The 72089-nt window shown below is 41.7% G+C and overlaps 1 protein-coding gene across 2 annotated transcripts; it reads left to right on the plus strand.

The window, feature by feature from the left end:
* The first annotated feature begins 4247 nt into the window (after positions 1 to 4247).
* On the plus strand, positions 4248 to 60671 carry prkd1 (protein kinase D1). Of its 2 annotated transcripts, none has more exons than XM_076299919.1 (18): positions 4248 to 4412; positions 36569 to 36707; positions 42600 to 42731; positions 43021 to 43181; positions 46778 to 47015; positions 48180 to 48257; positions 49117 to 49312; positions 49544 to 49667; positions 49997 to 50074; positions 50361 to 50649; positions 54622 to 54674; positions 55373 to 55445; positions 55578 to 55684; positions 56034 to 56195; positions 56831 to 56929; positions 58128 to 58395; positions 60026 to 60111; positions 60450 to 60671. In XM_076299919.1, exons 1-18 carry the CDS (start codon positions 4248 to 4250, stop codon positions 60669 to 60671), a joined length of 2670 nt encoding a protein of 889 aa, XP_076156034.1. The 2 variants fall into 2 exon arrangements, with proteins under 2 accessions (XP_076156034.1, XP_076156035.1); XM_076299920.1 differs by having other exon boundaries at positions 4302 to 4412; positions 43021 to 43187; positions 46814 to 47015.
* Positions 60672 to 72089: the final 11418 nt, after the last annotated feature.

Here is a 72089-nt window from a genome sequence, read left to right on the forward strand (position 1 = left end):
AAGGCATGTATTCATAAGGAGTAAGGAAAGGACGCTGCATGGAACCCATTTTGAACAAGCACATCCAGGGATTGTGGATCAGGCTTGCTATCAGCAGGAGCATCTTTTGCATCATTTGATCTGTGGTGCTTTGATGATGGTCCTCTTTACAAAGCCCGGAACACAGCATGGCAAACAAAAGGTCAATGAATTAATGAACAGCGGCTTCATTGTTGGACGTGCTGTTTTAGAGAGTGCGCCGGACTTCTGAGGACCCTTGAATAACAATGTCGCCAAGTAGCAACTGCCATTCGTTTGCCTTTCATGGTGGGCCACCCAGCGCTCGATACTATTTTCATTAGCAATCCGAAGGAGGTTGCTTAATTTGTGGGTCTGCTCTAAAAGCACAAGCGAATTAGCATGGCTGTAGCAGCATCACGCTGAAAACACCCTGATTAGAGGCTGCTAAATGCATGCGGGGCTTCCTGCCTCTGATGTTTGTGATCCGCAGATCTTGTCACCATGAGGACATTGCTCTGATGCAGCTTGAAAGGGAGAGAGCGGAAGATACATCAGTGGGTGCCTGGTTTATAGGAAATTTACAAGCAACCCTTGTCAGTGGATTTACTATGGCTCATGTTGTTTCATATATACCGCTATGCCACTATTATGTTCCATGCCTATGACTTCTTGACTTAGAGCAGGTTTCCATAGTGAATTGTTAAGAGTTAATAACGTATTAGTGAGGCCTAAGCTTGCCTAATGTATTTACTCTAGACTAACACTAAAGCCTTCACCAGAAATGTTCGTTGCTACAGTTGTAGACCAACGTGGATATCTGGAATATATTTTAGGATGTCATGATTCGTATTCCAAAGTTTTTGATTTTAAATTTGCAACTGTTGTCAGGAGTCTAATTGCAATTTTTGAAGACCTTTTTATCAACAGTAAAAACACTTTCTGAACAAGTCTGTCTCCAGTCCACACTCAGCATCATCTGTTACATCATAGATACGCTGTTTGGTGCCATGTTGAGTGAGGTGGCGTCAAATGCCCACCATCCTCACACACAGACACACACACACACGCACAAACACGCACACACACACACAGACACACACACACACACACACACACACACACACAGATACACACACATGCACACACACACACAGTGGCACCACAGATTGAGCCAACAACCACCCTGCGTCTGTGCTCTCCCTCCCATCAGTAAAAACTATGACAAGCCTCCATCAGCCGGCGCAGTGGTAAGGAGCTAATATGAGCTGAGTTAATTGTGGAGTGAGAGGCTGGCTAAATGAGAGACAGAGCAAGAGTGAGAGAGGGTGAAAAAATAGAGAGAGACATAAGGGGAAAAGAGAGAGAGAGGGAGAGAGAAATATGTGCTTAACTGAGAACTGTCGTTTTTTTTTTGACAAGCCATAATCATTTCTCCTCCTTTCTACCAGTTTCCAAAACTCTTCCCTGCTTATTACGTAAATGGCAATTAGGAGTCATCATGACATGCAACAGGGGGTCTTGACCTGTAATATCTGGTTCAGAGAGAGGTTTTATTACCCCTCTTGCAGCAGCTTTCACTAATGTCAGTGATTGACTGCTTTTCTCTTCTGTGTGACATGCACAGATAATCTTTTGACTTGAGCTTACTGTAATTTAGACATTTTTTTTTAAAAGACCCTTTTTTACGGACTTATGAGCGGAATAATTTTAGTTCCCTTTGTTGTGGGGAGAAATTGCATGTCATTACAGGAGACTTTATGAAGTGAAATATGAAGTGATGCAGTGTCATTTGAAAGGTTACATATCTGGAATGGTCACTGAATCTCTGTTTTGCATTGGTGCAAGAGTGATGCTATATCATTTTTGTATTGTAAATGATTGTGTCATTTATATGTAGGCAGAAGACGAGCTCTGAGAATAAGGTCGATATTTATATTTACAGAACAAAACACATCTGAGCTCTTTTCATATTTGCAGTGTTACACAACAAGGCTGAGGACAGGAACTGCTATTGTTGGTTGCTTGTTCTAAACCGAATGACCTATGAATTCAAAAGCAGCTGCCGACTCAACACATGTACTTTTTAGGCATATGGATACATATTACCATTGAGAGCAGCACATTACTATTTATACTGGCAAGTATAAGGCAGCGAGCACTTGCTGGACCTCTGTGACTCAATGGGTGTATTAGTCACCTTTATTTTCATAATCGCTGTGACGGCAAGGGTTTCCGTTTTCGATGGGGAATGTTTTGGGCTGAAACTGCCTGGCCACCGTTGCTCAAAATTCCAAGTTATATAATGGCATCATGATTATTGGTAAGCACAGGGTCTTGTCCCTGTTGCCTCACATACAGGCTGAAGATTAACTGTATGAGAGCATAAGATGGAGAGAGGTAGCAAGGGAGAGAATGATATAAATAGAAGAAACTGGGTGTGGGGTTCAAGCATAGCAGCCAAACATGAGAGCAAGCAAGAAAAAGTTTGACAGAAGATAAAAGGATATGGGAAAAGAGAAGGAGAGAAATCAATGTGGCGGGACGGGGGTGGGGGGTACTCTTCCGCTCTCCGCCTTCATCTTTGGCTAGTAATTGTGCTGTCTACTACCTGCTATACCAAAAAAGCTTTCAGTGGCCTGTTTCACTGGCCTTCCTTTGACCCTTGGCCTTGAATGGATCGGTTCACCACTCACAGGGGATGCCGGTTAGCTTTGGCATAGTCCAAGAACACTGTGCCAAGCGTCCATACCATGAAGGCTATTTCATTTTCTCAAGATGTATAGCTCAGTCACACAACTGATTCACTTGGCTGAAGAAATCACCTCAGTGGTGCCTGCCACACTGTTAGCCTTCTCAGGTACATGAACATGAACCACAATTATTAACTGAGTAAAGGGAGTTTGGGCCATAGTAAGTTACGATGGGGTGGAAAGAAACAAGCATGACATCAGTCAAGATCTGAATAAACTAGGGCAGTGTCATATACACTATGTTGTCAAGATGCCAACCCACCATTACTTTGAAATCAAATGTAACACAAATCCATTAAAGCTATATAGCCTGATGCTTATTCATGCATGACCACATACAATATTACCAAAACCAACAAAGAGTGGCATTTGTACTGTATGTCCGGTTGACTGAAGTTGCCAGGTTCTGGTTCTTGGTGCTGCAATTGAGTGGCAAGCAATCATTTACACAAGAGTGAAGCAGGCTTACATTGGCTGTTTTTGTGAGCATTTATCTGTCACTCGTAAAACATCATGTGCTGCAATTCTCTGAATGTCTCAGAACTAGCGCTTTCATGGATACAAGGTTGGCGCGTGGGAGTAGATGCAGCGACTGGCCTCTCTCCTAGCAACCACAGTCTCTCCAACCCAGTCAGTTGGTCTCTCAGCCCCCTGCTTGCGAAATGCCACTCACATCGCTATAAGAGCTGCTGATGACTCACTCGAAAATGAGAGAACTGAGATATCTACATTATAGCTTACAAAATGTAATTTCAGATTAGCTCCTTGGCAAAGAAAGTTTTAGATAATTAAACTCGAAACACTTCATTGCAAACTATAGAAATTGAATAGCTAGGGTCTCTCTGTATCTTTCGTCTGGCAATAAAAAATGAAGGCATTTAGGCTATAATTTGATATATGATACGTTGAAGAGTGGAATATCATCAAAGACACTGTATAGTGCACACAATAGGCCACAACAGTTTGTCATAAGCTACTCATGACTGCCCCCCTCTTCAGTAACAGTAGCCTAGTCTAACATTCAGCAGAGCGCTTGATATGATTCACTCAGATTTCACAGGTTTGCTAACTGTTGTTTAGAAACTAAAATGAGAAAATTCACAGTTTTAAAATATGCGTAGCCAGCCATTTTAATTGGAAAAGTTTTTAAACCTTTGGTCAGCCAATTATATGACGAATCAGACATGAATAGAGCGCGCTCAGCTCAGCCTCCCGGCTCGCGCATCATCCGCTTCTCCGTGGTCGAGGCAGCGGCCAAGAGGCGGTCTCTCAGATCTGAACATTAAACATATCTGACGTCTATGGCTCCATCATCGTATTTCAGTGTCCAAATAACTATTTTGCTTGGCGGTGAAATTCAGTGCAAACTCTATTCTGCGGTTCTTTTTCTCTGATGTTGTCCGTAACGTGTCCGGGGCGGTCTTAGCGCGTTTGACCAGTTAACTTTAAAAAGACAAGAGTGTCCGGTCACAATTGCTTTGACTATCGGGGATTTTCATGAGTGCTCCTCCGGTGATTCGGCCGCCAAGTCCCCTTGCGGGGTCTAATGGCATCTCCTTCCAAATTCAGATCGGGTTGAGCCGCGAGCCCGTCATGCTGGACTCCTGTGACTTCAGCCTCGCGCACGTCCGAGAGATGGCATGCTCCATCGTTGACCAGAAGGTAAAAATTCTCATCTTTTCTCCCTTAAGGTCTGTCTGTGTGTGACATTTGGCTGTGAAATCTCAGGGGATGTTGCGATAGCGACGACACAAAGTTTTTTTGACCAACTTCAAAGTTAGTCAGGTGGCAGCTTGCTCACTGCCATTACATTTTAGATTGTGAACGAATTCATGCAGTCATTTAAATAAAATTAAAATGGAACGTTTTCTATACAATAGTCGTTTTATGTTTAAATTGGTGATCAGGTGTTCAGTTTATAGTCAGGGGGCCAATTCTGAAAAGGGCTTCCGTTAAGACTTTTGCGGACATGTTTTGGTACAAGCTGTCACCCTATTTTTTTAGGTAGAAGACACCCATAGGTAAGATATTAGGGTGGTTGTCAAGCTGACATTTTTTTTGTGTGACTTGTACAAGCAATTTCAGGCCAATTTTTTGGTTTCCTGCTCAACACGACATGCCAGCAATAAATGTTGAATATCTCCACAACCACAAGGACCATATACATAAAAAAGGTATCAAATGAAAGCTAACACTCATGGGCTGTCTGCAGAAGTGTCAGAATTGACATTTATTGTAAGAGATAACAGAACTAGAACATGACAAAAAACAATCTCTGCCTAAACAGAACCAGTTTTCAAAGTGAATATCAGCTTGGAAACATAACATAGTATCCCAAAACCTCTATCAATCAGTACCCCTATGGGAATGAGTCAAGCCAAGTTTAAAGCTTGTAGGGAGAGACAGTGCAATACTGCACAAGTTATAATTCTTTAATGTCAAGGCGGAAATGTAGAACTGTACATGGTGGTCTATGGTGCTATTTTACTTCATTAATGTACCAGGTTGTAACACAAATTATATTTAATTAACATATCACTATAGTTATTAATTCCATCCTAACATTACTGCTCTCTCACTTCTTTAGGGTTAGGGGTAAGTAACTATTTAGTAGTAATAACTATATAATAGTCGTATGACAAAGGTATGTTTTTCCCCATCCAAGCAGTGTCTCTTAGGTAGGCAGCCAACAGAAGGCCCCCAGGGACCATGTCCATGTGCTCAGTCTGAGTCCTGGTCAGAGACACAAAAGAAGAGTTTACTGTTTTGATAATGAATACCTTCCCAATACAAAACATGCATGCATGCATCCAAGGGCATAATATAAATCTAATCTACAAAACAGGAAAAACAATATCATGCCAAATAATCTGAAACAATATAGTTGCTAGCCTAGAAATCTAGACACACCCTAGCTAGAAGATGGATCTTGCTGTTGACGAACAGCTTGACACGAGTTAAGCTTTTTTTAAGTTGGCAAAAGTTTGAACTAGCCAACTAGCTCCGCTGGTGGGAAAACGGATGGGACGCGTTCTAGCGCTGTCCTGTTGCGTGCAGAGGGAATTTGAAAGACAACCAATTATCCCGCCCCTCGGACTGAACACTGCGAATGGTGAGTACCCAGACCCTGCATTTTAATGTGGGTCTGGCTCGTCAGGCTATATAGTTGCATATAATGTGGCAAAACTCAATAATAATGATGCGAGTACCTGAGTATTCTTGCACCGAGCTGCACAGGCACATGCACATGCCCCACTACAAAATATTCCACTTTTTTAACATTGCCTGGTACTGCACTGACTTCCACTTTCCTTGCATCCACATATCGTCAGCTCCAAGCACCTGGTCTGTACAGGTTCTTTGGTTAAAAGCTGGGGAACAAGCATTCCATCCTTAATGTGCCAACCACAACTGGTTGGTAAGGGCAACTGTGGATGGGTCACTTGTGACTGTTTCCAAACCTTTGTTTGATAGTGGGCCCTCATTAGGTGCAGAGACAAGGCATCCTGAGTTGGTGGTAAAGTATCTTGGCTTTCACTTTCCAAAACAGGGCACAGTGAACATCATGGATTGAAGTGCTGGTCGTTTTTGGATCATACAGTTTGTAGACAAACTGTTCTGTTGAGGTTTGGGGCAGCCGTGGCCTACTGGTTAGCACTTCGGACTTGTGACCTAAGGGTTGCCTGGATGTGACACTACCAGTCAGGTCACTGGAATAGGAAAAAGGATGGCGTGGAAAGTGTTCCAGCAGTGCCCTCATCTTCTCCACAACTTTGGTGAGGATGAAGTACCAAGTCCAGCTATTCTATCCTCAGCAGAACAGTTTGTCTGCAAACTGTATGATCCAAAAACAACCAGCACTTCAATCCATGATGTTCGCTGTGCCCTGTTTTTGAAAGAGAAAGCCAATGTGGATACTTTACCACCAACTCAGTGGAAACAGTCACCAGTGACCCATCCACAGTTGCCCTTACCAACCAGTTGTGATTGGCACATGAAGGATGGAATGCTTGTCCCCCAGCTTTTAACCAAAGAACCTGTACAGGCCAGGTGCTTGGAGCTGACGATATGTGGATGCAAGGAAAGTGGAAGTCAGTGCAGTACCAGGCAATGTTAAAAAAGTGGAATATTTTGTAGTGGGGCATGTGGATGTGCCTGTGCAGCTCGGTGCAAGAATACTCAGGTACTCGCATCATTATTATTGAGTTTTGCCACATTACATGCAACTACATTGTTTCAGATTATTTGGCATGATATTGTTTTTCTTGTTTTGTAGATTAGATTTATATTATGCCCTGGATGCATGCATGTTTTGTATCGGGAATGTATTCATTCTCTAAACGGTAAACTCTTCTTTTGTGTCCCTGACTAGGACTCAGATTGAGCACATGAACATGGTCCCTGGGTGCCTTCTGTTGGCTGCCTTCCTGAGTGTCACTGCTTGGAAGGGGAAAAACATACCTTTGCCATACAACTATTAGTTATTACATTACATTACATTTGGCTGATGCATTTTTAACCAAAGCAACTAACAACATGGTTAACAGTTTAAGCTTTATAAAGCAATTCTCTCAACACTTATAGGACCATTTTAAAAAGCTCTAGTACAATAAGAATAAGTGCATCAGTGAGTGCTGTTTTTTAAACAATCGAGAGTCAGTTCTAGTCAGGTGGTAAGTGCTAGGATCAGCAAGACTAGTTATTACTACTAACTAGTTACTAACCCCTTACCCTAAAGAAGTGAGAGAGCAGTTATGTTAGGATGGAATTAATAACTATAGTGATATGTCAATTAAATATAATTTGTGTTACAACCTAGTACATTAATGAAGTCAAATAGCACCATAGACTACCATCTACAGTTCTACATTGCTGCCTTGACATTAAAGAATTACAACTTGTGCAGCATTGTACTGTCTCTCCCTACAAGCTTTAAACTTGGCTTGACTCATTCCCATAGATAGGGGTACTGATTGATAGAGGTTTTGGGATACTATGTCATGTTTCCAAGCTGATATTCACTTTGAAAACTGGTTCGCTTTATGTGAAGATTGTTTTTTTCATGTTCTAGTTCTGTTCTCTTACACTGTACAATGCATGTTCATTCTGACACTTCTGCAGACAGCCCATGAGTGTTGGCTTTCACGTGATACCATTTCTATGTGTATGGTCCTTGTGGTTGTGGAGATATTCAACATTTAGTGTTGGTATGTCATGTTGAGCAGGAAACCAACAAATTGGCCTGAAATTGCTTAAAGTCATACACACACAAAAAAAAATCAGCTTGACAACCACCCTAATGATCATGCTTGCACATAAATTGGATTATATTGCACATTTGCCCAAAATTACAGTAGGTAACATGGAAGAAAATGAAAGCACTTTGGGGGGGGGGGAAATCCGCTTTTACCACTTATAAGAATATGGTGTTAAAATGGACAAAAAACATTTTCTAAGCTGACAACCTGGCTAGAACACATGTTAAGGGGTTAAATATTAATACTGGATAGGTTGTATGCTTGTACCAAAAAGTGTCCGACAGAGTTTTAATATCAGTTTTGGCCCCCTGACTATTAGTGATGAAATGCCCATTTAACAGTAGGCCTGTAGCCTATCTTTTGTATGAAAATAGTGGCATAACAGTCGACCCATACGTTACTAAATGTAGTTCATTGTGAAGCAAAAGTCTGCCTAAACACTGGTGTGTCATGAGGGAGCTGTCAGTCTGGTTGACATGTTGACGCTTGAGATCGATGAGCCTCCCTGTTCAACCACCCCGGGCTCTGGAACCTCCGTGCCCCACAAAGTGTTCAATGACTTCTGTCTCATCACCACTCGTTCTCTGGCCCTACCCCAGTACGGGATGGTGTGCATAGCTACTCGTCCCTGGTGTGTCCCTATTAGTAATCAATTCCAGTGGGACGCCAGCATACTGTATTACAGTCATGTCCGCATACCATCCAAAGAAGACTGGTTCAACCTGGCTTGGTACTCATGATGCTAAAGGATATCCAGTCAGGAAATAGGTACAACTTTATGTATTCATTAATCCACTCCACCCGAATCCACTCATGCAACACAGAGGACTACCTGGTGTTAGATATACAGTATTTCCATCTGGTAGTTTGTTCCTGGAAGTTCCTGAAGCCCTCAGGGCCTGAGGCAAAATCAGGACATTGCTAGTTTTGTCCACATGTCTTGTGCTAAATGTCAGCTAACAGTCTGGACTCCTGTGTAGTCCCTGATATTTTGTGGAGATTGATAGATTTAGAAGGGTTGGTGATCTGACCTGTTGCACATTTGTCAGTGATTCTTGTTAGTAATAACTTTATCAACCAGACCAAATCTAATCATTCAAAACTAAACCAAAGAAACCAAAGATAAAGCTCAGTAGGAGAATTATAACTTGAGTGTGATTATGCCAGATAACACTAAATATAGGCCTTATGCTGACTACTGTAATGTAATGTAATGTACGGTGTTCATTTTAGGACATCCTCAGACTCAGAAAAACATCGGTCATCTTCAGACAAAACTACCTCAGCGTCAGAAAAACCTCTGTCATCTTCAGACAAAACTGCCTCAGCGTCAGAAAAACCAGACTCAGGTGTCAGACTCAAAAAAACATCTGTCATTTTCAGACAAAACTGCCTCAGCTTCAGAAAAACTTCTGTCATCTTCAGACAAAACTGCCTCAGCGTAAGAAAAACCTCTGTCATCCTCAGATAAAACTGCTTCAAACCAAACTGAGTCAGGTCTCAGAAAAAACGCTGTCAGAAAAAGTGGAGTCAGGTCTCAGAAAAAACGCTGTCAGAAAAAGTGGAGTCAGGTCTAAAAAAAAACGCTGTCAGAAAAAGTGGAGTCAGGTCTCAGAAAATCAGGTCTCAGAAAAGTATTAAGTATTAAATAAAGACAAATGTGGTATGCCATGATGTAATACCATAGAATACCATTAATAAAACATTAGCAGTTGTCATTGTCATTGCTCAACAATAATAGACAGACATAAAGATAGACAGGTACTTGAAATGTAATCCCCAGGGGACAATAACTGCAGCGTTGTTGAATTCATTTGATATGAGATGTTATCTTAACTTATTTAGAGAAATGTGCCTTGTTGTTGGTACCTGCTATTTCATGTATTATCATAATGGTATTATATGGTATTACATCATGACATAGCACATTTGTCTTTATGGGGGTTTGGGAATAATGATGTGATGATAATGATTTTCTTACTGGTAAGTAGTGTACAACTGGGAAACGGTTAGCAAAAGTAAGAAATAATGGTCCAGGTGTCGTTCTGGACTTTCGTGGTGGAAAAATGTTTAACCCACTTTTCCCTAGCTCATTGAATGTACCGTAATCCTACGAAAAACAAATTATTTTGCTGTATGTAGTACGTAGCTTACTCCGGTATGTGCCTTACAGCAGTTGCTAATGTTACTAGCGAAGTGAGGTTAGCTAAGTTACATCCATGGATTTCCTACAATGTGTATACCATTGGATCACTTTCTACCTTTACTTATAATTTCTACATCTAACCAAGCACCAAACATAACATGCCAGTGACCAGGCTTGGAATTTCACCATTCTGGGGGCAAGGCCACTTGGCCTTCAGTTGGGCATATTTGGTGGGGGGCACAAAGGCCACATGGGCACCAAGGCCAAAGTTAACTATACAGTAGTAGGCTATAAAAATGATCAAAGTTGTATTTAGCCTATTCACTGCAGTAGACCTGCATCATTGTATGAAACATTACAAAAACATGAAACATGACATATTACATATAACTGTAAATCATCTGATCATCTAATAAAAACAGATATCTAGGCTATATATAACATTTATTTTATATTTGGCCTGCTATGAAATCATGTATTGAACAATTTAAATATAAGCACAGCTCATCTTTAAGAAACTCAAATAGCCTAGATGCATGCTTAGCATTTTGTGATCAGGCTACTTTCACAAACTCTAGTCAGCTGTCCTCTGATTTACCAATATCTAGGCGATATTTGTAACATTTATTTTGTATTTGGCCCGTTATGAAATCATGTGGAACCGTTTAAACACATTGTAAAACTTAAAGCCCAAATTTGGAGACATCAATGCATGTCGAAATTGACTGCAAATTCAAAACTGGATTACTCTGGAACGGCTAACTGTAAAGGGGACTGCTTTACACCTTTATGTTCGGTAAGGTCTGCTGTTTATTCTGATATGTGGTTTGTCATGTGTTAAAAGAAGGGTTCGTAAAGTATTCCACCGAGATGAATGGGTAGGGCGATCATGGACGCAAAACCTTCAGTAGAATGTATGATTAAATTGAATTATATTATTTACTTTTCTCGCGAACCGTTCAACACAGCAATTATTGGCTAACATCGTTTAAAAGCTGAGAAAAAGCTCTTTCATGTGACATCACTTGTGATGTCTGTGTGATGAATAGGCTACTTCGCGAGTAGTTCAACTGAGAAGAATTGGTGAATTTGGACGCACTTTCTTGCGATGTCACTTTCTCCACTGCGTAAAAGACTAAATTAATTTGCGCTGTGAATGCTAAGATTATTTTGACAGGCCGCAGGCTAAATAAAAATCGCTATTAGTAGGACACGAAGCAGAATATTGGAAGAAGGGGGCACCAAGGCCACCATGGCCTGTAAACCTATGATTTTCAAAGGGGCTTCACGGCCAACGCAAGGGGCTACGACGGCCGTCGTGGCCGCCGTGAAATTCCTACCCTGCCAGTGACAGAATAAGTATTAAGCATAATATTAAACTCACCGTTCTGTATCCGTCGTCTTCTTCTGTCCCCACAATAACTTTTCATTTGAGACTTTTTCGTCTGACTCTGTTTTTTCTGACAGCGTTTTTTCTGAGACCTGACTCCACTTTTTCTGACAGCGTTTTTTCTGAGACCTGATTTTCTGAGACCTGACTCCACTTTTTCTGACAGCGTTTTTTCTGAGACCTGACTTGGTTTGGTTTGAAGCAGTTTTATCTGAGGATGACAGAGGTTTTTCTTATGCTGAGGCAGTTTTGTCTGAAGATGACAGATGTTTTTCTGACACTGAGGCTGTTTTGTCTGAAGATGACCGATGCTTTTCTGAGTCTGACACCTGAGTCTGGTTTTTCTGACGCTGAGGCAGTTTTGTCTGAAGATGACAGAGGTTTTTCTGACGCTGATGCAGTTTTGTCTGAAGATGACAGAGGTTTTTCTGACACTGAGGCTGTTTTGTCTGAAGATGACCGATGTTTTTCTGAGTCTGACACCTGAGTCTGAGGATGTCCTAAAATGAACACCGTAGTAATGTGACATTAAAAGTGACAGATAGCTTAGCATTGGTTCTTCTGTACTGGATCTTGTATACACCCCACCACCATCTATTTGTCTGTCTTTCTCTCTGTTATTCATTATCCTTGTCATTTGGCTGGTGTAATGAGGAAGTCCTAGCTTTAATGTTTTTTTCCACAAAACATGTTTGAGATTCACTTGCCCCTATACAGCTACTGTATAGCCTATGTCCTTTGCTTCTACCACCACCCAATCTGAAACAGATCCCAAAAACTGGGGAGGCAAGTTGCCTTTTTATTCTTGTTCTATTTTGGAAATGACTGATAAATCAGTGCTATAACAACTCTCTTTTAATACCGAAGAAGACCCCAGTCAGCCTGGGGTGCGGTTCCATGGAGGTTGGCTGTTCAACAACAATTTCGGGAAACTCAGTCCTGGTCTTTGTGTGTGACTTACTGCTATCATTCACACCTAGAGAGAGAAGGAAATGTTTTTGTTTATGTTTGAGCATCTAAATATAATTAAACACATTTTCTGGCCCCAACATCCTGTAATTGTTAACAGAAGAAACCAGGCTGTGAAACTCATATCTCTTCTTTTAGATTTGCTTATTTTGTGCACACCTTTTGTTTTGTATTTTTTTTCGCCTGTTGTTTTTAAATTAATTTTCTACATCAAGAGATCATATCATGTGGATGTGTTGCAGTCCTATCCCTCGTGCAGGAGCAGCTGTGAAATTGCACATAAAAAGTTACAGAACTCTTAGAAGGAAACAGCTTTTCCCTAAAGCTAGATGGATGACAGGATGTCAGTATGGGGGAACAGGACAACTTGTGTAATAAAAAAAAAGCCCCACATAATGAACAATAGATCCAGCACTAACTCCTTCAACACCTAGCAGACACTTTCCATGGCAGTGCGGTTCTCTAGAGTATAGGTTCTCAGAATACTTAACACTTTAAATAGAGTGATGTGAGATATTGAATATGTGAATGTGCATGTGATTGTGTGAGAAATAGTGTGCGTGAGAGATGTATGTTGTGTTGTGTGCTTGTGTGTGACTGCATGCATGTGAGTGTGAGTCTTTGTGCAAGGGGATGTGTTAGTTTGTGTGTGTGTGTGTGTGTGTGTGTGTTTGTGAGGTTTGGGTGTGAGCATTCAGACATTGGCAATCTCGAGAAGTGTGTGGAAGTCCTTGTGTGGATGTTTTGAGGAGCAGAGGACTGGGTGGATACTGCCGCGTCACACTATTGTCAATTGAACTTAGATGACTCTTGCAGCTGTGTCTGCTGTCGTGTGAGATCTAGGCCTGCAGCTCCACTTCTCTTCCTCCTCCCCCTCCTCCCTCTGGGATACTGCCTGGGTGATGCACATAGTGTTTTGAAATGTTTGGATATTTATAAACACTACCGTCAAAAGTTTAGAAACACATACTCTTGGGCCCTTTCTTTTTCTCAACCCCTTTAAGTTAGTTATGACCGCCGCGCAGCGAAGCGGCGGTCATATAGGTTTAGTCAGATTTTTTTTTCTTTTTCGCATGCCCAAATTTCCGTCAAGGATTCCCGGGACACTGAAAGACCGGGGTACACGAAACTTGGTGGGCATGTAACCCCACATGGATATCATGGAAGCATCGTTTTTCGTTTTGATCTGTAGCCCCCCCGCTGGACTGGACCCCCCGAAAGGAGGGTAGGGCAGACACAGTTCTCTGTGAATATCTTGAGAACTGTAGGGCCTAGGATGACCATTTTTTTCCGTATGTTCGCCTCCAGGGGTCATGTTAACCCATTTCATGTGCACACATGTGCACAAACAGATACACACACACACACATACATTCACAATAATCATACGTATGACACATACTCACACAGTAGACATATGTACGCATGCATGCACAGGCACATACGCAGGCACACACACAAGCACGCACACACACACACACACACACACACACACATACACACACACACATAACATAAACATGTACATGCACACATGCACACACAATTCAAGAATTTCTCAGAATTATGAACAGGCAAGATGGAGGTGGGGTTGTATAAAATGAATTTTACATGTGAAATCTATGAACTAATCATGTTTTGGTACTTGTTGTCTAGCAGATACCAGTGAGAATTGAGTGTGGATAATGCAATTTAGTGAGACAGTTAGAATCATATAGGCCTTTCAGCGTGATTTATTTTTGTGGAAAAAATGTGCTGGACTGGGCGGCGGTCATATTTTGTACCGCTCTGCGGTACATCTACTATTTGTGAGGACAAGCACAATGAACCTGGGAACCTGCTGCTGAAACTAAAACTTGTTATCATGCTATAAAAGCAAACTGAAGTTCAAATGTCCTGTATTTAGTAATTTAGTGGAGTACAGTTATATACTCCTGCTCCCGGAGCCATGGAAATGTATTTAGAAATCATTCAATTGCTCTGTTCTGGATGAGGTGGAAATCCTACATCTCAAAGAACACAAGACCTGCTGAGTCTTCTGTTGTAATCCCACTGCTCCACTTAGTGCAGGTATTTGTAATGAATAAGAAGTGCATTCATAGGGGCTGACATTTAAAATACTGTTAAATTCTGGACAAAAGTCTATGTGTTAAAACATGATGGCTTTCGTTAAACATTGTAACATTTTACCGTTAGATTAGTCTAAGACTATGAGAAGTGATGTGTTTATTATAAATCAAAAAGTAAGCCATAAGAGGGTAAAGTATTACTTGAAATGGCGGTGTCTAACAGTGCAGAATCCCTAGGCACATGGCACCTCACACTGTTAATGGAGTTGTGCATTTTTGTCACACTGGAAGCTGAGCTACCAATTGGTAACTTATTGCTTGAACGTAGCCTGAGGAGGTGGAGGATGTTGGCTTGGCTTGTGTAGCAAGCACGTCAGGACCATAAAAAGAACAAAGGATTTCCACTATAAATAAAATAGCCCTATTGGGCTATGACACATTCCTTATACTCACACTGGCCTACACAGAGCCAGCAGGGTTCCATGAAGCACACACAACGAAAACTGTTGTAGATGACTCCAGCGAACTCCTACTCCAACTTCGATGCATAGTGTTGATGCAGCACAAAAGAGCATTTGGGTTTGCTTTTTGGCTGACTTTATCTAATACACATTTGTGTGTAGTAGTGCTAGTTATAACTTTGTGCATTAATATGCTCAGGGCCCACTTGTTCAACAAGTGTAATCTGGATCAGAATGCTCTGGATTTTGAAATCCCCTGTTTTACAGTGCAGCATCAGGTAATCCATCTTTTATGCCAGTATTTTCAAAGATATTTTGGATTGGATCACCCTGATCCAGACAAATGTTTCAGGATTACAAAATATGGATTACCAGTGTGTCTAAATGGAACTACAAATTGCAATTTTGCTGAATGATTGACTATGAATGGAACAACAGTTACAATTAGGCAGCTTGGGTTGCTTTAATTGTTATATCTAAAATAATGGGGAACAGGACAATAGGACAATACAAGCATCCCCTTCCATTTAATTTTTTTAAACTTCAGACCCCTCATCTTATCCACAACAAATATAAATCTGATCCAGATTTATCTTTCCTACTGCAAATGACCACAAAACTAGAACCCTGAATGCACCCATTTGTGACATTCATGTGGTTTCCAGTGAGTGTGTTGCTCAGGATCCGACAATTGTTGTAAGTGGGGCGGTTGTAGCGTAGTGGCTAAGCTGCTGGACTAGTAGGCAGTAGTCTGAAAAGTTGTGTGCCCTTAACAAGGTACTTAAACCCAAGTTGCTCTGGGGAGAATGACCCTTGTAATATAATTGACATACAGTATGTAAGTTTAAAAGCATCTGCTAAATAGCCTTGTGTAAATACCCTTGTGCAATGAAAGCCATTTGACCAGCCCAATCTTCCCAGGGTAGATTACAATGTGAGATACCATATGCCTTAATGAGCAATAATGCAGATTAGCTATTTCCATAAAAGGAAGAATGAGTTGTAATGTATCTTAAAGATTCACAGTGACTACTTGCCACTTGCCGAATCCAGCATTAAGGCAAAACTGTAAATTGATGAGAAATCACCCCTCTGCCTCTCTCTCTCTCTCTCTCTCCATCTCTCTATTACCACTTTCCTCCCATCCTCTCTCTAGGGCCCCTAACAGGCTGTGAACAGGCAACTTCATCACTCTCCATTAGGCCATTGCATTATCAGTCTTCATTAAAAGTGAAGGGGCCTTTGTTTCAAGTTCTTGGCACCTTTTTTCTTTTCTTTTTTTTTACATGAGAGAAAATTTACATTTTACTCCCATTCCGATGTGATCGTCAGTTAATCAGCTGACAGCGCTCTCATCGGGAGGAGTAATAACTTCCTGGTCAGTCAGTGTGACGGCAGGGTATGGGTTCCCATGGCTCTCGGCTGGGGGGTTCACTCCCAAGTATGTTTTTTTTTGGGGGGGGCTTTATTTGGAAAGGAGAGTTGAGAGTGACAGGAAGTGAGAGTGGGAGAGAGATGGAGGTTTGGGATTTAGAAATGATCTCTGTTTGGGAAATGACCCCTATATGGATTGGAGGCTGCCGCCTGCAGCACAGCTTCCATGGCTGATACGTTTCTTAATGTTTGAGCTTCTGACAGGTTTAAAGAGTTTTTGCAGGTTATCTTGTATATGTATTGCTTTTATTCTGGTGCAGCTGTGCAATATACTGTAGCTCATTTGTCACCTTCATTGCTTCGTCTGTTACTATGACTCCTTGCTGGACGAGGCTTTTTGTACATTTCTAGAGAGCTTAAGAATGAAAAATGGTGTACTGTATGTTTATCTTCCTAAGTGTTGTTCTAAGGAGCACAGACAAATTGATGTTCCCTGTGCTATTTCTTAGGGATGCCTTGGGCTATATGTTAGATTATGTCTTTATAATTGCTAAATAATTCATACTCAAATGGACATTAGGATTCATGTTTTCCCCCGTGGAGCAGAAGCAGTCTGTTTTACAAGCGACACCCAAGGAATCACACACAGATGAGTTTGGATTTGATTCACTTACTGTATATGGTCATCTCCCCCACCAGGGTCTCTAATGCAGGAGAGAGAATGGGCTCTGTTGTTGCTTGGCAACTGATTATGATTGCGTAGTGAAGTACCCATTTGAGTACCATTATCCAGAGGAAAGCCACGTGTGTGTGTGTGTGTGTGTGTGTGTTTGTGTGTGTGTTTGTGTGTGTGTATTGTGCTGGAGCCACAGAGGAAGGTTGTTCTGAGTCCTTTGTGAAACAGATGTTTTTGGATAAGTGCCAAAAGGTAATGGTGTCTTCCAGGAGCATCAAAGAGATGGAGAGGAAAGAAAAAGAGAGACATAGAGGGTGAGACTGACAGAAAAAAAGAAAGGGAGAGAGACAGTCCCTACAGCGTGGCACCCTGCAATGCTAGGCAACACCATAGCCCCTATGACCGTAGCACTCTTCCTGGTCTCTGGTCTGACTTAGGAGCTCATCAAAGGTGCATTCTGGGAAGACCATGTCCTCCTCCATTAGAAAGAAAAGGAAACAGTATTTCTGCCATGACTTGATTTTATGCAGGAGCCTCACATGTTTGTCAGTGAGGATGACATGTTCCTGTAATTGAAAACGACTAAAAATAACCTCTGTTTCCATTCAGTGTTAATGCAGTTTGCCGAAAGGTTAGTGCATTTTTCTAAGCCAGGGCCTAGAAAACACAATTATCTCACAGAGAGAGCGAGAGAGAGAGATAGAGATGGCTGCTGTTGTGAAGGCTGATGGCTTTCCTCTGATGTTTTCTACACCTGTGCACCTATTTATTTATTTATTTATTTATTTACCTTAAGGGAATGGTTGGTCCATTCTGGTAAACAGGAGGATTGATTGTGACTGCGGTGCCAGAGGGTGAAGAAATTATTAGATGACAATTAGCCCCTCTAGCTGATGCAGTGTTCACAAGCTGATCGAGCGTCAGCTAAAACACAGTGTTTATCAGCAGTGGTGCTCTTGCACACTTGGCCCTGGCTGGAGTCTGATGACTTGTGGCCGGAGCTGGACAGATCAGCAGGCTCAGATGTGGTGGTTGAACATGGCATGGAAAATGCCCGTTATGCTGGTCTGGAGAGAGTAGAAAAGCCTGTGTGCTAGGCTAGCAGACAGTCATCATTATGAGTGCCCTCATGAAAATGCCTCATGAGTGTTTTGAACTAAAAATACTCTGTGGAGTATGACATGAGTCAGTGGGGATACTAGGGATATATATGTACAGTGTGAGTCGCTGTATTCATCTACTGTCATCACCAAGTGCTGTTCATGCTTCACACTTTATGGTACAATGTGGGTGTACTAAGCTTGAAATAATTGAATTGTTGAGTATGGGTTGCATTTTTCTATTTTCTGCAGTGACATGCACTATCCAGGGATTCCCAAACTGTGGTACGCGTACCCCCGGTGGTACGCGAGCTGCCACTTGGGGGTACGCGAGATGAAAAGGGCAATGGCGGAAAGGAGTTACAAATTATTAATGAATTAATACTATAATTAATTCATAAATAATACATAATTTCGAATCCGGTTATAATGATATGGAAACGTGAAATTAAAGAAAATAATTTGTAAACTCTATAATAGGGTATGTTTTCATTAAAAAATAAGCTACACACAATAGGCTACACGTGATTTCCTGCGGGCAGCCAGAATATCTGGCGCGTTAGTTTTGTTGAAGTATAGGCTAGGTAGAAGGCTGTGTAAACATGGAAAACTGGCTAAAAACAGGGACACTGTCCAAAAGGCCTAATTAAAGCGATCGAAGAGGAGAAGCGAGAGAAACAGAGCAGGACACATGTAAGGATGGAATGGGATGGGGGCAGACTAATGAAGGTGGAGATGGAGCGCAGGGGGATAAAAGAAAGAACGAGACAGAAAAGACTGCGCGAAGAAAACAAAAGTATGATGAGGCATATAGCCCTAGGCTTCACGTGGATTGGGAGACAGACTGCCCAAAGCCACAATGCGTGGTCTGCAGTGAGATGCTACCTAACCATTCTAATGTGGTTGTCCACACTGTTTTTTTTAACGTGAGAGCTCATAGACCAGTTGCACATTTTGATTATGTTATCATGTAGGGCGGCTAATTAAACAACGATGCCTGGAATGCGTCAATAGAATGAGTTACTTTTTTATGTGTTGGATGGTGGGGGTACTCAAGCCGAGTCAGGATGAAGAAGGTGGTCCACGGGGAAAAAAGTTTGGTAACCGCTGCACTATACAGTATGTATGTGTTATGAACCATATATGTTTATATTCCTTTATGTCTGTAGAACATTTGATTGTGATATTGTGGTCAATATCCCACAATATGTTAGAAGTTTTCAGAGGTCTATTTTTTAAGGTTTGTGTCGGAGGTAGGTTTGGATTCAAGTGCCTGCTGAATGTTAAGGTATTTGGATGTCTGCTATCTCATAGAAGGAACTACATAATATGTTCCACTTCAAGTTGACCACTGATATTAATTGATTATCATTGTTGTGAACTTACTTTATTTCTTTGATGCGTATCCATGTGTTATTACACGGCTCTTCACAAGGCAAGTAGAACGCTCCATTGACTTGAATGGAATTTCCCAAAGTTCTAGCAGTCATTATTTCTTGGGAAAGGACCTCTGAAAAAAATAATGACCGCTGTCAATGGCAACAGAGTTTGTGCTTCAAATTCAGGTCTTTCATATCACTACGCAAGGACTGGAACCGACTGGAACTTCATTCAAAAAAATTCATTGAAAGCAGACGGTTGATCAGCTGTGTTCTAAAGAATGTTTGATTCAAGTTCAGCGTGTGTTGTTGCAAAAATATTTGTTTCTCAGCAAATGCTACGATGAACGGTAACAAATAGGCTAGGCTATGTAGGCTAAAGTCATATCGTGGGGAGTTTATTATTTCATTTTGGCAAGTAGCCGTGTAATAAGCGGGATAATGTATAGAACGCCGGTCATTTTGTGAAAATAAGTCCCTCCGTTGCGCGTCGGGGTCTGGTTCACCCTGTCGGGACTTATTTTCCCAATAATGACCGGCGTTCTATACATTATCCCTTAGATAAGAAGGACTACATTCAGCCAACCACTGATTCCTACAAAAGGTGATACAATGTGGGGATTTATTTGCAAGCAGGGTTTATATAGATACACAAATTGCTGTTATAATATACATGATTTTTTCTCGCATTAACATGCCATAACATATGCATCTGTAAAACCCAAATTGGATTGTGCGAACCTCAAACATACAATGCTGAAGTTTTGTTATAACACTTACATTTCTGGGAGACACTTTGAGGTGTGGATACTTATTTCAAGAACTTTCCCACAATGCTCCTCATGCCTATAGATTCCATATAAGCCACAGGGCAATGCGTCGTCTCTTTACCCAGCTGTTCGTGGCCAGGGGAGGCGAACTCCAGCAGCAGCAGGGCTACTAGGGCCCCGTATTCGCTGTGAACGACTCACTAATAACGTGCGAACATACAGCTATTAAGGTGACAATGAGAATCTTAACAGTCCCTAAAAGCGCCTTTTAATGAGCCTCCATCTTCCACGAGAGCCATGCTCATCTACTTTGCTCTCTCTGTCGCTATCAACGCCATGCACACGTGTGTGTATGTGTGTGTGTGTGTGTTTTTATCTCCGGGAGCTCCTGTCTAACTGCTGGAGTTCGGCAGCACAGTGGGTGTTTTTTGGTTGGGGCAACAGCAGGTTCTGTGATCTCACACAGTCTCGTTTAACACTGGGTTATGACGTATTTGTGTGTGTGTGTGTAATTTTGTGTGAAGGAGCGTATGTACAACATATGCAAGGGCTTGTTGGTTGTCAGAATGTGTATCGAGGGTATATGCTTTGTGCATGTGTGAGACTGCATGCCTTACAGCTGTGAATATGTGTTTGTAAGATTTGTACTGTCTGCCTATGAAATTGTTGGCTGTTTGTCTATTTGTTGATGTGCATATTTGTATTTGTTTAAGTATGTGTGTGTGTGTGTTTGAGAGAGAAATAGAGAGAGAGAGAGAGAGAGAGCATTTGTGTGTGTGGTTGGAAAATGAACTGCTGTGCTGTCACACCACCGGTCACCACCACACACCGCCAATCTTCCCCTGGCCAGCTTCAAGGCCAGTGTGAGTGCGGCAGCTGATTGGCCGTCGGAGTGTATGCCAAGGCCCGTGAGGCGCATCGACCAGGCCCATCGACTCGGAGGGGCCTGCTGGGCCGCCGGTCACACACATTCACACATGTGTGGCCAACGAGCAGCTTGCTGAGATGCTGCACGGTGCACACAGAGACAGACTCCTCAGTGTTCATTCAAAAGCACAAGCCTGCCTGCAGGAGAGAGGATGGACATTTGTGTTGCGTTGTCTTTTTTTCTGGAACGATCTGTTGATTTTCCTCTTTTATTCAGTAGCAGCATTAGAATTGATAGAGGCACACTCTGTGGCTTTATATGATAACATGACACTGATAGGGATGTCATTAAAAAGTGAGTGGTCGGAGGAGACAGTCGTTTGGAGCACACCGTTTCTTGACCGTGGTCACTTGGTGTCCTGGTTTCCTTTTGTCACAGTGAGTCTGCTTATTACTCAGTGTCCTCTCAAGCCTGCCTGTCTGTCTTGCGTTCTCAGCTCACTGGTCCCTCTTATGGCTGCATCCGCAGTGATGATGATGGGGCTTATGTCTTACTAGGATCTGCTAGCAGCATCTGGGGAAGAGGTGGGAGAGAGTAGAGGAAAGGAAAGGAGAGTGGAGAGGAGGGGAGAAGGGAAGGGGAGGAGGGGAGAAGAGAAGAGGAGAGGAAGGGGAAAACGGATAGGGGTGAGGGGGTGTGCTGTATATTTGCTGGTCAGCTGATGAAGTGATGAAGGCCGCACACTTTACTGTCAGCAAATAAACATCAATATAAATGCATGAAATGCATTTGCCAATTGGGTGAAACTGTCTGCTAAATTGATAAACATCCAAAATCTTCCACACCAAAAGAGACACCTCTTCTCTCAAGCAAACAGGTGTGTGTGTGTATGTTTGCAATGTGTTGCAGGCTAGTGCCACGCCACAGTCTGTCTGTCTGTCTGTCTGTCTGTGTGTGCCTATCTCTCTCTCTTTCTCTTTTCTCTCTCTCTCCCTCTCTCTCTCTCCCTCCCTCTCTCTCTCTCCCTCTCTCCTTCTCTGTCTATCTCTGGGAGGCTCTTTCTATGAAAGCTCAGACGGGCAGCAGATGTATGTGCTTCCGTTGTGTCAGATAAATGAATAGTGTTCAATCGAGAAAGAGCCTTGGGTCCCGCTACCATGACAACCCTACTGGTAGAGTGGGGGCCGCTGTCATGGTGACCTCAGCATCACTTCTGCGTCTGTAGATCTTTTCTGTGCAGTACTCATTAGTGGCAGACAGAACAGAGACGCCAAAACACACACACACACACACACATACACACACACACACACATCCATGCTATTAACCAGACCACCCCTCTGGTCTCTTTCCTGAGAAGTGCGTACATTTTAAATTAATTTCAGCTGCATATTCTCAATACTGGATGTGAAAGTGATCTCCGCTTCGTGCCCATTTGCTGTTGAATTCATTTTTTATTTATTTATTTATTTATTTATTTATTTATTTGTATGTGTGGATGTTTTCACCCCCTCAAAGAAGCACTCAGGTCCTGCGCTGTAAAGTCATCCGCTTAAGCCTGGATTAAGATCTCTTCCCGCCTGGAGTGCATTAGCAAGGCTATGTGAACTTGACATGAACCTAATGTGGCTCCGATAGAACGAGGCAAAAACATAAACAGACGTTTGTCTCTGTGGTGCGAGACGAGTGGGAAGCTGCCCTGTTGAAAAAGCATCATCTCTTGAAACAGCCGCGAGAGTTATTATGCAAAGCTGTCACGCAGCCTGATAAACACCACTGGAAGAGCCCAAATGCACAAGAGCACAAACATGCACCCAAGCATGCACAAACACACACACACGCACACACACACACACACACACACACACACACACACACACACACACACACACACACACACACACACACACACACACACAGTCAGTCAAACACAAACACAAACATGCTCTCAAGCGTGCACACACAGACACATACACACACACAGACAGACTAACAACAAATATGTATGTGTTGTTATCGCCCCAAACATTACTGAAACTTAACATCTGTACCGCTGTGTTGGCACTTTGTCAGAAATATGCATGACAATAACTTACAAGTTGTTTATCCTGCAGTGTTATATTTCTGTGATGCTGGTGTCACAGGGGGCTGTTACCTCAAGAAAACAAAAAATAGCATGTCACATTCTGTGATGACAGGTGTTATTTTCTTTTTTCCCCCAGCAACTGCCATTGTCTTTAAACTACTATTAGATAGAGTAATAAGAATGAGCCACTGACAAAATCATCTTTCGAAAGCATCATTGAACATGACTCACTGTTTGCTGCATCACTGAGGTTACCAAAATCCTCACTATTGTGCACCCTAGTCCTTGAATTAATCTTACTTTGCTAATAAATTAAGATTAATTCACTAATAATCTTTAACTTGGAGTGTCTCACCTTCAAGCTATTTGAGCTGTTTCAATATGCCTTTCTTTTTCTTTCTTTTTTTTACTGCCTTCTAGTTTCTTCTCATGCAATCTCTTCTCATGCAGACACTCTTTTTTCTTTCTATACATTTCCTTGCTATCTGTTTTACTCTCTCATGGAGAAAGCAGAATTAAATGGGCAGAGGCTTCCCAAGGTTATGTTATTGTAATTATGTAAATCTGATATGTAGCAGGCCCTTGCAATTCTTTTTTGTGGTTGCTGTGATTGCATGAGCCGTGGACCGTAATCATGAAATGTAGTGGAACAAAATTCAGCCATGATTGAATGGCCAGAATGTAAAGGAGAGAATATGTGTGTGAGCGTATGTCTGTGTTTGTCAATGTGTATATATCTTTGTGTGTGTGTGTGTGTGTGTGTTTGTGTGTGTGTGTGTGTGTGTGTGGTGTGTGTGTGTGTGTGTGTGTGCGTGCGCATGCTTGTGCACATGTGTGTTTCTGTGTGTTTCTGTGTGTATTACAGGGACCTGGAGTCTGTTTGCCTGCAGTTTACCACAGTGAGCTGAGAGACAAGAAAAGCATCATTATGCTCACAGCATTATTCCACACAACACAGACAACAGTATACCCCTAGAATAACAATGTTTGGCCACCATGGGTCGGTTGTTGGCTGGTTTGTAATGATTCAGTCTCAGAAAGTAAAAGCTTCCTAGGTGCTGGCCTGTAGCCTGGCTAGCGCCACCACTTCTCAATGAGACGTGGTCTGGGAACCAAACGTTAATTTTCTCGTATTTGAAAAAAATGCCCAGATCCGTTTATTGGGTGCCACGGATGTCTATCAAATGCGTCTGTGCATAGCTCATCATCGTCTTGCTTTCCCCCTTGTTCTGTGATTGGTCGCCTATCTCAGGCGAAAATTTGCTCCATGGTCTCCAGGCTTCCTTAGCAGCATGAATCAAATCGCGCGCAAGGCAGCATGGGAACACCCAGGCTAGCTGGCCTGTGTTCTGGAATGAGATGGTCAGTGTTTGAGATGACCTTTTGGATGTAGCTAGCACACCTATGGACACTTCCTGAAAAAGTATCTCTGCTCTGTGTGCAGGTCTGTTAAGTAATAAGAACAACACTTAGTAATATTTTTCAGCATTCAGTGGATACAGTATTTTTTCAAATCTCACCTAAGCAGACGGACAATGTGCTGTTGATGGATAAGATAAGATGTGAGATATTGCTATCTGATTAACACAAACATGACTTGGAATTATATAGTGGCTAATTGGTTGCAGTTATACATGTGTAGGGACATTAGAGGAACTTGCCATCAAGTAGAACTATTTTGCAAAAGGTTTAAATTGAGCTTCAAAGGAGAACTACTAGCAACATGTGTTCACAGTTGTAGGCCCCCTAGACGGTGGATCCGATGAATTTTAGAAAGCACATAGATGCCTGCAGATACAATCACACATGTACACACACACACACACACACACACACACACACACACACACACACAGAACATCACCTCGACCATACACTCACGTGCAGGAGACCCACAGACACACTTTGCATGTGCCCGTACAGACTCTATGCACTCCACACACACATACACACACTCACCCAGTACTTGTGTAACCCATCCCAGCGCTGATCAATACTGAGCTGCTGCCCAGCTGACTGCACAGGTCAGTCAATACGCTGCTCTCTTCTCTGACATTGAATTGATCACTGCCATGTTCAGCATAAAAAAAAAACACGGTGTACTGGCCACTACTGCGTTTGGTTGGATTCCTACCCCGCTCATTTTGCCACTGTGATTTGTGTCTGTCGCACGTCCATCATCGCTCCGAGCCTGTCATACTTGATGTCATCGTGTTCAGCAGATGTCAAGCACTGTTTGTCAGTGAGAAATCAGTCAGCTGACCCAGAGTACAGCCCGATCAATATTTTTCAAACATTTTCCAGATGCCTTATTGCCATTGAATACAGTGAGGTAACATGTCATAAGTCGTCATAATGTTACAGTAAGCTGTACACAGTCATGTTGAGTGCATGCACCCATAGACTCACAAATCCCAGCAATTTGGGCTCTGCATTTATCCCAATTTGTGAATTAGTGAAACATACTTAGCACACAGTGAAGTGAAGCACACACTAATCCCGACACAGTGAGCTGCCTGCTACAGCGGCACTTGGGGAGCCGTGAGGGGTTAGGTGCCTTGCTCAAGGGCATTTCAGCCGTTTCTACTGGTTGGGTTTCGAACCGGCAACCCTCCGGTTTCAAGGCCAAAGCCCTAACCAGTAGGCCACGGCTGCTCCAACCTGGCCTGTTGTCTAGTACAAAAAGTACATGGTGTAACATGGCCACATGGTGTCTGCATTCAGTGATCATGTGCTGTATGCTGCTTCACTTAAATAATTGGCTTCTACAGTAGATTAAGGGGGATTGTGGACTGTTCCAACTGCATAGCAAACTCATTAATATGTGAAGATGTTGAGTTGGATTCAGATTCCGCTGTATTGTGTGAAGAACTGTCACTAAGTTTGCTGCCAATTCTTACTCTGCAGTATTTTTAGATTGCATTAGCCTACTGTAATTGTATTGTATGACACAGTATTATATGACTCTAACAGTTTGTACTATGAGCATGCATGCCAAACAATAAACAAGTGCTTGCTTTTTACAGTGAAATCAGGCAATATGACACCCTTTCTGTTTGTTTCACATGTTTATTGATTATGGTGGTGGTTGGGGAGTAAACACTAATTCTGCGTCTCTTCTGAGGAAACACTGTGAAACTCCCTGAAATGAAGCCAGGCCGACATCAACTTGATATGTTGTTTTTACTGAAGAAATCTAAAATTAAATCCCCTCCTCTGCTCATGTTTATATGGAAATCAGTTTGTTTGCTTTCATGCTTGAGGTTCATAAGTGCATGGTCATGAAGTTTGGTTTGAGAGGTGGTGTTTCAGTTGAAGTAATCCAGAAGCTTAGTGTAATTTTAACACATGCAGACGTGTCATTTTTAAGCGTTCATTTTAAATACTGTAGGTATAACACTGTGTGCTTTGAAGTGCTTATATCACAAAATTATGTTTTTGTTTTGATCATTCTAAGGCCAAATTAATTTTGCTAGTCTCTTTTATGTAATCGTGCCTTTAGCCCAATATACATTGCTGATTGCATCTTTAGGCACGCTGATACCACTGCTTTGTGTTCTTAATTAACCTGGAGTATTTAGCTACCTTGATCAAGTGAGCCTTTGTTCGTTCTGTTTGCATGTGGGTTCACAGCTTAAAAGGCTTCCAAGTCTCTAGGCTTTGTTCATTTCCATTCATTAATGAATGCTGTGAAGATCTGAAATGGCGCCCTGTGTGTGGGAAAAATGGTTCTGTGTGTTATGTGCTGCTGATTGTGCGTGATGGAAGTAGGCACATTGCCAGCATTCGATAAACTCACTTTAGAGACTCAATTAACAACAGTCCAGGGCCCAGTTTCCCGATAACGACGGAGACACGCCCTTACGAGGGTTTTCTACGATTCATCTTACGATCGTTCGTTTGGTTTTTCCGACTGTTTCCCGAACATGCTCATAGCGTGAACACGCGTGCACTGCTCTTAAGATGCTCTTTAGGGGAGCTGCCCACGTTAATAGTTCTGAAATATCCTCTAATTTGACAGTGATGTCAGGCGACTGCACGTCACAGCTCGTTTAAACTTTTACACATTAATTCACATCAATACGAAAATAGAAACACTTTGACATCTGCATGAAGCATCCCAAATCCCAAGTAGGCTAGGTTATATACCACACACAGACATAAATAATTGTAATTATTTAGGATTAGATTGTTGCACCACGCAATATTTTTTCGCGGTGTCACTTAAGAACAGGGCCCACTTCCCCGATAACGACGGAGACACGCTCTTAAGAGGGTTTTCTACGATTCATCTTACGATCGTTTGTTTGGTTTTTCCGACTGTTTCCCGAACATGCTCGTAGCGTGAACGCGCGTGCACTGCTCTTAAGATGCTCTTAAGGGGAGCTGTCCACGTTAATAGTTCTGAAATATCCTCTGATTTGACGGTGATGTCAGGTGACTGCACGTCACAGCTATAGGCCTACCATTTAAACTTCGGATCTACACATTAATTCACACCAATAGAAACACTTTGACATCTGCATGTAAGCATCCCAATTAGGTTGTGTACCACACAGAGACATAAACTAGATGTACCGCAGAGCGGTACAAAATATGACCGCCGCCCAGTCAAGCACATTTTTTCCACAAAAAGAAATCACGCTGAAAGGCCTATATGATTCTAACTGTCTCACTAAATTGCATTATCCACACTCAATTCTCACTGGTATCTGCTAGACAACAAGTACCAAAACATGATTAGTTCATAGATTTCACATGTAAAATTCATTTTATACAACCCCACCTCCATCTTGCCTGTTCATAATTATGAGAAATTCTTGATTGTTTGTGTTATGTTTATGTTATGTGTGTGGGTGTGTGTGTGTGTGTGTGTGTGTGTGTGTGTGTGTGTGTGTGTGTGTGTGTGTGTGCGTGCCTGCGTATGTGCCTGTGCATGGAAGCATACATATGTCTACTGTGTGAGTATGTGTCATACGCAGTGCCGGCCCAAGCCTTTTGGGGGCCCTAAGCAGAATTTGATTTGGGGGCCCCCTCCCACAACGCAGTCACCTGTGCTTGGTGATAATTGACAACTTCACACTATAATGTCATATTATAAATTAATACAGTGAGGTTATGTATTAATACAGCGACTGATTATGAACTACTGTCCCCCTGGACACAGATGCATAAGGACCCTCTCCCCCTACCCTCTTTGTGCAAATGTGGGTACAAACGTGTGTGTGTGTGTGGGGGGGGGGGGGGGGGGGGTTAAATGTGATTTCCTGTATTCTGGTGCATTTTTGGGATGGTCAGCTGGAGAAGGGCAGTACCTAAATTTGTTCAGATTCATAGCCTTTTGCTTTTTGACTTATTGGTAGTGAATTCACACAACTACTTGGGGTTCAGGGTCCCTTGACCTCTTGGGCTCGGTAGGCTCATTCAGTAATCCATCCTTGCTCACATGCCAAAAATGTTTTGGGGCTCCAATCTAGACTTCTGGCCCCATGTGCTTGGTAAACCAATGTATTAATTGAGTTGTTATTTACACCAACCCTGTCACCTTTTAATCTTAGAGGGTACTAAAATCACAGATTTATTTGAAACATTCATATTCAAAGTGAAGCACTAAGGGTGGTTTACTGAAGTTGAATTGACAAATAACAAAATACAACAGCATTTGTATTTGTTGTAAACAAGTACATCAGTTTTTCAACTACAAAATAAAAACAAAATAGACAAACATTAATAATCAAAAATAAAATGTCCCAAAAAATAGATAATTATTCCTACTTCGTTCCTGGTTTTTAGGCATCTGCAACTCTGCAGTGGACGAATCTGCAATGATTAAATAAATACATAAATAAAAAAATAAAAAACGATGTTAAATGTGTTGTGTCATATTAACAGGCTATGTAACCATTTGCCATCAAGAAAACCTCACCTTCTGGTAGGTAGAGTTAGGTAAAGGTAGAGATGTGCTCCAAAGGACTTCAACAGTGTCTCTGAAAAAAAAAGAATATTGCATAAGTGCATAGTTGATCGAGCAGAATGAGTTTATTTTGCTATCATTACTTACACTCAAATAACAAGCAATTCCACATGTAACAATTCATATTCTATTGGCAAATGAGGCATACTCAAAAGAGTATACTTAATTGCAGTATGGTGAACGCTTAACATGGTGATCTACTGCAGCCTAAATATTAGGGTAGCACCGCTACATCACTTGCCACTATCTTAATCAAATGTAAATTTATTTTCATCACAGAAGTCTCCCCACCCAACATGGTATATTTTCTCAAACACTACCATCTCTCTCCAAAGATCTTAGAGCAGAGCGGACGTACTGTTCCATCTTTGCCTATGAAGCTGGAACGTTACCGATGCCCAGAGTCGCGCTAGTCAGTGGGTTGGGTTGGGACTGGGAGCCTGGGCTTAGTCTGTTGTTGCTATCAGACTTACCACTATGTCACATATTATAGAGCAGTAATAAACTATCAACACTTTCAGGTGCGAAATCAGAAACAATCCCTCTGTGGTAAATTTGCCTTCAGCTACGTTTTCATGTAGCTACTGTAGTGCTAATGTCCACTTCAGTCAGCTAGCTAACTTTAATTTACGACATAATAAGCCCACCTAGAGCTAGGGTACATGCTTGATTGAACATCCAAAACAATCCCAATATCCTTGACATCTGAAATACATCTAGATAAATATATATTTAATGGGAGACATTTCTCTGTTGATGGCGGAGATTTAGCTCTGGTGATGGCTTATATTAGATCATGACAGCTAGCTAGCTACCTCAAGCACAAAACATACTGTAAATAATCATGCAAAACATACCTGTATCTTGCTCGTTTTTCTCCTCCTCTGTCATTTTCTTCGTTCTGTTTTCGGCACCAGAGGGATACGTCCTTTTTTGTGACTTGTCTGAACATTACCGTCTCTTCCGATTGTTGAACTTGATGCAGTGTCTGCACGAATTGTATATGCACCCGAGGTGTCTACTTTATGCGCGTGACTCAAAGGCTGGCAGACACAGTAGCAGTAGGCAGGCATATTAATCATGAAATTATAATTTTCTTGATTTGAATGATAATTGTTTCATTTATTCATTCATTGATGTCACTTGTTTACGTTATTTATTATGTAAAAAAAAAAAAATAAACTCGATTGGGGGCCCCCTGGTGGCCAGGAGGCCCCAAGCAGCCGCTTAGTTCGCTTATGCCTAAGGCCGGCCCTGGTCATACGTATGATTACTGTGAATGTGTGTGTGTGTGTGTGTATCTGTTTGTGCACATGTGTGCACATGAACTGGGTTAACATGACCCCTGGAGGCAAATATACGGAAAAAATGGTCATCCTAGGTCCTACAGTTCTCAAGATATTCACAGAGAACTGTGTCTGGCCTACCCTCCTTTCGGGGGGTCCAGTCCAGCGGGGGGGCTACAGATCAAAACGAAAAATGACAGTTCCATGCTATCCATGTGGGGGTACATGCCCACCAAGTTTTGTGTACCCCGGTCTTTCAGTGTCCCGGGAATCCTTGTTGGTGTACGTCACTAAATGTACACATAAATTGTTTTATTGTAAGGCCCCCCATGAACGAAATTACACAAAACTTGGCATGCATTCGGAGGGTGTCATAATGATCCTACACTTTCAATTTCGTGCAGTTTTGACCATGTCAGCCAGAGATATTGTGATGAAAACACCTAATTTTTTGCTTTTTAATTTTTAACTAGGTGGCGCTATACATGAAATAAGTGGTAATGGGATGGGTTGACATGGCCCCTTGAGATCAACATACACAAAAAAGGTGGACCTCCTAGGCCCTACGGTTCTCGAGATATTCACAGAAAACTGTCTCCGGCCACCTACAGGCCAGTTGGTGTATAGTAACATAAATTAATTTATTGTGTGGCCCCCCATGAACGGAATTCCACGAAACTTGGCGTGCATTCAGAGGGTGTCATAATGATCCTACACTTCCAATTTCATGCAGTTTTGACTATGTTAGGTCACAGATACCTGCGATTACAACACCTCATTTTTACTTTTTTGTGTTTAACTAAGTGGCGCTATACATGAAATGAGTGGTTATTGAATGGGTTGACATGGCCTCTTGAGATTAACATACCAAAAAAAAATGGTCCTCCTAAACCCTACGGTTTTCGAGATATTCACAGAAAACTGTGTCTGCCCTACCCTCCTTTCGGGGGGTCCAGTCCAGCGGGGGGGGGGGGGGGGGGGCTACAGATCAAAACGAAAAACGATGGTTCCATGCTATCCATGTGGGGTTACATGCCCACCAAGTTTCGTGTACCCCGGTCTTTCAGTGTCCCGGGACTCATTGACGGAAATTTGGGCATGGGAAAAAGAAAAAAAAAAAAAAAAGAAAAAAAATAATCTGACTAAACCTATATGACCGCCGCTTCGCTGCGCGGCGGTCATAATAATTACAATTATTTATGTCTGTGTGTGGTAGGCTATATAACCTAGCCTAGCCTACTTGGGATGCTTACATAGCCTACAGATGTCAAAGTGTTTCTATTTTCTTATTGATGTGAATTAATGTGTATATCCGAAGTTTGAATGGTAGGCCTATAGCTGTGACGTGCAGTCACCTGACATTACCATTAAATTAGAGGATATTTCAGAACTAGGGCCCAAAGACAGACATTGCAGTGTAGCCAAAACTCCATAACACCTTGGGCTGGCTGCCCAGTTGAATAGCTAAACATTTTCAATTCCAATTCTTCATTCAGTTAAACGGAAATATTTAACCAGTTAAGCATTTTGCATTCATTTTTTTTATTAATCCAAGTTGTTAGTGGGTGATCGGTCTATACAGTATGTGATGTGCATGGGGTGCATTTCCCAAAACCATAGTTGCTAACTAGTTGCAACTTTGTTGGTTGCAATGCAGTTTCCCATTGCCAACCAACTAAGTTGCTACTATACCGCTGCGTCGACGTTACTTCCGTGATTTGGGAAAAGCCCGTAAAAGTCCTGGCAGGAAGCATGCATAAGGATGTAGATCCAGGAATGCACTAATATTTTGTTCGTAGTACCAGTTTGCAACAATTATTAGTTAACACTAAGTTGTAAACACTTCGGAAATAAAATATAAAAAACTGGATATACCAAAAAACGTTGATGTAATCGCTTCCTGCCAGGACTTTTACGGGCTTTTGCCAAATCACGGAAGTAACGTTGACGCAGCGGTATAGTAGCAACAGAGCCCGTCTACGGAGAGCCTCCCCACTCTCTATTAATCCTATACAAACCGAATTTGGCTGCAGTTCACCTAGATGGCGATCGCGGGCGAGTCCAAATTACATGGGGTCCTATGGAGCTACATGGCTAAATGTATTGTTTTCACCTATTTAACAACTGAAACCCTCAGATTTTATTTTAATTTTCGCAAAATGGATATGGATTATAAATCAAAAGTGAAATAATCTGGGAGTCATGTCCTTTCGTTTTCTTACAGGTTGGGTCGTTGTTGCCCATAACACGCTAGCATTGATGCTATGCTATGCTATGATCACACTAATCAATGACGTCATTGACACGTTTGAAAGGCTTTTTAAAACAATTAAGTGACTTTAAAAAATATAATACTCAACCAAGTGTATTGTCTTTGCCTCCCCTTTCGAATACAATATTCAAATTACTTGAAAAAAAATTATATCCCGAGAAAAGTGGATTTTGAGGGGTACAGCTCCATAGACCTCCATTCATTCTGGACTCGCCCGTGAGCGCCCCTAGATGCAGTACCACACCGGAAGAGTTCCGAGAGTGAAGGTTCTCCCCTTATTAGACATTCTCTGGTAGCAGATAGTAGCATCTAGCCTGGCCCTTACCGCCTGTGACGAATTCTCTTCGTCATACAGTCTGGAACAAAGTAATAAGAATCCGTCTCCGTAATGGGCGGATGCTTATTTCGAGGTTTAAAATCATTGGAGTTCCCTTAACCAATCAGCAACGTTTGGTAATGACGTATGCTGTGCGCCGGAGTTCAGGCTATTACGCTTACCACTTCCGCTTCAGGCTCTTACGCTTCCCACTTCTGCTCTCAGTAGTAAACAGACCGCTGGCTAGTATGTAGGCTACCTGACCGCCAGGGCAGTCTCTTCGTAGTGGATATATCCCTAACTTGCGCCAGCCACAGACCGAGAGTTGTATACCAAAAGCGTCATGTCACCGAGATTATATCAGCTCTTGTCACACGCCAGTTTTCCTCTTATCTCTTCTCGCCGCTTATCAGACGATTGTTGTTCTACGCAGCCCGGTGACTTCGTCGGAGCTACGGAGCTTTTACTTCGTCCTACACGGGCTGTTCAGACTACACTCTTGGATAAGTTGGATTGTACTGATGACCTACGTGTTATTTAACCTGGAGCTTGCTCAGTTAAACTAACAGTTGTTCGGCATAAAACAACACAGCCTCACCTTGAGCCATGCTCCGTGACTGGCTAACAATACTGTCCACAAGCACGGTAGCCTCGCCTGGAGCCCAGCTCAGCCACAGGCCTCTGTCAAACACAAACACGGAGTGGTTTACCTTGAGCCCAGCTCGGTAACCGCTAGTCCCAGTCAAGCACAATCACAGCAGCCTTTCCTTGAGCCCCGCTTGGTAACCGGCTAGCTCAAGTCAAGACACACAGCCTCGCCTTGAGCCCCGCTCGGGAGGCTAGTAGCTATCATTCCATTCCTTAAGTAGGCCGCATTGATTTTGTAAAGGTAATTTGAGAGTAGGGGGGAGAATAACGAGCAGCAAACGTTTATTTGAAACATGAAAAGTAGTGATGCATGTAGTACACTTGTGCGTTTAGGTTTAGTAATCACCATCTGATAAATCAAACTTTTTTTCCAAAGCCAGTTGGAAGGAGAGTTTTACGACGTCCTTGCCATTTATAAAATTGACAAGACAAGCCTCTTGTTCCTGCTTTAATTGCGTGATGCCCTCGAGAGTTGAGACAACTTCGCGGATAGCTTCTAGCGTCTCTTCCTCCGTCGCCATTGTTGCTATAATGTTGAACTACAAGCTTCGCTGGACTACAACAAGCAACTCGGCAGGCAAGTTCCGCGTCATCACTCAACTGTTCGCTGATTGGCGCGGTTGTACGCGAAACGCATACTTTCTGTTGGGCCAGACTACGTGCGAGGCTGAAATCAAATTTTGGCCGGAAGTACGTAGGATGGTAACACCAGGCTAAGTAGCATCCATCAGGCAAGTTTTATTTAAATAAACTCCTGGTGTACTTATAAACTTTTCAATGCCTCGTTTTATGAGTAAAGAACATAGTTGTACTACTGTAGAAGTTTCGTACCATTCAGGGCATTATTAGTGGGGTAATTTACGAGATAAAAGTTGGTACCATTACGACTGTAGAAACTCATTAGTTTCTGACAGCGCTACTCGACCAGGGTTCGACCAAGGGAAAACCGGTTGTGGGAGGGTGTTTGGCTCGGGGTCATGGTGCAAAGGACCCTAGGGTGAAATTACTCGGAACCATCGCTTTAAGTATCACTTTTAGAAATGCCAAAGGTAAGTTGCCCAAGCCAGCCCTTATAAAATTGGCTTCGGCTGAAAAGTTGTTTTTGCCAGTGAATTGGTGAGTTAGCTCCCTGACTGCTTAACGATCTGACGTGGAAGGCTTTCTAGCACTTCTGTGTTTAGTTTAGACCTACAGATATAGAGTGGGGACTAAAATATGAGCATATATCTCTGTCTCTGTAGCAGAGACCAATGGTAAATAGGATTGATAGTCAAATATAATAACACATGTAAATGAATCTGTAATAGTAATAGCCACAGTTCTCTACTATTACTGGAGATGGTTTTAGAAATCATTGTCAACTGTACTATGTTGAAACGGCCATCTCTCTCTGATAAGAGGGAAAGACACTGCTTGATTATAAGACATTACTGGGCAAGTTATCTTTTTACCTTACTTCTCTTTTAAAAATGAAATCTACTTGTCATAATACACAATCACAGATATATATATATATATATATATAATAAATAATTAAAATTAGACCAGTCTGTGACTCTGTGTCAGTAGACCAATTTAAGGGTATAGTAGACAATATTCTTGTTAAGTGTTCTGGCTTGAACTGATATATAGACTTTTACAAATCTTATTTCATTTTATATTATTTGATGTTGTTCTATGATTGTGAACTCAGGGCATTGCTATAAAAAAAGCTTATTGCTCAGTCAATGTTCACTGAATAAATAATGGTTGGTAATGAATCTCTTAATTAATGTTTATTTAATTAACTTTTTTCACAATAAGCCTTTACATAGTGTGGAATGAGTAGACCTTCCTATAGCAATATTCATCAGTATTGCAGGTTTTAGAATGTCCATTCTCTGGTAACCATCCTCTCGTGTAGTCCATGGTAACGTGTTGTGGTCATATGTCACATTTGTCACATTTATATGAAGGGGCACAGGCAGGTGATGACAGGTGATGAACTTTTGGGACTGACCATTTCATTGATGGTTTGCTACTCCATTCTCTGTCTTTCTGTCTCTTTAGACTGGGGGGCCCTAATTGAAATGCTGGGCAAAGTGAACTAACAGCAGCATCATGTGGCGTGAGAGCTTTCAGCTGGCCCACTGATATTGGTGCTTAGGATATTTCTGAGTAAATTTGCAAATAGATTGCAAGCTTTAGTTAAACTTTAGATTTAAAACTTTTACAATTAGGACCCTGTGTGTTTTATAACAAATGGTTTCAAAACATTCCTTCATACTCTTTATTTCCAAGAATTAATAGTGTTGGTTCATGACATTCATACTACACACAGGAGCCCTTAAATATAGTCATTCATTTTGCTAAATATCTTCTCCAGCAGTTGTTGTTTTTGTGGAAGGTTGGCACTGTCGCATTATGCGTCATCATGATCCAGCTTTAAATGAAACTAAGAACTTAGACACCTGTTTTTATTATTTTTTCTTCTCTTGACTGAACTTACAGAAATTGTGTACTGATTATATCAGCAGCATACATACATGTGTTGTTTTAATGTTACTTTATCAGATTAAACACCAATATTAAAAGATGCTTCCACTCCAGTTTATCAGTAATGATATACTAACTACATAGGAATGGTGTATATAGAAATAGGCCAAAGCCAATGATTGGTTTACTATGGTATGAATATTCCAACAATTGTCTGTGTTTTTGACTGTATAGCCAGTGCTCTGTGTGGAACATACTGTACACTAAATGTAAATGAAATCTCTGTTCTCTCCTGTATCAGTTCCCAGAGTGTGGGTTCTACGGAATGTACGACAAGATCCTGCTGTTCCGTCATGAGCCCAACTCGGAGAACATCCTGCAGCTGGTGCGCTGTGCCTCAGACATCCAGGAGGGGGATCTGGTGGAGGTGGTGCTGTCAGGTGAGGACGGAGCCCTCTGCCTCCTCCACACACTCCAAAGACCGGTATTCTTTATCAGCTCAGTAATTACAGCTATATAGGAAACATTTTTGAATTCCTTGTGCTATTGGTTGGGAACCTCTTACAGCAGATGACAACCTAATCTGATCAATAATACAACATGACGGAGCATCACAATATGCTATAGAGGTGACAGCTTTCAGTTAGGCTTAGGGCTGATATCTGACTTAGGCCTGTCACCATATTAACATTTCAGAATACAATTATCGTGACAAAATATATCACGATAACGACAGATTCTGACTATTACTGTGCTGTCATCACAAATGCTTTCCAGCCCACATCTCTTACTCTACTCCCTTAACTGTTGCGGACTCTACTGTAGGTAGAATTTGATTATGTGTGGGATCCAAAGTAACAGTGTTGTTTTAAGCCACAAAAAAACAACAACAGTGTGTGAAAGAGTCTGGTGTGCAGCCAGACACCCAGAGCTCTTAGAGATGTTCAGCTTGTGCCGCACACGCAAGAGAAGTACAACAACGAGCGTGACTGCCAACGACTGTGAGAGACCAAAAAAAAAACAAAAAAAAACAACTCTACACAGAGAACTCCTTCCACAATCAGCATTGTCACCTCCAGTCACGGAGAAACAAAAGACTGATTAGATCGGAAGCCGGAGCACGTTGCTCGAGACGAACCAAACCCACGAAAAGAGCCAGCAGCACCTTTTTTCCGCAGGCGAAGTCGGAGTCGCTGAATTGTTTAATCAAGCCGTTGAATTGTTGTGCGACGCCTCACCTCTGCCGTGTGTTTTTGTTTCAGATTGTACCATGTGGTGAAAATTTGACACAGGTCTAGCGCTTAAAGGGGATTGGAAGAGGGGAGGGAGAAGGGGGTTGTTGGTAGCCATGGGGTGAGGGAGGGGTATGTCTGCAAGAGGTGCAGGAGGAAGTGATGGTGCTTTTGTGTTTGACACCGCTAACGTGTTTTTACAAATGCTTGGCAGGCTCTCTCTCCCTCTCTCTCTCTTTCAGAGTCTTAGTGCAGTATGGTGGTGGCATGGTGCGGTGCAGTGCGGTAGGTAATTGAGTGGAGCCAGCACTGTGGAGGGCCTAGACTGACACCCCCCTCCCATCAATCCACCCCCCCCCCCTACACACACACACACACACCACCACCCTGCTTACCCTCTCGTTGCGCTACCTGCGGCGCTGGGCCCCAGGTGTGAACGCGCCCAGATGCACACACACGTTCTCCTGCACTCCTCTCCTTCACGCCATGCTGCGTGTACCGCGTGCCGCCATGACACTTTTTTAACGGCTCACTGTGCCGAGCGAGCAAGAGTTTGTGTGTGTGTGTGTGTGTGTGTGGCATCAAGTAACACACGGAGAACTCCCAACTGCCAGAGAGGAGATGGAGGATAGTGGAGGTGGCGGTGCTAGTAGTGGGGGGAGGTCAGTGGGTGTTAATTGTAGCTCTCAACTCTCACCAGAGTTCACCCACCTACAATCACTTCTTTTATTTCTTTTCCAAGCATTTGAATCATATTAGATCTGATGAGCTATTATGCGTAGAACAGGAGACGGCTTGTGGTTCCACACGGTAGTTCGACACAAGACTAAATCTTTACTTTTAGATAATTATACTTATTCAGAGTTAATAACTTACCTTGTACTTTTGAGTCATTCGCACACACATCACCAGGAGTTACAACAAAGTGTGCACTGTTGTTCAAATTAGCACTGTGAGAATGTAAAAACATGTAAAAGCCTAAAAATACACAGAACCTGTGTATGTGCCGGTACCTCTTCATCTCAATGAGATCAGAACCAGAGTTCTTTGACTGGTCTTGTCTGTCACATCTCATGGAGGAACCGTATGGTGTGTGTTTATATGTGTGTGTTTGTGTGTGTGGGTGTTTGTGTGTGTGTGTGTGTGTGTGTGTGTGTGTGTGTGTGTGTGTGTGTGTGTGTGTGTGTGTGTGTGTGTGTGTGTGTGTGTGTGGACTAGGGAAAGAGCAGCTCACCACTGTGCGGAGGTGTCCGCCCTCACCGGCCTCTACGGGCCTCTCCTACTGCTTCAGCTGTGCATCAGCCACCATCGCCTGTCAGTCCAGGAGCCTCTGCCATCACCGACACTTCAGCCCTTTACACTGCATTCAACCACGCTATAGGGATGCGCACATATGAACATATGAACAGCAGTCACCTGTACTTATCCTTCACCACCCATCACGGACAGGTGATGTGCACGCTAGCAGCAACAGGTGCTAATGATGTCAAGGGCATGGGCTTCAGTCCCATGGAGCACACCCTGGTGAGATGTATATGTTACCTGCACTGTAACTCCCTTTGGGTAAACGCATATAAATGTAAAGGTATAGTCATTAAGCAGTTCTACCTGCTAATGGGGGTATAGCTGTCACCCTCACCTTTTCACGCCTTCGTGCAGCTTGCACCTTGACGTCTTTCACCATCATTCTCACTGTTAATGTAGACATCCTTGTTCACTGCTATCAGCGCTATAGGTCCTGAGATATTCACCATTATAATCAAAACTCTTTAACACCTTCACTACTACCCACCATTATCACTTACAGTGCTAATGCAAAAGCTGCTAGCCATTGGCACAGCCATCATGCTACCTCTGCTACAGATGATCTACTGTAACTCGTCTCCGGTCTCCTGTCTGCCATCATTAGTCTCACCGGAGACATCAAGGGAGGACACAAATCACTGAGGGGAAAAATTAATGGGGGAGTTGCCACACTGAAGATGGCCAATCTGTTAATGAAGTTCTGCCTTTTTGAAGAGCCAGAAATATTTGGTAGTCTAAATCAGACATTTCTCCTTACCTGAACATTCCGTTTATTTTCACCATTACTAGAGCTTGATTTTAGCGACTGTTGAAACATTTATGCTATTCAGCTTAACTTTACTGTAAACAGTTTTCTAATCATGCACTTTTAAGATCTGTTTTGAGTCTCTCCCTATTCATTTAGATAGGAAGCGAATTTCATGTGCTTGGCTGCCCAAAGGTGTTGCCAAGACACTTGCCTACAAGGACTTTGGTTTGGTTTGGATTGGTTTTGCATTTATGCTTCATTAATATACTATTTTCAGCATCTATGTTTCATTTACATATCTGAATTCACATCAGCATCATTATATGACATCATCAACATCATGCTCATTGTGAAAGCAGTTCACTGTCAGATAGGGAAGCCATCATACAACTGATCATTAACTTACAACAGACTATCACATCCTGTCCCTTACACTCAGTCACATCCCTTCCATCATCACCCTCACTGCTGTGTCAGCATTGGCATCACCTCCTCTGTTACCATCCTGACTCATCGTTATATGTCTTTATCACTGCACAGCGCTTTGCCATTTTCACACCATTCACAGAAGATTCACAAACCCCTTCTATCACAGCTTATACTGGTCTAGGGTCAGACAGAGTCAAAGGAAGCCTCTAGTTCACACAACGGAGGCCAAGTCTTACAACCTGATTGTAGACTGGACTTTTTGGTTATACAAGGGAGGTTGCAGCTGACATCCGCATGCCATTCAGAGAATAAAAGGTCAGTTAGATGTAATGAGGTGTTGCATTAGTAATTTACATAGTTTGCTCGCTGTTTACTGTTGCTTGAGGGAGCTAGCTGAGATTGAACGTGCCTTTTGTGGCCTTCTAATGACAGAGGGGTCCTAGTGTCCTCCATGTTGGGTCACCAGTTCTTCAGATATCACAATCCCTCACGTCATGAACAGTTTGTATTTATGTGATTGTGTGATAGGAACAGAAGGCTGTGGGTAAAGTAACTCTAGAATGAAGTGATTATTTCAAAACACGTGTGGGCGAAGATTTATAATATTTACATTAAAAGCCAGTGCCTGGAACATTTCTTTCTTTCTTACTGTGCCAATTTCCAGTCCTACTCTTTCTCTCTACACATACACACTCATTTTCTGAAGCATTTAATGACAGTTTACAGGTAGTTAAACTTGCAAACATATCTTGGCCTTTAAACAAAAGGCAAAACAATAATTTGAATAAATTGAGGCAATTTGGCAGGAGAATGTCTAATCAGAATGTATTCTACTTCAACATGCAGGGGCGCTCGTGACGGAGGGGGAGAGTGTGTATGTGTGTGTGACGGCGCTGCTCCCTCTCATGCTGAGCACTCCACACACACTCCCTCCCATTGGCCTGTTTCAACGCCGCCAATCATAACACACATTCGTTTACACGAAGAGTCAGACACTTTGCACTCTCATGTACACACTTGAGCTTCATGCGGCTCAGCTCAGCTATGCTGTTTACTGTTTCATTTTTATTTAATTTTTTTTTAAAAAAGCTGTTTCTTTTTTGGCACCTTGTTTGGTCTATCACCAAAAATAAATTCATGTTTTTTTTTAATTAGATCAAGGGGTTTGGTGTGTTTTGGTTAGGGATTTGGAATAATCTGTATTTCCTTCCCTCTCCTTCAGCCTGCTAATGACTAATGTTATGAACAGGCAGATAAGTGTTTGTACCCCCAGTGATCATAGGCTTATGAGAGGTTAGTATGCAGATGCTAACTCTAGCCTTAACGCTACAGGAAATCACCAATCACTTCTAACACTTAGTTACAGCTCTCCACCAAGCTCCTTAAGACATCCTGTTACAAGCACAGAGAAAAAGCATTCCAAGTCTCAAGTCACAGAGTGGGAGTGAGAGAGGAAAAGAGAGAGAGAAAGAGAGTGTGTGTGTGCGTGTTTGTGTGTGTGTGTGTGTGTGTGTGTGTGTGTGTGTGTGAAAGAGAGAGAGAGAGTAGAAGATTCTTCCCTACCCACTATATGTGTCAGTTTTCATTTTTGACACTTTTGTTTATACTAGCTACAACAAAACAAGCTCTAATTGCAGACTGACAGTAAGCATAGTCTAATCATTACTCCTTGCTTTTTAGGCTTTTTGGAATAAAAACATTTTGTGTTTGTTTGTGTTCAAACATAAAGCATAAAGTCTTGCTTGCCTGCTTGTTTGTTGTGAAAGTTAGGAGGAGGTCTTGATTTTTCCATCACGTATTAGTGTCTGTACCATTTTTTTTTTCATTTTATTCATCAGAGTTATTGCAAACAATAGCAAGTATCTATTAATTAGTGCCATACTGACATATATTGAAAGCAAAACAAATACCATGTTTGCTTTCATTGTTTCTTTGTACTTTTCCCTAAAGTACATTATATCATTTCAAATTGATTTCATGTATAATTGTAAGTACAATTGGAACACAAACTCTAATCTGGAATTGTTGCTGGTTTCTAAAGCATTGATTTATGGTCATGAATATTTATGATGCATTACGTTCCCTGGAAATGCAAGAGCAGGCCTTACAGCATGCTGTCACAGAATATACTGCCAAAACACACCAGTTAGTGAACCAGCCAGCTATGATCAGTTGGTGCTGTTGGTGTTTGCAAGGCAAGTCTGTTGGCTTCTTGCTAGTTAGCTTACAAACTGTCTCTAATGCTTCATTAAAAAAAAGAGACCTGAGAACACTCCGAAAGAACCTCTGGAACCCCTTTAAGAGATCACAGACTTCATCATCAGCTTTAAAACCATTTAACCCTTTAACCAAAACCCTTATCTCTGTAGCATTTATTTGTCAAGTTATGGGTTCTAGAAAAAGTATAAGTAAGTGAAATGTAGCAGGTGAGCATCACAGACTCAAAACGTTTGGGTACTGATTGGGTTTCAAACTAAAATTCCTATACAAAAAGTAGAGTTGGATCAGCAGGAAGTGGAGAACCCTCCGAGGTCGACAGCCGGCCCTTCCTGCTCAGGGCAGCGCTGTGTCTCCCCGCTGACCCCTGTCTGTGCCCCCCCCCCCCCCTGTTCTTCCAGCCTCGGCCACGGTGGAGGACTTCCAGATCCGGCCGCACGCCCTCTTTGTGCACTCGTACCGCGCTCCGGCCTTCTGCGACCACTGTGGGGAGATGCTGTGGGGACTGGTTCGACAGGGCCTCAAGTGTGAGGGTAAGACCACCACGGGGCTGTTCACCGCAGGACATCAGTCTCTCAATCATCCTCGTTCTTTCTCTCTTGGTCTCTGTCACTCTGACTGACACTCTGATCTGTTTTTTTTCTCTTTTTCTCTCTCCTTGGGGGTCAGTTTTCACAGAGTGTACATCTTGCTGAAATGTGTAGTCGTATGAGTAGTTGTGCAACATTTATGGGGTTGTATTGATTTTGAGGAAAGATGAAATGAAGAAACCCTGTACTCCAGCCCTCCCTCTCCTCAACCTTTCACTCTCTCCTTGACAAGGCTGTGGGCTGAACTACCACAAGCGCTGTGCCTTCAAGATCCCCAACAACTGCAGTGGCATTCGCAAGCGCCGACTGTCCAACGTCTCGCTCACGGGCCTGACCACCACCCGCTCCGTGTCCACCGAACCATCCCCTGCCACCTCCGACGACGCCTTACTGGTGAGGGCATCCCAGACCGCCTAAATCTTATACGTAGTGTTTTTATTCTGATGCTCAGTAGACTAGTTTACAAGTTAACCCTCCCCCTCCCCCAATTTATTTTAAAAAGGGAATCTTTCTCGATTCTAGATTCATTACATATATAGTGAAATATTTCAAGCCATTTTTTGTTTCAGTGTAGATGATAATGGCTTACAGCTCATGAAAATCAAAAATCAGTTTCTCAAAATATTACAATAAAGATGTTATAATAAAATGTTGGTTTCCTGATCTCTTAGTCTTCAGTAAACACAGCCACAATCATGGGAAAGACTTTTGACTTGATAGTTGTCCAGAAGACACTCATTGACACCCTCCAGAAGAAGGGTAAGCCATAGAAGGTCACCCTTACAGAAATGTCAGGTTTCTGGCGAACAGTTGCCGCAAATTTGCGGCAAGGTCATATTTTCACATGCAAATTAGCCTTCTGTCAAACAGCAGATTTGCAGCAATGTCATATGAAAATTAGGTTTGTCACCAGAAGTTTACTGGAAGTTTGCCATTAATGCAAAATGTGGTAGCAACACATTTACCACTAGTGACAAACTTCTCATTGTTGCCAGAACTTTTCTGGAAGTTTGCCTCTAGCGGCCAACATTGGCAAACTTCTGGCAATATTTTCTAGTGAACTCATTTGTTATCCACAAATCACCCACAAGTTTCCTGCATATCTGCCGCAAACAAATTTTTGTAAGGGCATGCTGAAAGGGCAGAGTGTTTACAGAGTGCAGTATCAAAGCATATTGACTGGAAGGGACAAATGTGGTGGGAAAAGTTGTGCAAGCAACAAGGATGACTGCAACCTTGAGAGAATTGTGGAGTAAAGCTGATCATGTATAAATTAACTATTTTAGATTAGGCAGATTAGTCAGATTAGTTAAATTCTTTTCTATTTTGAGATTCTGATTTTTGTTTTTCATGAGCTGTAAGCCACAATCATCAAGGTTAAAAGAAAAAATGGTCTGAAATATTTCACTTAATATCTAATGAATCTAGAATATATGAAAGATTCACTTTTTGAAATAAATTAGGGGGGCAAAAAAAACTTAGCCAAGAAATTCAAATTTTTGGAAACTGAAGGTTTAACATGAATGTAGTAGAAGAGTTCACTGCTTGAATTGAAAGGTTTTTGTTACATGCCATATTATGATATTATGACTGGTATCATTAAGCGAAGGCAAACTCTCAGAACTGTTGTAAGTAGCTTACGGCACTTCCTGCAGTGCAAAACAACACTGTATTACAACATTATTATACTATTACAATACACCGCAACAGCTTTTTGATACTCTGTACTTATTTTCTCTGCTTTAATTCTCTCTCTTTAATTCTCTCCGCCTTAGTTTAATTTAGGTATACTTTCTGAATGAGATGTCATTCTGAGAATATATAAATCACATTCAACTAACACTACAGTATATTAGTTATCCAGTGACTCTGCATTCTATAAAACCTGTGGTATTGTGTAAAACACCACAGTAAAATGACAGATTATCAGTATTCATTGGGATTGAAAAAATCAAACAAATTCAAATGGGATAATCTGTGGAATAGGCTAATCTGATGTGTGTTATAAAAGTATTTGACTCACTCATTACGCTGTTCTCTGTTTTTCATTCCCCCATCATCGGACTGCTGTGACGATTCACCATCTAGTCTCCTGTAAGCCCCAGCATAGAGGTATGTACTGTCTTACCCCACACAAACCATTCAGAAGTTCACAGATAATCCTCCCTCTGTGTTTTCAGATGTGTTACAGAACTGTAAGCAAGACAGTCGTAACAGTTGACTTTAAAATATCCATTACAAAAATTAAATGTTTGCAGCATATTTGCAGGAAACTTGTGGGTGATTTGTCGGTAACAAATGAGTTCACTAGAGAATATTGCCAAGTTTTACAATGTTGGCCGCTAGAGGCAAACTTCCAGAAAAGTTCTGGCAACAATGAGAAGTTTGTCACTAGTGGTAAATGTGTTTGCCAGTGATTTGCCACCACATTTTGCATTAATGGCAAACTTCCAGTGAACTTCTGGTGACAAACCTAATTTGCATATGACATTGCTGCAAATGTGCTGCAACATTGCCAAAAATTACCATAACTGTTTGCGAGAAACCTAATTTGCATGTGAAAATATGCGCAAATTTGTGGCAACTGTTCGCCAGAAACCTAAACATTTCTGTAAGGGATTCCTGTTATGATAAACAGTGAATACATCAAGTAATCTGTACTGGTACATATCTGTACAAGTATGTAATTGTATGTAATAGTGTGTCATTCTATGTAATTTCTTGCTAAGTGGATGAACCTCTTAATAGCTGTCAGACATCAGTGCTAATTTAGTCAACTTTAGTGTAGCAACGACTGGGAGGCTGATTTTAATTTGCTGGAGTAAGCTGTGAATCAACTGCTACGTCAACTGCCACTGCAGAGAGAGACATGCTACCACAACGCTCCACTAGGCCACCAGATCAGTCATTCACTGCCGTTTCAGAGGCCATAGTGGATGGAGATGGGATAGCTGTTGTGTTTTACAGTACCTTTGTATACTTTTCTCTATATATTGGGGCATGAAATATATCCATATACAGTAGAAACCTTAATGCTTTTCTGTGTTGTTTCCTAGCCATTCCATATAGAAACTTCCTACTAAAGGATTCCTGTATTGACCCTTTTTCAGATCTTAAAAAAAAAAAAAAAAAACACAATATATCTGATAGCTGAAAAGGATTCCAAAAAGTACCTTCAAAGATCTAGTTATTGGAAGGAACGGTCCTGCGTTTTCGACAATTGTGAGACTTTTTTGAAGATATATTTTTCACAGATCTATACAAAAGCTGTTCTTAAAAGCTGTAGACTCAGGAGGCTCTGTGGAGCAGTTTGAGCAGGCCCGAGGTTCTCTAATGAGGCTAATTCAGGCCCCAGCTCCTCTCACGCAGAGAAGATCAATCCCGTGGCTTTCTAGCGAGCGTATCGAACAGTTGATTATGCACACCTGTGAGATGTCAGATACACTCACCGCAGGGGGAGTGAAAATCCACCTCCACGTCAATCACTAACACATTAAAGAGGGCCTCCATTTAAATGTGTTTTCTTCCACTTGCTCTCCATGTTTGACTGCCATGGTAAAGTGTTGGTGGCAAGACCTGCCTAGTTGTGTTCACTGACAAAAATATTTTAGTTTTCTTCTTACAGGGAGGGAAGCTGTCACATTGTCCACAAACAAGGGATTTGTAACCTGTTTTGTTCAATTGCATTTCAGTACCATTATTACATTAATATAAAAAGACATGCAGTTTTTATATACTCTGCATACTTCAAAGCCTACAACAAGATTGGTCGTAATGTGCTACACAGTTCCTTGCAAAAAGTTTGTCATTGTTGTTTTTATATCAGCTTGGCATCAATATTGAGAAATACAGCCCTTGTGACACAATTTGGGGTCAGTCTTCATAAATGTATAGGCTACCCGTCAGAAGTCAAAAAGAGTTTAGGTTTGCGCCATGTTGCTATAACAGTGCCCTGAAGCTAGTTCAGATCTATTAGCATCTTAGCACAGTCTCCATGTCATCCTTTCCCCTCTTCCCATCAGAAGAATGCATCAGACATCTTCCCTGGCAGAGGACGGTCCAACTCACAGTCGTACATCGGCCGGCCCATTGAGCTGGATAAGATCCTGCTGTCCAAAGTGAAAGTCCCGCACACGTTCGTCATCCACTCCTACACCCGACCCACTGTCTGCCAGCACTGCAAAAAACTGCTCAAGGGCCTCTTCCGCCAAGGCCTGCAGTGCAAAGGTGCAGCCAAGCCTCTTGTCTATCCTTTGAATAAGCAATATTCAATTATAAAATGACTATCGATGTGATTGATTTTATGTATTAGCATCACTAGCTCAGATGCGTTATAGTCTTAGGGTTAGTGAAATGGGTTACATGGTTAGTAACTGGACTTCTTTGTTTGTCAATGACAATGTAAAACAAAAATGTCTAAATGCATGTTTGCATTACCCCATAAATATTGTTACGGACCCACTAAAACCCAGCTGACTGCTAGTACAAACTTACCCATCTCTCATGCTGGCAGCTTTTGCAAATGAAAATTGACCTTATATGCTTGCACTAGAACACTCGCAATGAGTGGGTGGATCTGTTAATTAATTAATTTTGCATATATACAGTATGTAGCTGTAATTGACACATTGGTAGCTCAACACCTTTGGGAATATAAAACACTTCCTCCACACAGGGTTTGCATAAGCTGCACAATAAATAGATTATAAATATTGTACTAACGTTCACAAAGTAAGAAATGCATGAGGACAGAATAAGCGGGATGATGACTATAGATTATTAATGCAATAGTGATGTTTACGAAGTGAAATGCAGTGAGGAGTTCTGAGTGTTTTGTGTTGATGGACAGAGTGACAGGCATGTGCACATGTGCAGAGGTAGACAGGTGTAAAATAAGTTAAGAGGGGGTGTTAGTTTCTTCAGGCTGAATACTGTCAGTCATGATGCACGCATGATGACGGTCTCTGTTGAGATACATGCATTTGAGAGGATTCATGAAGGAAATGCAAAAGATATTCATGAGAATTGGGTCTGTGTGTGTGTGTGTGTGTGTGTGTGTGTGTGTGTTACTTGGCGGTATGGCAGCTAAATGAGTAGGCTAAGCAGGAGGACATCTGGCTGAGGCAGACAGGAGAGTGAGCAGTCAGAGGTGCTGGAAGCAACAGATCTAATGGAGACGCAATACCTCTCAAGCTGTCTGATCCCACTCACAGCCCATCTCTACATCTCTCTCTTTCACTCTTTCTGTTTTATTCTAGCTCTCTATCTTCTTTTTCTTCTTCATTCCACCTTTCATCTTTTCCATCCACCTCTCTCTCTCTTTTCATTCTGTTTTCTCCACATATTCTTTCTTTCTCTCTCTCTTTTTAAACCTGTCTCTCTCTGTTTCAGATTGCAAATTTAACTGTCATAAACGCTGTGCACCCAAAGTACCAAACAACTGCCTTGGAGAGGTATCCAGAAATGGAGGCAAGTTGGGTTTGTCTGTTGCTTTGAGAACATTCTTTGTATCACCATCGGGTATATTCACTGTGAAGGTGCATAGGGTCCATACAAAGTCTTTATGCCTTTTTAAAAAAACCTTTTATGCTTTTAATAAAAACTGTTTTCTGGCATAAAAGCATTAATTTTCAATGTACAAAAATCAGAATCCATTAACTGGCATAGGTTACTATGACAACTACTCTAATGATGTACTCTTCAGATGTGAGTGTATTGTGTTTAAGTATATACGATCCATTTCAGTCACTTATTGTAAATTATATCATTATGCTAAAAGCCAAAAGGGTGAACACATTTCATCTTTTTCCAATTAACCAAAGAAATATTTCCCTTTAATTCTAAAAGGACAGACAGGCAAAATTAGAGGATAGTCAAAACCATAGTTGAGGTATAGGTCGAACAACTCAACAATAACAAAATAACATGTATGCATGATGTGTACACACACACACACACACACACACACACACACACACACACACACACACACACACACACATACACATACATTTGAATTCTTTATTTGAATCCACCAATCAAATTTCTTTACAGATAGGATTAAAATATTTTCAAAGATGATATGGCTTTGACGTCCATGGGTACATAAAACATTGCTTCCACCACACACAGCAAGACAACCTATCACAGCTGATACAGAGCAGAATTTTACTAATTGTTTAGACTTTCCTTTGCTTTTGATACACAAGCTACATTTTTGGCACACCTACTCACACACACACACACACACACACACACACACACACACACACACACACACACACACACACATACACCACACACATTCAGTGTTGTCCTCTCTGTGCAGACCTGTTGAGCCCGGGGGCGGAGGCTGACATAGTAATGGAGGAGGGTGACGATCTGGACAGCGACAGACACAGCCCTCTCATGGACGATCTGGAGGAGTCGCTTGCCCCCGACTCGGCCGCCTTGCTGGAAGCTGCCCACGGCGACATAGGAGATCTTCAGGACCATGACCCCGATGACCCCAACAGGATCATTAGGTGACCCTGCATAGCCTCACTGGAAGATTCTGCTGTAAACTTTGGACTCAGCTACAGTCACAACTAATCCACAGTTATGTACAAATAACTGCAGGGATTAGGGGCAGGGATCTAGATTTAGATGTTCCTAGTCACGTTCAAAATAACAACTCATCTTTTAAACATTGTTCATACAGTAGATGTATTATGGCTCAGATCTGTGTGCTGAGGGCTTGTTGTTTCTCCCTGCAGTCCCTCCACCAGTAACAACATCCCCCTCATGCGAGTGGTGCAGTCGGTCAAACATACCAAGAGGAAAAGCAGCAACGTGCTCAAGGAAGGCTGGCTTGTGCATTTCACCAGTAAAGACACTCTGGTAGGAATGGCACCCTACACTTCGATACCTTAGAATAATAAGGTTCTCAGAACTACTCAAAACGCAGATAGAACCTTATTATTCTAGGGTAGCGACTTGTCAAAGTGCCCATGCATTCAGAGTCTCAGTTACAGGTGCTCAACTGTTACAACAATAAGAAGGAATTGGGCTCACACACTTTTTCCCTGTTTTGCTGTTTGTGTGTGGAGATTATTTTTTTATTGGAAGACTTAACAGGACTGTTGACATGCAGATGGTCATCCTACATGCACATGATCTGATGTAATACTGTATGTTTTTACATTTTCTTTTATTCTTTCTCACACCAGCGCAAAAGACACTACTGGAGGCTGGACAGCAAGTGTATCACCTTATTTCAAAATGAAACGGGAAGCAAATACTACAAGGTAAGCAAAATCTTCCTTGCTCTCTGGAAAATGAAACCACAATATATCCATAATATATATACACACTACCAGTTAAAAGTTTGGAGACACTTAGACATTTCCATTCCACTCCATTATAGACAGAATACCAGCTGAGATCATTTGCACTGTTTTTTTAATCAGGCAGTTTTCAGATTATATTATGTGCTTACATAATTGCAAAAGGCTCATTCAATCATTTCAATTAACAGTGAATGCTTATAAGCACAGTTCTGTGTTAGACTGGTTCAACTTCTTGTCTTTGCAGGAAATCCCCCTGTCAGAGGTGCTGTCCCTCGAGCCGGCAAAAACCTTCGACCTGCTTCCCGAGGGCGCCAACCTGCACTGCTTCGAGATCACCACGGCGACGCTGGTCTACTTTGTGGGCGAGCAGCTGATGCGGCCGGAGGGTGGCAGGGCGGCCGAGAGCCACGGCAGTATGCTGGTCAGTGGCACTGGCCAGGACGTGGCACGCATGTGGGAGATGGCCATCCAGCACGCGCTCATGCCCGTCATCGCCAAGGGGCTGTCGCATGGCAACCGCCACAGTCACCACAGTAAGTCACTGTCACAGTCATACCAAAGCCACACTTTTTTTGCACACCTGCACACCTTGACCTCCTGTTTTTTTTAATGATGCAGTAATTGGTAGCTGTGCAGGTTGGATAATGAGCTGTGGTTAAACTGCTGCACATCGACATTTTGGAGGTATACTTCTGTAGTGCTGTGGCCAAAAGGTTTTGATAAAAATACGAACCAAATTACGCTTGAAATGAGAACTGCAAACTATGTGACTGCCAACTTAACTAGAATGTTTTCTGGTCATTTAAAGCTGCTGATCCAAGTAGACTTTTTCAGTCCAAAATATAACAGAAAATAGGTGTTGTACTCCAATACTAGTAATTTGCTATGATTCAGTCATATTAGATTAGATTAGATTCAACTTTATTGTCATTGTGCAAAGTAGGCCTACAAGTGCAAAGACAACGAAATGCACATGAATGATATTAGTTGTACCGGTACAAAATTTTGCTAATCCTCAAGTATAAAAATTCTTTGTTTGCCATAAGTTACGTTATAAATACGAAACTGTGTGCGTGAAACTTTTACGGTGAGATGTGTACTAATTCTATCCCTTGTTTGAAACAAGCCACATACACATCAGGTCACACAGTGTGCACCCTGGCTGAAGTAAATTGCAGTCTGTTTCTTAACCACCTTGATGGACGCAGGACAAAGAGGACTGATGACAGACAGAAAGGTCTGAATCAGAGCTAATACCTGATTCAGACACACACCGTTCTGGGAGAAAAGGGAGTTGGGCTTTAATACCAGGGCTTTTCTGCCATTCAATTTGGCCTATTCAGGGGCAGTGTTAGAGCTTGTCGCAACGAGGCTATATTATGAAATCAAATACATTGAACATATCAAATTGAAATTACCTTGTGCCAGGAGGGAACACAATGGCAATGGTAAAGTCAGTGTGTCTGCTAGGTGTGTACTAAGTTTCTTAGTATATTGATTTGGGAAAGAAAAAATAATAAATCAGATATTTCTTCAGGGCAGTCTAGGGGTAAATTATTATTTTTGAAAAAGAAAAATTCTGAGGAATCAAGTCTAAAAGACTTAAATAGTAAAATGTTGGAACTGTCCTGTCAAGCAGCAATTTGTGTGTTATTCTTGCTATTCCACATGGAGCTGTTTGTTATACTGTATCTTAAAACAAGCCTTGAGGTTTTATCAGGCTGGTTATGAAGAGGTGGCGTGGATGTCTCTTAACAAGTCCAGATGTTATTTTCTATGCTAGGCTGTAGTGAAGAGGAAAGTGTGGTGGGAGCAGAACGGAGCTCAAATTCACGCTTCTATCTTCAGTGTTCTCTGATCAATTTACTACAGCCCCGCAGGAAGTAAATTAATGGAATTGTATGAAAGGAAGTAAATGAATTCTGAGAGGGAAAAATCATCATAAAGACATAAATAGCAAAAACACACAAGTCACAATTGGATACCCTAAAACATCTTATCAACAAAATGTAACTGAAACTTTTTTTTTTATTTATATCCAACTTATTTTAGTATAATCAGTTTTTAGGATAATCAGTAATACACTCTCAAGCAGCAATCCATGATTACCTGTTTTATGAAGGTATAAAAATGAATGCTAATCCTCATTTTGTTAGTCACTTCAGATAAACGTGTCTGCTAAATGCATAAATGTAAATGTGAAAATCAAGTCACAGAGATGAAATGCACTAGTCGTTTTTCAACACGGGAGTTAAAATACACAATCCAGATAAGGGGAAAGTGCATTTACCTTGGTAAGTCAGGAAATGGGCATACAACCAGGTACTTGCCTGAAAATGGCCATATTTAAAGTGAAAATGACCATATTAAAAGTTCCAATCAAATGGAGCAAAATATTTCCTAAGGATCAGAGAGATAGGCCTACAGATAAAAGCATCTTGGGGTCAACAATCAAAACATCAGAAGTTACCTCCATGTAACAGATTATTTAGAAGTATCATCAGTGTCTCTACACCTGAACTCGAGCATTGAGAACAATGTTCGTGTACACATAGTTTACTAAAAAGAAAGGTTTTGGACAACTCACTCCTTGATTGGCAAGATGGCGGTGAGCAGAAAAACCAAGTGAGTTGTTCAAAACCTTTGTTTTAGTAAACTCTGTGTGCACCAAAAATGTTCTCAATGCTCGAGTTGATGTGTAGAGACACTGATGATACTTCGATCAAGGTTTCATGTTGTGTCGAGCCTTCTTAGTGTTAGCGATTAGCGATTTTGACGCGATCTTGTATCAAAATAGAAGTGCCCCTACAATTCCCATTCAAAAGGCCATTTGACTCAAAAACGACAACACGGATAAGTGCCGCTTCGGACGTAATTATGCTTTTAAATGAAAATTTTACTTGGGTACATTCACAAAAACACCCTAGGATGCATTTTGGCGAAAGTTACGCTTTAAGGCGCAGGTAGAGAGGGTGAAAATCTTCAAATTCCTTGGCACTTACATCAGCACCTGGACTCAACACACACCGAATCACCGGATCAAGAAGTCCGAACAGCGACTGTACTTCTGAAGTAAGCTGAAGAAATTTGGTGTGTCATCAACAACAATCTTCAGCAACTTCTACAGGAGTACAGTAGAGAGTGTCCATACCAGTTCCATCACAGTGTGGTATGGTAGCTGCACTGCTCAAGTAAGGAGGGCCCCACAATGTGTGATAAGTACAGTACAGCACATCTCAGTGGGCTTCCCATCACTCCAGGACATTTATCAGACCAGGGTCATCGGAAGGGCACGCCACGCAACATCATCAGGGACAGCACACACCCCCAACAGCCTCTTCACACTTCTGCCATCAGGCAGATGCTACAGAAGTGTGAACTCTAGGACAACAAGGCTGATCATCAGGCTTGTGAACGCACACTGCAGTTTTCCCCTAATCTAAAAATCACTTATGAATTAATCACTATGGAACTCCCATACATTTTTATGTGCAATATTTGCATAACACTTCTTATAGGCACAATGTTCTTTGTGCAGAAGCAGTCATAAAGTCTTGAATTTCCCCTTGGGGATCAATAAAGTATCTATCTATCTATCTAAATCATAAACAGATATTTTGATTTGCATTTAATTATTTATTTTATTTATGTATTTATTAATTTATTTTCATTTGAGTGTGTCAATGTGAATTTCATTGTCAATGAGAATTTCATTGTATGGTACAAGTGTGCACATGACAATAAAAGACTCTTGACTCATGAGGAATATACTGATTAAAAACCCCATTCTTAAGTCTAAGTATGGTGGAGGGTCTGTGATGTTCTGGGGCTGTTTATAATTTAAAGGGCCTGGGGACGTCCTCCTGGGAATTCCTGGTATCATGAACTCTGTGAAATACCTATTGGCATTTTAAATCAAAATCTGGATGCCTCTGCCAAGACCCTATAAAAGTGGGTCCAGTAGGTTAATGTTCCAAAAAGCAAAATGGTTTACTGAACACAACATCAATTTTCTGCCATGGTTATTTCAGTTCCCTGATCTGAACTCCATAGAGAGCCAGTAGGTGATCTGAAGAGGAGAATGCACAAGAGAGGACCTATGAGAGGACAATGGACCATGAACGATCAGGAGATATTATATAAAGAGGCGTGAGCGATCAGGAGATATTATATAAAGAGGAATGTTCTCAATCCCCTGCTTTGTATTCTCCAACTTTATGAGATGTTATAAGAGCTATTTTATTGGCAAAGAGAATGTTTTTGTTAAAAATATGTATTTATTTATGAGAATGTTTTTCTTTTCACAATAAATTTGCTTGCCTTCAAGGTTGGATTTCTTCATAGTTTTTATTGTGAAGCGAAGATAAAACACCAAAAGATTTGTATACCTCTTTATTACCAAATGTGGATGGAGCTTTATAAGTCTGCAGCTGAGAAGAATTCATTAAAAGTTGTATGAAATATCTGTTTGTTCTCGACACTTTAAATCTCTCTCTCTCCCACAGAAGATGTTTCTATCAGCATTTCAGTATCCAACTGCCAGGTGCAAGAGAATGTGGTAGGTTTGTTTACTGAGTGTTCATCCTTATCAATAACCATTGTTCCTCACCACAAAATGAGTATGGAAGCAGGTGAGATATTTTCATTGTATACAGTAAGTTCACTACACAGGTTAATGATGTAGTGTTACCTACATTGCATATGCTGTTCTCGCAAACCACTTGTTTTTTTACCAGCTTGAGGCAAAAATACTCACCACAACACACACACACACACACAATACACACACCGACACATACACGCAAAACACTCCACAATACACACACAGGCATATACTCACAAAGCACACTGCTGGGGGAAAAATAGAGATACACACACACAAAGCCTCCATCAGCCACCTAGTAAGGCAAACACAGATGTGTGTACAATACCTCCAATCCAGTCTACTCTCTATTTCCTGCATAGCCATGGGGTTGCCATGGTTACCTCGGCTAGCATGACAGTTTCTGCAGGATGCGGTAGTGTCACACAAGGTTGTTGTTTAAATTCAAGCCTCCAGGTTTGTGTCTCTGTGAGTACATTGTTGCAGACAGTATAATACAAAACAAAGACAACAACAACAACAAAAATAGTCTAAATAAAAACATTTAAAAAGGCCAAACAAGACCAAACCAAGCCAAGATAATCACTTTACAAGCAATGAACGAATCCTTTGGAGCACTCCTACTCATTCTCTGTTTTCTTTTCTCCTTCAAGGACATCAGTTCTGTTTATCAGATATTTCCTGATGAAGTTCTTGGCTCTGGGCAGTTTGGAATTGTCTATGGAGGTAATGCGTTTCTTGATTTGGAATATTTGTAAAAGACTTTGGGTATTTGATTTGAGGCTCCTTTGAGAGTCACTGTTGAGAGGCAGAGTGGGTTGAAGACATATGGAGGTGACTGTGAGTTGTGCTTCCCAGGGAAACACAGGAAGACGGGTCGGGACGTGGCTATTAAGATCATCGACAAGTCGCGCTTCCCTACCAAGCAGGAGAGCCAGCTACGCAATGAGGTTGCCATCTTACAGGTGAATCAATGTAGAACCTGTTCTTCTCCATCACTCACTCAAACATACACATATGGGTCACACAGCAATGTGAAATGTGCGGCTATGTGATTTGAACAGTTTCGGTGTCAGTGGAAGTTGCAAATGAATTCACTTCAGTGTACAGCACTTAGAGTTTTTACACCACTGATGATGGTGTCAGCAATTAACAATTCCACATAGAACATGCACTAAGTGATGCTTATTATTTCTGTTCAGTGTATACAAACAGGTTGGCAGCACATACAGCATACAGGGTGTGATATATCGATCTGGGGGTGTAAGGCGGGTGAATTATTATATATTTTTTTATCTTTGCTTCACCCTACAGAACCTCCATCACCCTGGTGTCGTCAACCTGGAGTGCATGTTCGAGACACCCGAGCGTGTGTTTGTTGTCATGGAGAAGCTCCATGGCGACATGCTGGAGATGATCCTGTCCAGCGAGAAAGGGAAGCTGCCTGAGCGCATCACCAAGTTCCTGGTCACTCAGGTCAGTGCCAAAGCTGCAGATAGCTGCAGATAGACAGTTTCAACAGGCATGTGTATTTGCATCTGAAATACTGTATTTCTACCTTGGATGCATGCCTCTATATGTCACTCAATGGAAATGATGAACCAAATCTGAATACAGATAATACAACTGCATACAATGCATGGCACTCATGTGCTCTATCAATGCCTGACACAGTTGAAGCAGAAAGATGAGCAGCTGGTCTCATCAGCAGTCAGGTCTTTATTTATATGTTAGATTGATGGATTATAATCTCAGTAGTTACATGCATGTTTAGCATATCATCATTTTATGGCCAGAGAAACTGAAATATTGCCAGGTCCATGGGCTCAGGTCCTATGCATGATAGAGACATACTGTATATCCTACACATCATATCCTATGCCCTATGTATTTATGTCATTCTTTAGTCTATGATTATGGCAATACATGTTATACAGTATGGTTGTAGGCTTGTTCTATGGAGTAGGGTGAAGACATTCCGTAACATCTGTCAGGCTATGTGTATACAGTATATAATATGCAGTATATTATTAATATATAGTATATAGTATATACAGTATATTATTATGATGTTTGTTCTATTGTGTAAGTACAAATGTGTTGGTTTTCAGATTTTGGTGGCTCTGCGACATCTCCATTTCAAGAACATTGTGCACTGTGACCTCAAGCCTGAGAATGTTCTGCTAGCATCCGCTGACTCCTTCCCACAAGTAAGCTTCAAGTAGATAAACACGCCAGTCTCTCTCTCTCTCTCTCTCTCTCTCTCTCTCTCTCTCTCTCTCTCTCTGTCTCTCTCTATCTATCTATCTATCTCTCTCTTTCTCTTTCTCTCTCTTTCTTTGCTTTAAAGAATAACAGTGATTAGTGGGGTGGACTCAGTCTTCAGTGGATGGTGTCTTGTTTTGTTCTATTTGTTTGTGTTTTTGTGCGTGCCTGTGTGTGTGTTTTTCTCCCTCTTTTCCTCTCTCTTGGTCTCTGCTAAATCAAAAGACTGCCAATTATTCTCACATCCGCGCTCGTCAGCCTCCAGTGTGAGCTCCCTTTTGGAGGCGCGCTAACTCCGCCATGAATCACCCCTGTTTAGACACAAACATCTCAGCCCCAAGCGTCTAAAAAAAAAAATCATTTGCATTTGTTCTCTACTGTATTGCCACAATATTTCTCCCCGAAATGAAAACGAAAGTATATCCCTCCTGTCGGCAATCCATTGTTTTTGATGTGAAAGAAAGAAAGTGATTAAAAAAAAGAAAAAAGGGGGGGGGGGATCCCTTGTGCTTGGCTGTCTGGCTTGGCTTGCTGTCTCAGTTTTTGTTGTGCCATCCTTAATTCGGCTCTAGCAAAATGTCGGAGGCTACGCAGAGAGAGGGAGCCAGCAGGAAGCAACATAGTAGGCACATGGAGCCGCGTGATAATTTCTCTGGTAACCGGGTGTAGTGTCAGCACTGACAGCTGATCATTAAACTGTCTGGGAAGTGAGGATAACACAGGATGCTATTTATTAGGTCTGTGCAGCGCTTGCATAAAGACAAGGAGAAGCTGAGGAGAAGAAGGAGGATAATATGCATTTGTTTGCATGTGAATAGCCGCCTCGTAATTCATCACGAGGGCATGCATAGTGGTGTTTTTGTTCCAACTGATGCATTTTTCATGAAATCCCATACCTGCTCCATGGAAGGCTAGCATTAACATATCAAGTTGATTTCATCCATTTATTTCATCATTTAGCAGGTGATTGTCACAAAAGCCTTGACACACAAGTAGAGCATCAACAAAGTAGAAAACATGTCCAAATCTCTGATACACCATTCAATGGGAAATGTATTTAACGCCTTTTTGAACATCTGTTCAGTGAATGCAGGTGTTTTTCCATTATCACAGTGATGGGTTGTGTCCTTGCTCCCGCCGCAGGTGAAGCTGTGCGATTTCGGTTTCGCCCGCATCATCGGTGAGAAGTCGTTCCGGCGCTCAGTGGTGGGGACCCCGGCGTACTTGGCCCCCGAGGTCCTGCGCAACAAGGGCTACAACCGCTCGCTGGACATGTGGTCGGTGGGCGTCATCATCTACGTTAGCCTCAGCGGGACCTTTCCCTTCAACGAGGACGAGGACATCAACGACCAGATCCAGAACGCTGCCTTCATGTACCCGTCCCACCCCTGGAAGAAGGTCTCGCAGGAGGGTGAGTGCTTTAGGGAAACACAATGGAGAGGAAAGGTGCTGGAGATCAGAGAATGACCTGTATGAGTGAGAGCTGTCCCTGTGGAAAGGACCTCCACTCATTCACTACAAAGTGCACAGCAGTAGTGAATACCTGTATGGTGGTTATTCACTATACAGGGCACTATGTAGTGAGTCTGTGGATGCTCTGAACAACACAGGGTATAAATATACAGAGGATGTTCAGACATTACATTCAGCATTTAGAAACTGGAAAATGATACTAATAATAATTTCATAAAAACACTCATGATGTGTTGTCAGTTATTTAAAAATAGACATATAATGACAAATCCAGTATAATTTTGGCTTCTTAATTAAAGGTTGATAGATAACATTAAACTTTTTTAGCAACCTAAATGTGTATGCTGAAGACAAACCACAGAGGTGATGATTAGCCTAGTGCATGAATAAGGGACAATGGTGAGATAAAGTGGGCATAGACCCTTTCAACAAGAAAAACAAAAACAATGCTTGAACGTTCTATTTTGTTCCTAATCTACTTCCGCTTCATTAACATAACATATGGAATGTTAAAACGGAAGCCTTGTGGGAACAACGATGCTGATAATGGACCTCTCTTGAAACGGTCAATACATGAGCATCTGGATAAAGACAGTAGTTTGCATGTGGATGGACTGAAGTGACATTTCGGTCCGTCGTACTGCACAGCCTAACTGCAGTGTAATCAAATATCAAGGGCCCCTTCCCCAAGGTTTTTTTTATTTTTTTATAAGGATAGTCTGTTGTGCTTGCTCCTGTTTTTCTGTTGTAACAAAATGTTCGGATAGAGGCCAGGGCTTGACCCTTTTTTAAACCATTTGAGTTTGCTCCAGCAAGCGTTTCATTTTTTTATAATGATGTGTTTTGTTTGTTATGTGTCCTCTGTGTGTAAATGTCTCCTGATTCCTGTCTGTTTTTTTCATTGTGAGGTAGTCCAACTTGCAGTTTGTATTTATCTAGGCTGTGTAAATTTCCCATGTCTCATCGCACAAATATTTATCCAAGAGAAACACAGAGGCTCACAACAGCAAAAGATAAAAAGAGTGGGGGGTGATCTGGGGAGCTGTGTTCAGTTGCTATTTTGGTCTTTTCCAGAACTTAAAAAACAACATTCTCATCAGGACACAGAGTGGAAATTACTTTAGTGGACAAGTAGTGCTCCATTCATTTCTCCTAATAGAATGAATGAGGTGCAAGTGAAGCGTAGGCCAGCATGAAAGAAGACAGACCGGCAAGAGAAAACAGAAGAAAAAGGAGTGTGGGAGTGAAAACGAAGGAAGTGTGTGTGTGTGTGTGTGAGAGAGAGTGTGTGTGTGTGTGTGTGTGTGTGTGTGTGTGTGCGTGTGTCTATGTAATGTGAGTGTGTGCGCCATTTTTGTTGCGGCCCAATCATGTGTGTAATGCCAAACGATCCAGTGGGTCTCAAGGTCAGCGACTCAGAGGTGTGTGACCCCAGAAATAATGCTAAGATGATGTTAGCGTTGCTCATTATCCCCTGTCCTGTCCAGCGCTGAAAAAGCACCCAAGCCGGCCCTCTCTTCTCCCCCTCTGCCCAGCTGGGCCTCTGACTGCCTGCTTTGTTGTTCCAGCAATTGACCTCATTAATAACTTACTGCAAGTCAAGATGAGGAAGCGCTACAGCGTGGACAAGTCCCTCAGCCACCCTTGGCTGCAGGTGAGTCATAGTGGATCATGAGCACCGATGCTAACGACGCTAACAGAAATGGTAATGGTAATACTGATCCCAGTGCTGCTAGCTTTGGACTTTGCCAAACAGCTGACACGAATGCTAACCATGCTAAGGCAGTAAGTGTTAACGAAACAATAATGGTTACTAACTATTATTTACTATCTACAATGCACTGCAAAAGATATACATATGTTTCCTGATACCTGCTTGCATAGTTATATAGGCCTGAATGATCTGACATGTAATGCATATGACACCTTATAACAATATCTGAGATTTAGTGGTTCATATGGATGAATGATTTGTTTGCATGTGATTGTTAGGACTATCAAATGTGGTTGGACCTGCGGGGTCTGGAGTACCGGATGAACGAGCGCTACATCACACATGAGAGCGATGACCATCGCTGGGAGCACTACGCTCAGCAGAATGGCCTCCAGTACCCGACCCACCTCCTCAATCCCCATGGTAACCTGAGCGAGGGGGTGGAGCCAGAGGAGGAGCTTGAACTGGACACGCTCAGTGAGAGGGTTAGCGTGCTGTGACCTGCCAGTGCCCTCTCCAGATCGCTGCGCTCATCTCCCTCTCCATCACTCTCTCTCTCTCTCTTTTTTTCTCTCTCTATCTCTCTCTCTGACTCTCCCGCTCTCTGTCTCTGCCTCTTTCCACTCTTTACATACCCTTCATTTTACCATCCCCAAGCCTCCGCTCTTGTCTGTCCACTTGCTTAACTGACCTCTACGTCTACCTATTTAGTCTCCTTATTATTACTTGTGTGATCCCCTCCTCTCTCTCTCTGTCTCTCTTTCTCTCTTCCTCAATCCCTCCACTTCTCCTCTGTATCCTTCTATCTCTCCTTCCCATCGACAAGTCATCACAAATCTAAGATTCTTATCGGCCTTTAACAAACAAACAACTCAGTGACACATAATGTTTTTGTTCCCTGTTTGGGTTTTTAATTTGCCTATTTATTGACATTTTGGCTCCTTGTTATTTTTTCTCTCTCAGTGAACTTTTCCCTAAACAGAGGTGAATAGATTAACACGAGTCTACTTGTTTTAAATGGCAACAGTGCGAAAGCTGTGGTCTCTGTTGTGCTTGCTGAATTTAATTACGACAGAATTATGACAACGCTTTTCTCAGGCCTCTACTGACATAAAATGACTGTGCCCAACATCAGGCTTTATTTTGGAATTTGCCATTGTGTGGTGTGAACAGAGGGCCTGTGGTGGTCGTTGTGGCAGTGTTAGGATGTGACAAAAGGATAAGATGAAATCAGTGTTGCTGACAGCCCTTGTTGCTTCTCGTAGTGCATTACGTGTGTGTGTGTGTGTGTGTGTGTGTGTGTGTGTGTGTGTGTGTGTGTGTGTGTGTGTTGGTGTGCCTATTTGGTGTCTGTATGTATGTAAGGCTCTGTGTGTGAACTCTGCACAAATGCATCAGGAAAAACACTACTGCCCTATGAGATGCTTCTCTTGCTTTAAGAAAGAAAACATTGGAATAAAAAAATATTTTAAAAATAAACGGCTTCCCCTTCATTCTTTCCCCCGTGCCATAACACCACATCTTTGAATGCAGATAGCCTATAATCTTTATCTACCAAATACACCAAACTCCCCATTCCCTGGTGAGTTGTAGGCTATCAAATAGTAGCAATGTTAAAGGCCAAAGTATGCTTAGAATATGCTGTTCTGCATCAGTATTTGGACAGTAATATATTGGATATAGGCATAATAATGTGGAGAATAGGCCTATCCTCTCTTTGTTTTCATGAACCAACTTAGGTTGCAATGCATAACATATAATATTACATGCCAGCAGTTAGGCTAAAACTACAGTAGCCTACATTTATACACTATAGATAAAAGACAGATTAATGAAATATCTTTTGAAGTCTATCGACCTATCGAAGTTAAACCGCATCAGTCATTTCACGCCACAAACAGGCATGGTCCAAAGCGATGGCTGACTGTTTACCGGGAGATGGCGCTGTTGCCAAAACGTTTCTATGTCTGCCCACGTGTAGTCCCCACTTCATGGGATTCTTGCGCATTATTATTGAGCAGCATTGAAACATTTTAGTTTATATCGGCCTAATCATTTGTGACTATGTCATTATGTTTTATAAGGTCACAGTGATATACATGTAAGCTGAATACGCCTACACGTTGGTGCACTTTGTTTAACTCTTCAGATTTTCAAATCAGTTCTTTCCCACAGGCATTAGTGTTAGGATAAAGGCAAATTCTCACTGAAAATCAAAATAAATTAGACCATAAGATTTATTTAACTTAACCTCATTTCTATATAACGTAGGCCTACTACTAGGCTAGTACATCAACCTAAAAGTCTACAATAGCCAGAGGACTCAGTCTGAAGTAAGTTCAGGACAATGAAGCAGTTGATTGTGTTTTGTTTATGTGGAAATTGTTTGTTTTTTTCCTTGAAGTTGGTTATTCCATAAAGCGCTTTGTCCCGTAACACACCTGTCAAAACAAAAAACAAGTTTTCACACCTTTGCTCTTCCAAAGAAACTCCTGTTCCACATCACTGGAGAGAAAGAGAGGAGGGGAAGAAAGACAGACGGAGATTTGCGCTTTACAGGCTACGTTTTCCCTTAAAAAATAAAACACCTAAATAACACCATGTTACATGAAAGATATTTTAGAGAAAGCAATGCCCGGAAAGATGCCAGTTTTGGGGCTAAATAGCAATATGCTTAATGTGAAAACTTGTTTTTATATTTTTAGGATAGAATCTAATTAGGTTAAAGAAAAATTCAACAATGCTTTAAAAATGCGTTTTGTTTAACCATGCTTTGATTAATATATATCTCAACATCTTAACGTCCATCCACAAGAAAAAAAAATCTGAAAGCTTCTAAAAACGCGTAGGCTACCTGTAATAATGGAAAATGCTTTCCGTCATCAACGATAATTTTGGGAATAGCCTCAGCCCACTCGGACTATTTGTACAATCATAAAAAAATACTGTTATTATAACCTATATGTATAAAATAGTGTCTATTGATAATCCTTTCATGTATAGGATACGGAAAAATAGGCCAAGGTGGATTATTTTTAAGTTTAGGCTATTTCAGGTTTATGGATATAGCTTACAATCAAAAGAGTTTTATGCATGAAATCAGGTAACAATGTGGAGAATATGGTCCCATTATAATAGTCTCCAAAAGGGGAGATAATTGTTATTAAACAATTAAGCCAAAACGAAATGTGCAAAGTCTATAGGCTATATAGGACAATGGGTTGCCGGTTAGGCTACAAGACTTCTACGTTAGTCTGAGAGTTGCTGCCAGCAGATTAAACGAGAAGAAAAATATTATTGGACAAGGATAGAAATAATGCAAAATATTGTGTTTAACATGCATTGGGTTTACAGGTTACATTCAGACAAAATTGTTTCCCCATCACTGCCAAACTATGCACCAGCTAGGCTACACATTGGGAATGTTGCAAGATCAAAGGAGGAATTACGCAATTAAAATCGTCTCATTTCTTATGCGCATATCATGGTGTAACTGACAAGTTTTTTAATATTGGGTTTAATGAAATAGTCTGTAGGCTATGCAAATGACACATCACAGCTCTTTCAAAGATACACCATATGCTGCACGTTGACATATTGCGAGACAGGTTAGAGTACTGTTGCCTTAGTAACTCGTTTATTCATCTTGTTGTCGGCACAGATGATTTTACTGTAAGGAAAACAAATGTAATTGCTTCCCACATCTAAATTATTTAGTATTTCTATTAGACAACAGTTAGAAAACAAATATTTCATCCTCATCGTTCATTGCTCAAACGGCGACTGCTTGATTAAATTGTATCAATAACCTTTTATTTATATAGTCTGAAACTAGAATTCTAATTACCCCAGACTATTACAGTGAAATGGTCCTAAAGTTGATGAAAAATCTCAATGTTTTAAAATGGCGAAAACATTTCTGCTTCCTTTTAAAACCTCGTCTGAAGAATAATCCTTTCTGTGTAGGTTCCTAAAATACCTATTTAGACACAGTTTGTAAAAAAAATCCTGTGTTTTCTGTTCTCATACGCCTATAGCAACAAAGTAAAGTAGGCTAGCCTATTACTGTAACATTGAACCGTAACAGGCTGGAGTGCAATTGGACTTTTAACTTGAACGGAACGAATCCATTTCCACGACGAAAGCGCGTGGTGTTGAATGGATGACAGGTCGCTGTCTGAAGAATGTCCACCTGCAGTTTTTCCTTGCCCCTCGGTCGATTTTACAAGAAACATCAGCGCAAACATCAGCGGTCAGCGGGTGACGGTAGAAGACAGGAAGTCAGATGTCGAATAAAGCCTCAAGCGTCATATGAGGGCTATTATTTTACACCAACGTTGTGTTATCTCATCAACGAATGTCTACTCGTTATGGTGGCCTACGCCGTTGCTTTTAAAGTGAAATATAAAAGTTTCAGTTCGGCATTTTTTGGATAATATATAATATAGACCTATGAAGTTTCCAAATCTTAAATGCACCCGAACGTTCAAAGACTACAGTTTATAATAGTCATGTATAAGCCATGCCTGGTGGTAATTTTAGATAGGCTAGGCCAGCTATGTTCTATTAACAAACAATAACGAAGTCAATTTCAGTAAATTGGTCTGCAGCCTTCTGCAATGAAACGATGAAATATTAAATGAGGAATAGCCCAACTATCTTTCCATAAAGCCTCTATTAGCGAGTATATGGCCAAGCAGCCTGCTTATCCATCTCGGTGTGCTTTGTTGCCAGTCCTAATATGCTTTATACCCTATTTCTTTACACCGCCTAAACACAAAGCATAAAGCCTAAAACACACATACTATTATATAGCTCAAGTAATAAAACAGTAGCCTCCAAATTATACATTCAGTATAAATATAGCGCTAGGGGTCGCTCAGGCCTTAACGAGTATTTAAAAGAATTTAATTCTGTAAACTCAAATGCTGCGATTCAGATTAACAATAAAATTGTAGGCTACGCTATAGTCTAGCAATTTAAGCGAAACTGAAGTAGGCCTATAGTATCTTTAACTTCTAAACGGAACCGAATAATCATGGACTAGTCAATATGCATAGATAAATATTCACTGTAGCCTAATATTAATTATACTGTCAACGCGTGGATGTAATCTAAATCCGTCCGTTGTAAACATAAGTAAATCTTTCGCAGACCACAACGTTGCACGGTCATAAAAGTCATTGCCTATTTTTTAGGCCTGCCTACAGCCTTTGTCTGAAAGTCGAAGAAAGATCCAGTGAACGCCACTGACAAAGACATGTGGGGCGAAAGCCAGAGACGAAGGAGAGGGAAGCGTGATCATTAGAGGTATTTTTTGTGCGCGCTTGATCCCTGCTCTCAGCTTCACACCCTCTACAAAGCCCCTAGACCGGCCCTCGCAATGCCGCCTCCGGTCCTCTGTGCGATACTCCTCTCTCCCTCTCTCAATTGCCGGATGGTTGCGGCCCGGCAATGAATGAAAGTCCCCAGAGCCCAAACGCAAAACTTGGAAAAAATATCATATAGAGATGCTTTTCCTTCTCGTATCCCACGGGGAGTTGCTCTAGTGAACAAAATGGGCTGGCTAAATATTATGATAACCTTTTCCATCCTAATTTGTAGTGCAGTCTGCACACATGCTAGGATCAACATCAATTACTGTGCAACATTTCAAGTACAGGTTCAAGGGAATGTCAGGAGAGGACTCTGAACGAGGGTCCTGGGACGGGGTAACGCTGGGGGAGGGGAGGTGGAGAAACACACCAGCTAATGCCCAGAGCGCAACATGGGATACTTTTAGACCTATGAGAGTAAACTTAACATGTACATTTATGGTATGTATCAGTGCTCTGTTGTGATGTTATACTTCACTCACCATGTCATTTCTTAAGCGGTGACTTTGTTATTGGACCACTCACATTGTTTGGCCATCACCACCAGTGTACGAGGCTCAAGGCAGCAGCTATAGTCTGGCTAAAGCAGGGAAGTGGGGGACTTGTTCTTATTATCCCGCGACGCTCGTAAGTGTTGCTAAATGAAGTTATTCTGGGTCAGCACATTCCTCGGCTCCAGCCAGCCAGCGAGTAAGTGAACACGCATTCGGGCTCCCAGGATGACAGCTCTGGCACAGACCGAAATGCGCTCTTCCTCAAACTCAAGGACCTCCGCCAGCGGAAGTGCGCGTTATTTCCACACCACCCTTCTTCGCCCAATGCGGTGCAGTGCAACGATAAACGCTGTTGGCTGCAGCACTGGCGATGGGTGCGGGGAGTTTACCTCTATAGCGTGTTGTGTTTGAAAGCGCTGCAGAGGGATTACAGGGATTACAAGCCGGGCAACAAAAGACATGGACGCCTTTTTCACACACAGTAGAGGATGGTTTCTATCTGGGCGCTATTCCCCTTTACTGCCCTGTGGTCCCAGATTTAGGCCTAGTAACCCCAGAAACTGAATCAGAGGCCCACTCTTATTCTACATGTTTACTATGCAATAGTGCTCCAGCTCAAGCATTCAACAATATATGCATAAAGTGTATTTAATGTGAAGCATATCCATACATTTCAGTTGAAACTAAAGATTCTAGGGAGTGAATGAAAAGCTGCTACTGTAGATTTGACTTGTAGATTTAGTTATTTTGGGAATCTACATGTCCCTTTCTGTTCAAATGTTCTGCAGCCCTCTGTCCTATAGCCATTGGATCTGACCAGTCACAAGGCGCTAAGGTGAAAGGAGATCAGGCCACAGTGTCAGTGAGCTTGTTACAAGTGCATGCTCTTTTCAAGTGTGTTCCCCTCCCACAGTTCATTCTCCAGGGACCAAGGACAATAACAGTTGCTCCAGGTTGAAATGTTGTATGTGAGTTTCAGAACGGTTGTGGTGGAAAATAACTTATGTTACAAATGAGAACATTTAGATTTTTTTCCAAGAGGACAAGGCTTAAATGTCACTGGGAAAACACCAGCACTGATCCCATGCCCTCCAACGAATGCACCCACTGCATGCATATGCATCCTTGCACCATCCTAGCTCCACCACCATCCAAACCCAGAGGGATTCTTCTTCTTCGTCGTCATCTTTATCATCTTCCTCTCCAATGTGACCAAGAGAGTACTAAGTCAAAGTAATAGATTTTCTAATTCTAAAGAAATTATTGGTCACCAGATTATTTGATCATTTTATACTTTCCCCCACTCCAGTTTGCATGTTGGTCTAACAACATAATCCAAATTCCTTTATTGAAAGATGTAGGCTATTATACAGTCTGGCTTGTGCAGTACTTATGACCATATAGGCAGACAGCAGGAGGAATGTAACTGTCTGACTTCCATCTCTCGTCAGATTGTGTTGTATGCTTGTTGGTGTGAGCCATATGGACTACTTCCCACTCTTAAAACTGGACCATCAAAATACATAACTACTGACACCTTACTAAATATCATTGGAAATGTGTTCTTCCCTATTTTCCTCCAATGGTGCTTGCAAACAGACATGCAGTGTTGATGAAAAGTGTTTGTTTTACAGAGTAACACCGCACATGGCCTTGCTCACAGAATGGCTTAACACCATGCAGTCAGTGTGTAACCAAGCAGGGTTTCTGTCAAGTGTTCAGACACCCTGAGTAAGAGACCAGAGACACATGGGCAGTCTTTCTCAGAACACGGAATGTGTTCTAGCCTATGTGCATGTAATTAAAGTGATAAAGTGGTGATATTTAAAATTTAGTGTCAGAAAAAAACCATCTATAATCCTGTCGACTTGGCATATTAAATTCGGTTGAACCTAACTCTACTGCAACTAGGCTACAACAAAAAAGGATGGTTTTATTTTTTTGGTGGTGTTTAAAAATAAACAAAAACAGGCTCCCCCTAACATAGGCTACTGATTTAGCAGGTATAGTCTAAGTATTGATTACTAAATTATCCAATAGGCCTACGCTATTTATGTAGGCCACAGCGGATGGTTGAGCATATGGCAAAACACCTTTTGGATTCGACATTCGACGCCTGATAAACTGATAAGAAAAAAATAGCCTAGGCTACTCAATACCATCATAAGGCGATGTGCAATGGTTGATTTGAAAAATTAGGAATTTACCAAGTACCGATAATAGTGAGAAGATTATTTTAACGAGAAAATATTAAAAGTAATGGCATGCAATTTCCCTAGGTTTAGCACACGTTGTTGCCAGCTCCTGCTCTCAGTTGACACGGTGTTTGATGTAGCCGTGCAGAACGTCACCTTGGAAACCATAATCATAAAAGCCCCCTGCGTGAGGAGACATTTAGAGTCAAGCTTTAATAAAAGATCTCATGATAAACCAATGTTCCCAAGTATTAGACAGAGAGTTACTTTTATGTGAGCATCAGCTTAGTAGAACCTGGGGGAAATTAGGTAATGTCCATTAGGGAGACCATCAGATAGCTCCAATTTGACAGGAAGAGAACATAATGAAGTTCCTTGATTGTTTTATTTCCCCCGCCTCTTTCTCAGATGTCTCTCCCTCTTGTCTCGTCTTGCTCATTGGTTTCAGGCTTTTCAACGCTGAAACACCCGGCGGAGTGTAACAAACAAGAGTCGACTAAATTATAATGTCAAAGTAGCCCACTGCACATGACTTTTCCATGATTCAAAAGAGAAATTACCTGTCTTCACAGATAAATCACGAAAGCATATGTGACTGGCATTGTAGTAAAGAAGAGATAGCTTATTAGGCTACAACATAAATAGGCTACGCAAAAAGAAAGAAAGACAAAATCGGCAAATAGAATAATAGCATCAATATATAAAATTAACCTGAACGCCTTCAGAGATTTCATATAGGCCTACCTAGGCCTACTTTATTTGCATAATACGACGTAAGGCCTAGGCTAAACTTATTTTTATTCATTTAGGCCTACTGAATATCATGGGGGACTAAATTGTCGTTAAATTGTCCGTTAAAAGACTAACTAACTTAGGCTTCTTATAAACTGTATGAACTTGGAGTTGGTTTTTCATATTCCAAAGTTAATTGGGAATGACATTATTAACCTACATGGAAAAAAGGTGATAGGCTAAAGTTAATTAAAATTTGACAATCTTTTGCTGTAGCCTACCTGGCTCTCTCTTCAAGACGGATAGGCCTACGAGAGTGTTATTTAGGCCGGGGCACTCTGATATGAGAACTGAAGAGCAAAACTGGTCGTTTCAACCCTCCGCTGTTATATAAAAGTCTATGGTGTCAATATTGAGTGCAAGCGTGCCCTAATGGGTTTCAGACTGTCACTGTAGGCTAGTTTAGCTTAGCTCAGGGCACCAATAAACCACTTTTTCCTCTGATCTGTGGCGTAGGTTAGGCCTACTCTTTTCTATAGGGCGTAGGTTTGGTCTCAGCTTTGGTGGGGACACATCCCCAACTCCTGTTGTCACGATATCAACATTATTGTTTCAATGCCAATAGCAAGTGAAAAATCTCGATTTCGATACTTTTGTAGTCCTTTTGCGATTTTTAAAAAAATGATTTGGTTTGGGGGCCCCCACCACCTTGACACCATCACTAATATTGAATATTGTGTGATCATTTACATCAGTGGCAATCATAGAATTTGACTCCACACACACACAGAAAGTGAGTTGTCATAGGTTTTCATATTTTGGAATTCATATGAACGTTTTATTGTTATTACTAATAGGCCTAGCTAAACATATTTAGTAATTTGAATACATCATATTGATATTTAAATGATAACTTTTCTTTAATATCATCACATTTGTGGTCTGTAAGTCTAATTGAGTGCCTGTCACTTTAAGAGGAACGTAATGCAATTCAGTCTCAAGGTTTTAGGCTAGTGGAAAATAGTTTCGCATAGTGCAAGGATATGTAGATTCAATTCATCATGTTTGCTAGTCATTAGATAAAATTAATGTTCAAATAAACAAGTCCAAGTCAAAGAAAATCTTTCTGGGATGAGATCATAGATGAGATACAGTGTCTGGTGATGTTCATTTCTATGAGTATGGACATGTACCATAGTTTGTTTCATTTCTTTGCATTACAAATGCATTAGCCTACATAAACAGAATACAGGAACAGGAAAATGTCTCGGATCCATTGTTTATTGCGCCTGCAAGATTGGTAGCCCAATTAACAGTCAGTGACATGGTGACTTCTATTCTGTGCTTTATGCGACTGTCCTGCAGCACACCCATAGCTGATCTACAAAGCACCAAAAGGGGCAAAATGTGCATGCTGAAGGGCAAAGGGAATATTACAAATCTTTCACACTGGCCTTTTAGGGTTATGTATTGGTAGACATCCCTGATAACTTACACCGACACACTCACTCGCTTTTCTGCCAGTGTCACCACAAAGTGAAGTAGGCCTATGCTATGCTTTGACGCTGTTGTGCGTGTCAGATAAACCCCCTTCGGTTTCAGCCAATCAAATGACAGTGTTTCTTTTACTGTAGCCGTCGGAATAGCACAAAGGAGTTCGTTAAAATATTTGTGGGGACATTATTGTAATCTCAAAATATTGATTAGGACTAGTCCCTAGCGTCCCACCCTAAGCCTACGGCTATGCTAGTGTGTCCTATGTTGTGTTTTTAAGTTGAACTCTATTGTGTAGTAGCACTGTGCTTTTTTTTGCTCTGGGTCGAAGTGTTGGAGTGTGCTGCCTGGTTTTATATTTTTACCTTGGTGTGCTGCTTTGTGTTGTGCGAACTGTGTCTTCTCTTTTGCTTAATGCATTAATATTTTGCATTCATTTTGCATTAGCTGGGTTGGAGTACCAATCTGTTTTCATCTCCTGTTTTACTCTTTTTGAGACTAATCTCTTCAGTATTTTATTTTTGCCCTCATGCGTCAGCCTCTTGCAGCGCTGGGCATGCAGACCTACGGTTGCAGCCCTGGCAGTTGGCTCAGGTAGTGTCACCGCCGCCGCTGCTGCTGCTGCCACTGCCCCTGCCATTGCCAGTGCCAGTGATGGGAAGTGTGAGATCATTGGCATGGTGTGTTGTTGCCCAAAGTTGCACGCACCCGAAACTTGACCTCTCCATTTCATTCACTTAACTCCTCAACTTTTACATGCAAATTTAAAAAGGGCCCAGACTCTTTGACAAAGGCCTCTTGGCTTGGCACACCTCTGCAGGGAAACAGAGAGAGAGGGTGTGATGGAGAGAGAAAGAGAAAGAGAGAGATAGGGTCATCTTCCATGCCAGGCACGGTAATGTGATGGCCGACCTGGGACAGACACTACCCTTTGGAAGACTTCTCTTCACCTGAAATTTAACCTTGAGACCCTTTTCATAGGACTAACAAACCCGACCACACTCCAGTCTGGGCAGCAGCGAGGCGGGCGGATCAGGTGGATTGGGTTTACTCGCGCAACAGAATCTGTCCGACAACCCGCTGATCCGCCGGCTTGATTGAAATCATGTAAATACTGTCACCGGCTACATAAATATGGCCTGAATTTGCCATTTGGAGCTCGTTTTGGAATGAGAAACTCGAGGAAATGCTTTATTTAGGCCTGCGGTGAAAGAGATCAACACTTCAGACATTGTGCAAACACACACACACGCAGACACACACACACGCAGACACACACACACACACACACACACACACACACACACACACACGCATACACACATCTAATGAATTCAGACAGTAGCCCTATACTGTGGACACAACCCCTCCTCTGTGTGCATCTGAACAAGCCAGCACTCCATCTTGTTTGTTATCTGACTCCATGCAAACACATCAACGCTTATCATTTCCAATTGACAATCTATTCGTTCTTTTTTCCCCGTTGATGTCGTTATTTCCAGGCGTACAGCAACATCACTCAACACGAGACTTCTCTGAAAGCAACAACCGTCAAAAACAGGAGGCTGAAAATGGAAAAGCAAACAAAAACGTTGTTTCTTTACCCCGCAACACATTTTTCCTCCCGC

This window comes from Alosa pseudoharengus, unplaced genomic scaffold (genome assembly GCF_046254945.1).
Source record: "Alosa pseudoharengus isolate Yale_2024_CS ecotype anadromous, Long Island Sound unplaced genomic scaffold, YU_APseudo_1.1 YU_APseudo_1.1_scf_22, whole genome shotgun sequence".
NCBI lineage: Eukaryota > Metazoa > Chordata > Actinopteri > Clupeiformes > Clupeidae > Alosa > Alosa pseudoharengus.

What these genes read in the sequence shown, in the direction of transcription:
- prkd1 (XM_076299919.1), top strand. Translation starts at nt 4,248, where the DNA reads ATGAGTGCTCCTCCGGTGATTCGGCCGCCAAGTCCCCTTGCGGGGTCT. An exon ending in GCTCCATCGTTGACCAGAAG is followed by an intron (nt 4,413 to 36,568) that starts GTAAAAATTCTC and finishes CTCCTGTATCAG; the next exon opens with TTCCCAGAGTGTGGGTTCTA. An exon ending in GGTGGAGGTGGTGCTGTCAG is followed by an intron (nt 36,708 to 42,599) that starts GTGAGGACGGAG and finishes CTGTTCTTCCAG; the next exon opens with CCTCGGCCACGGTGGAGGAC.